The sequence below is a fragment of the Neovison vison genome, chromosome 7, assembly GCF_020171115.1.
Source record: "Neovison vison isolate M4711 chromosome 7, ASM_NN_V1, whole genome shotgun sequence".
Classification (NCBI taxonomy): Eukaryota; Metazoa; Chordata; class Mammalia; order Carnivora; family Mustelidae; genus Neogale; species Neogale vison.
The window spans coordinates 74,666,810-74,738,898 of NC_058097.1; positions in this window are offsets into that span (position 1 = coordinate 74,666,810).

A 72,089-nucleotide genomic window follows, 5' to 3' on the forward strand; every position below is an offset into this window, starting at 1 on the left:
GGGATGGGATGAGTCATTTCTGTGTTGTTACCTCAGGTGTCCCACCAAAATAGCGATTCCAGAGCAGAGCCCTGATGAGGTGCGAATGGACAACCGACCTCTGGTTAAAGATTCGGGCCTAGGGGGATATCAAGTCCAATATGCCGTCTCTTGGTCCAGCCCCTGAGAGGACTTACTTGAGGACAGCCTCATGCTGAGGGTCCCAATGCGTGTTTGTGCTCTCGTGGCATTAAAGCATGGGAGGGTCCTCATGAGCCATGCTGGATTCTCCTACACTGAATGGTGGACGACATGCCAACCTCAAGGTATTGCCATGGGGAAGGATGAGCTCTGTTTTCTGCATCACGTTCACCCCTGTTCCTTGATTGGAGTTAAGGTCTAGGTTCTGAAGCCTGAAGCCTAGGTTGGGATGAGGTGACGACCTTAGTCCTTGGCCGGGCCGATGTGCTTAGTGTGCGGTTATCTGTCTCTGTGTCAGTCGGGAGTGCCGGGTTCAGACTGTGTCAGAGAGGGCACTAGTGCACAACATAGGCTGTATAAATGGGGTACAGTCGAGTGGCGTGCAGGTTAATAATCATTTGGCTTTTCTGGGTAGCCCCATAGGGCAAAGTTTTTCTTCTGGAGGGCAGGCAGAGTGCTGCACTGTGGCTCTGGAATTCCCAAACTGGAGGGCTTGTGGGCCAGGGGTGTGAGGACGAAAGTCTGAGAAACGAGAGAGGCTTAGGTTTCGGGGTGAGGGCATGGCAGGCACACTCTGCAGAGCTGAATCGAGATCTGAGGATCAGACGTTTGCTCATGTTGAAGCTCCTGTCCATGATTTCACCTTCATAAAGGGGGTACATCACAAATCCATCGAGATTTTCCCACGTTGTTTGTTGTGAGAAGTTCCAAAATGCAAGGACTCATTCTGCAGGACCTTTGACACTTGTTGGATATTTCTAGGAGGTCCCATATGGAATGGTGGCAGAGCAGCATTCTTAGGATGGATGCCTGCGCAGCCCGCCTCACATTCCAATTGTCTCCTAGAGACAAAACAGGTTCGATCTGCTGGCTCTCAGGGAGCAACCACCGGAGCTGAGTTGAAATGAAATCTCCTGCGGGTGGGTCCTAATGTGGGTTTGTGTCCATGGAGACCTTGGAATGGGGCAGTGGCACTAGGCCCTCAAGTTTTCTCCTAACCCGAAATTTTGAGACAGCTCCAAAGAGCAAGTTTCCCATGTGGAGGCAAGATTTGTTCTAATTGGTGCCTCAGGAAACTCCCATATGTTGGTATTGGAAACCAAGCCTCTGAAGAGAGATACCTGGAAACCACAGCAATGGTCCGATTAAGGCCTAGAGGCCTGTCCGGTTCAATGTTCCTCTCTGGCGCCATCTGTCTATGATATGAGTGGAGGTAGTTGCTCAGCTGGTGTCAGACTGCCCCTGTTTCTTCCGACGTTTGTGAGGCTAAGGGACCACATGTCATATGTTGGTATTCCAGAACAGGCCCCCTGAGGATAGATGCCTGAAAACCTAATCTAGGGTTCCAATGAGGTTGTACGGGCATGTCAAGTTCAATCTTCTGATTCAGGACCTTTGACATGGCTGTCTGACTAGATGTAGGTGATCAGGGTGTTTTAGACTGCAAGTTTGCACCAGAGAGACTACCAATATAGGGGTGGGCTCAGGGGATTTGCAGGTTTCTCCTAATCTTGAAGGTTTGGTTAACTGTGACGGGCACAGTTTCCTTGGGGATGGCAGGAACAGTCCTGTGTTGTGGCTCCAAAGGCCCCATCCTTGGTGGCATGAGAGCCATGGTTTTGAGAGAGAATTCTAAAACTGAAATTCAGGTTAGAGTTAGTGGGGAGGCGAATAGTCCCAATGCATAGACCTAGAGGGCAGCACATCAGGAACGGTAAATAGGGTGAATAGAAGGCAGTAGCACAGGCTTTTCCCTCTGGATTGTGTGTCCAAGATGGCCTCGGAATGCAGGTGTGGTCTCATGGATCCATGGGAGTATTTTTCTCTCTAAGGATACTGGCGGCTCTCCATACTTTCGTGTCCTCTTCAGGGAAAGAAATAGTGCTGTATTCCATCTTAGAGGTGCCCTAATACAGGGATTCCAGAGATGGGCTCTGGGTCTGGGCGCCTAGAAAATCCCACCAAAGGTTAGGATTTGGGCCTAGGGGCATACCTGGACTGCATGCGGGATACTGGTGGTGCCACTGTGAAAGCTTGTTTGAAAGCATGCTCAGTGGGGAGGAGTCAAGATGGCGGAGAAGTAGCAGGCTGAGACTACCTCAGCTAGCAGGAGATCAGCTAGAGAGCTTATCTAAAGATTGCAAACACCTGCAAATCCATCGGCAGATCGAAGAGAAGAAGAACAGCAATTCTAGAAACAGAAAAACAACCACTTTCTGAAAGGTAGGACTGGCGGAGAAGTGAATCCAAAGCGACGGGAAGATAGACCCAGGGGGGAGGGGCCGGCTCCCGGCAAGCGGCGGAGCAACGGAGCACAAAATCAGGACTTTTAAAAGTCTGTTCCGCTGAGGGACATCGCTCTGGAGGCTAAACCGGGGCAAAGCCCACACGGGGTCGGCGTGACCTCAGGTCCCGCGGGGTCACAGAAGGATCGGGGGTGTCTGAGTGTCGCAGAGCTTGCGAATATTGGAAAGGGAAAGCCGGCTGCAGAGACAGAGCCGACAGTAAGCTCGCAGCTCGGAGTTGCCGTGAACCGGTCGCAAGCTCGGTGAGCTCGGAGCACGGCCAGAGGTTAGGCAGACGAGAGTTACTGGGAGCTGTATGCTGAGGGCGCACAGGGGAGCGGGGCCCTGGGCTCTCGGCTCCTCCGGGCCGGAGACCAGGAGGCCGCCATTTGTATTCCCGTCCTCCGGAACTCTACGGAAAGCGCTCAGGGAACAAAAGCTCCTGAAAGCATAGCCGAGCAGATCACTCAGCCCGGCCCCTGGTAAGGGCGGTGTAATTCCGCCTGGGGCAAAGACACTTGAGAATCACTACAACATGCCCTTCCCCCAGAAGATCAACAAGAAATCCAGGCAAGACCAAGTTCACCTACCAAGGAGTGCAGTTTCAATACCAAGGAGAGAGCAGCAGAATTCCAGAGGAGGAGAAAACAAACCACGGAACTAATGGCTTTCTGCCTGTGATTTTTTAGTCTTGCAGTTAATTTAATTTTTTTCTTTTTCATTTTTTTTCTCTTCTTCTGCTAAAATTTTTTATAACTTTTATCCTTTTCTTTTTTAACATTTTTTAACTAGATTATCTAATATATATATATATTTTCTTTTTTATACTTTTGTTTATTCATTTTCTTTTTGAACTTTTTATCCCCAAATCAGAAGAGATCCTAATCTCTTCATTTTTTTTTCTTAATTCTTTTTTAAATTCTTGATTGAACTTTTAATTCAATCTCTTTTTTTAAATTCTTTTTTCTTTTTTTTTTCTTTCTTTCTTTTTGAACCTCTTTTTATCCCCAAATCAGAAGAGATCCCAATCAGAAGAGATTGGGAGATCCCAATCAGAAGAGATTGGGAGATCCCAATCAAAGGAGATCCCAATCAGAGGAGATCCCTCACCCAATCGTGAGGGGGGAGAAATCCCCCCTCACAATTTGGGATCTCTTCTGATTTGGTTAAAGCATATTTTCCTGGGATTGTTGTCATCCTTTTAGTATTTTACTTGCTCCTTCATATACTCTTAGGTGGACAAAATGACAAGGCGGAAAAATTCACAACAAAAAAAAGAACAAGAGGCAGTACCGAAGGCTAGGGACCTAATCAATGCAGACATTGGTAATATGTCAGATCTAGAGTTCAAAATGACAATTCTCAAGGTTCTAGCCGGGCTTGAAAAAGGCATGGAAGATATTAGAGAAACCCTCTCCAGAGATATAAAAGCCCTTTCTGGAGAAATAAAAGAACTAAAATCTAACCAAGTTGAAATAAAAAATGCTATTAATGAAGTTCAATCAAAAATGGAGGCTCTCACTGCTAGGATAAATGAGGCAGAAGAAAGAATTAGCGATATAGAAGACCAAATGACAGAGAATAAAGAAGCTGAGCAAAAGAGGGACAAACAGCTACTGGACCATGAGGGGAGAATTCGAGAGATAAGTGACACCATAAGACGAAACAACATTAGAATAATTGGGATTCCAGAAGAAGAAGAAAGAGAGAGGGGAGCAGAAGGTATACTGGAGAGAATTATTGGGGAGAATTTCCCCAATATGGCAAAGGGAACAAGCATCAAAATTCAGGAGGTTCAGAGAACGCCCCTCAAAATCAATAAGAATAGGCCCACACCCCGTCACATAATAGTAAAATTTACAAGCCTTAGTGACAAAGAGAAAATCCTGAAAGCAGCCCGGGAAAAGAAGTCTGTAACATACAATGGTAAAAATATTCGATTGGCAGCTGACTTATCCACAGAGAGCTGGCAGGCCAGAAAGAGCTGGCATGATATTTTCAGAGCACTAAACGAGAAAAACATGTAGCCAAGAATACTATATCCAGCTAGGCTATCATTGAAAATAGAAGGAGAGATTAAAAGCTTCCAGGACAAACAAAAACTGAAAGAATTTGCAAACACCAAACCAGCTCTAAGGAAATACTGAAAGGGGTACTCTAAGCAAAGAGAGAGCCTACAAGTGGTAGATCAGAAAGGAACAGAGACAATATACAGTAACAGTTACCTTACAGGCAATACAATGGCACTAAAATCATATCTCTCAATAGTTACCCTGAATGTTAATGGGCTAAATGCCCCAATCAAAAGACACAGGGTATCAGAATGGATAAAAAAACAAAACCCATCTATATGTTGCCTCCAAGAAACTCATTTTAAACCGGAAGACACCTCCAGACTTAAAGTGAGGGGGTGGAAAAGAATTTACCATGCTAATGGACATCAGAAGAAAGCAGGAGTGGCAGTCCTTATATCAGATCAATTAGATTTTAAGCCAAAGACTATAATAAGAGATGAGGAAGGACACTATATCATACTCAAAGGGTCTGTCCAACAAGAAGATCTAAAATTTTAAATATCTATGCCCCCAACGTGGGCGCAGCTAACTATATAAACCAATTAATAACAAAATCAAAGAAACACATCAACAATAATACAATAATAGTAGGAGACTTTAACACTCCCCTCACTGAAATGGACAGATCATCCAAGCAAAAGATCAACAGGGAAATAAAGGCCTTAAATGATACACTGGGTGAGATGGACATCACAGATATATTCAGAACATTTCATCCCAAAGCAACAGAATACACATTCTTCTCTAGTGTACATGGAACATTCTCCAGAATAGATCACATCCTCGGTCCTAAATCAGGACTCAAACGGTATCAAAAGATTGGGATCATTCCCTGCATATTTTCAGACCACAATACTATGAAGCTAGAACTCAACCACAAGACGAAGTTTGGAAAGAACCCAAATACATGAAGACTAATCAGCATCCTTCTAAGGAATGAATGATCAACCGGGAAATTAAAGAAGAATTGAAAAAAATCATGGAAACAAATGATAATGAAAATACAACGGTTCAAAATCTGTGGGACACAACAAAGGCAGTCCTGAGGGGAAAATATATAGCGGTACAAGCTTTTCTCAAGAAACAAGAAAGGTCTCAGGTTCTCAACTTAACCCTACACCTAAAGGAGCTGGAGAAAGAACAAGAAAGAAACCCTAAGCCCAGCAGGAGAAGAGAAATCATAAAGATCAGAGCAGAAATCAATGAAATAGAAACCAAAAAAACAATAGAACAAATCAACCAAACTAGGAGCTGGTTCTTTGAAAGAATTAATAAAATTGATAAACCCTTGGCCAGACTTATCAAAAAGAAAAGAGAAAGGACCCAAATAAATAAAATCATGAATGAAAGAGGAGAGATCACAACTAACACCAAAGAAATAAAAACTATTATAAGAACATACTATGAGCAACTCTACGCCAACAAATTTGACAATCTGGAAGAAATGGATGCATTCCTAGAAACATATAAACTACCAAAATTGAACCAGGAAGAAATAGAAAGCCTGAACAGACCCATAACCAGTAAGGAGATTGAAACAGTCATTAAAATCTCCAAACAAACAAAAGCCCACGGCCAGATGGCTTCCCGGGGGTATTCTACCAAACATTTAAAGAAGAACTAATTCCTATTCCCCTGAAACTGTTCCAAAAAATGTAAATGGAAGGAAAACTCCCAAACTCATTTTATGAGGCCAGCATCACCTTGATCCCAAAACCAGACAAGGATCCCATCAAAAAAGAGAGCTATAGACCAATATCCTTGATGGACACAGATGCAAAAATTCTCACCAAAATACTAGCCAATAGGATTCAACAGTACATTAAAAGGATTATTCACCATGACCAAGTGGGATTTATCCCTGGGCTGCAAGGTTGGTTCAACATCCGCAAATCAGTCAATGTGATACAACACATCAATAAAAGAAAGAACAAGAACCATATGATACTCTCAATAGATGCTGAAAAAGCATTTGACAAAGTACAGCATCCCTTCCTGATCAAAACCCTTCAAAGTGTAGGGATAGAGGGCACATAACTCAATATCATCAAAGCCATCTATGAAAAACCCACCGCAAATATCATTCTCAATGGAGAAAAACTGAAAGCTTTTCCACTAAGGTCAGGAACACGGCAGGGATGTCCATTATCACCACTGCTATTCAACATAGTACTAGAAGTCCTAGCCTAAGCAATCAGACAACAAAAGGAAATTAAAGGCATCCAAATCGGCAAAGAAGAAGTCAAATTATCACTCTTCGCAGATGATATGATACTCTATGTGGAAAACCCAAAAGACTCCACTCCAAAACTGCTAGAACTTATACAGGAATTCAGTAAAGTGTCAGGATATAAGATCAATGCACAGAAATCAGTTGCATTTCTCTACACCAACAACAAGACAGAAGAAAGAGAAATTAAGGAGTCAATCCCATTTACAATTGCACCCCAAACCATAAGATACCTAGGAATAAACCTAACCAAAGAGGCTAAGAATCTATACTCAGAAAACTATAAAGTACTCATGAAAGAAATTGAGGAAGACACAAAGAAATGGAAAAATGTTCCATGCTCCTGGATTGGAAGAATAAATATTGTGAAAATGTCTATGCTACCTAAAGCAATCTACACATTTAATGCAATTCCTATCAAAGTACCATCCATCTTTTTCAAAGAAATGGAACAAATAATGTTAAAATTTATATGGAACCAGAAAAGACCTCGAATAGCCAAAGGGATATTGAAAAACAAAGCCAAAGTTGGTGGCATCACAATTCCGGACTTCAGGCTTTATTACAAAGCTGTCATCATCAAGACAGAATGGTACTGGCACAAAAACAGACACATAGACCAATGGAACAGAATAGAGAGCCCAGAAATAGACCCTCAACTCTATGGTCAACTAATCTTCGACAAAGCAGGAAAGAATGTCCAATGGAAAAAAGACAGCCTCTTCAATAAATGGCGTTGGGAAACTTGGACAGCCACGTGCAGAAAAATGAAATTGGACCATTTCCTTACACCACACACAAAAATAGATTCAAAATGGATTAAGGACCTCAATGTGAGAAAGGAATCCATCAAAATCCTTGAGGAGAACACAGGCAGCAACCTCTTCGACCTCAGCCGCAGCAACATCTTCCTAGGAACATCGCCAAAGGCAAGGGAACAAGGGCAAAAATGAACTTTTGGGATTTCATCAAAATCAAAAGCTTTTGCACAGCAAAGGAAACAGTTAACAAAACCAAAAGACAACTGACAGAATGGGAGAAGATATTTGCAAACGACATATCATATAAAGGACTAGTGTCCAAAATCTATAAAGAACTTAGAAAACTCCACACCCAAAGAACAAATAATCCAATCAAGAAATGGGCAGAGGACATGAACAGACGTTTCTGCAAAGAAGACATCCAGATGGCCAACAGACACATGAAAAAGTGCTCCATATCACTCGGCATCAGGGAAATACAAATCAAAACCACAATGAGATATCACCTCACACCAGTCAGAATGGCTAAAATCAACAAGTCAGGAAATGACAGATGCTGGCGAGGATGCGGAGAAAGGGGAACCCTCCTACACTGTTGGTGGGAATGCAACGTGGTGCAACCACTCTGGAAAACAGCATGGAGGTTCCTCAAAATGTTGAAAATAGAACTGCCCTATGACCCAGCAATTGCACTACTGGGAATTTACCCTAAAGATACAAACGTAGTGATCCAAAGGGGCACGTGCACCCGAATGTTTATAGCAGCAATGTCCACAATAGCCAAACTATGTAAAGAACCTAGATGTCCATCAACAGATGAATGGATCAAGAAGATGTGGTACAATGGAATACTATGCAGCCATCAAAAGAAACGAAATCTTGCCATTTGCGACAACATGGATGGAACTAGAGCGTATCATGCTTAGCGAAATAAGTCAAGCGGAGAAAGACAACTATCATATGATCTCCCTGATATGAGGGAGTGGTAATGCAACATGGGGGCTTAAGTGGGTAGGAGAAGAATCCATGAAACAAGATGGGATAGGGAGGGAGACAAACCATAAGTGACTCTTAATCTCACGAAACAAACTGTGGGTTGCTGGGGGGAGGGTGGTTGGGAGAAGGGGGGTAGGGTTATGGACATTGGGGAGGGTATGTGCTTTTGGGTAAATTGGAAGGGGAGATGAACCATGAGAGACTATGGACTCTGAAAAACAATCTGAGGGGTTTGAAGTGGCGGGGGGGTGGGAGGTTGGGGTACCAGGTGGTGGGTATTATAGAGGGCACAGCTTGCATGGAGCACTGGGTGTGGTGAAAAAATAATGAATACTGTTTTTCTGAAAATAAATAAATTGGAAAAATAAATAAATAAATAAATAAATAAGCATGCTCAGGCTGAGGGTCACAATGCCTGTTTGTGCCCAGGGCGGATCTCAGGAGTGGGTGTGGTTTCATTAGCCATACATCTGGCTCACTCTTTGAGAGGCCAGGTTTCCTGTCATGGGGAAGGAGGAGTTCTCTATTGTGTCTCAGGTTCCCCCATTGTCAGGGATTCCAGCAAATGTCTGGGGACAGGTGCCTGAATACCAAGGATCGGTAGAAATGACAGACTTGGGCCATGGCCAGTCTCACATGCAGGATATGGGGCCCACTTTCTGGGGGATTGAAACTAAGTCTGGTCTCAGGCTCTGTCAGACATAGCAATAGTGGCAGGGAAGCCTATACATCAGGGTTCCTTCGAGGGCCGAGCAGATTGATCCTCATGTGGGGTTGCTGGTAAGACTCACCAGGCACTTCTTCTTTCTATGGGGAAGGTGGAATGCTGTGATGTTGCTCCAGAATTCCCTAGAAAGAAGCCTTGGGAGCCAATTGTTGTGAGGATAGAATTGTTAACACAAGCTATGGTTCAATTCAGTGCCAAGGAAAAGGCAGTTCCAATGTGCAGTGTCAGATTCAAGATATGCAGCACCTGAGTAAGGGCAGATGTCAGATGTTTGCTCACACTGGAGTTTGTGTCTATAATGACCAACAAATGGAGTGGTTACGTCAAGAAACCTTGGACGATTTCCCATGCTGAGGCTTGTGAGAAGCTCCAAACAGCAAGGTTTCCTTCTACTGGACAGGGGGAGTCTGATTTGTTTGCTTCAGTGTCCCCCATGTGGAAAGTTTGGGTCGCAAAGCTCTCCCGCATGGGTGCCTGGAAAGCACACCTCTATTGACCATTGCAGCTGAGGAACCATGGCAGGTTTATTCTGGTGTTCCTGGGCGAAATACCAAGGTCTTAAGTTCACAGGGAATCTATTACAGATGGGACACAATGCTGGTTTATTACCACGGAGATCTTAGAATGTGCTGATGGCTATGGTGCCCTGTAGGGTTCTCCTATCCTGAGGGTTTGGCACAGGTCTAAGATCGCTGTATCCTTCTGGGGACAGGATTTGTTTTATTTTGTGCTTCAGGGACCACGTGTTGTATCCTAAGTTGGTATTCCAGAACAGGTCCCTGAGGACAGATACCTAAAAACCTAATGTTGCATTCCAGTGAGGTCCTAGGAGCATGCCAGGTTCAATCATCTGACTCACGACCATTGACTTGGCCTTTTGCCTGGATGTAGGTGATCAGGGTGTTTCAGACTGTGCATACCACCCATATTGGCGGCAATATTGGGGTGGGCTCAGGGGAATTAAGGTTTCTCATACTGTGGAAGGTTTGGAAAACTCTGACGGGCACAGTTGCCTTGAGGATGGCAGCCACAGCCCAGTGGTGTGGCTGCAGAGACCCCATGTTGGAGGGCATGTAAGCCATGGTTTTCAGAGGGGAGCTGCTAATTCAAATACGGGTGTGGGTTAGTGACGATGTGATCGCAGGCCCAGTGCATAGACCAAGAGGGCAGTATGTCAAGAAATGTGATATTCATGAATAGAAGGCGGTAGCACAGGCTTTTCTATTTGGATTGTGTGTCCAGGATGGACTCCAAATGCAGGTATGGTCTCATGGGTCCATGCAGACTTTTCCTCTCTAAGGATCCTGGTGGTTTCCTATAGTTTGTTGGCTTTTTCAGGGAAGGGAAGAATGCTGTTTTACAACTTAGTCTTGCCCCAAAACAGGGATTCCAGAGACGGACTCTGAGTTTGGGTGCCTAAAAAATCCCACGTAGGGTTAGGATTCGGGCCTAGGGGCATCCCAGGCCTGCAATGCGGGAAACTGGTGGTACAACTGAGAGGGCTTGTTTGAAAGCATACTCTGACTGAGGGTAACAATGCCTGTTTGTTCCCAGAGCAGCCCTTAGGAAAGGGCGTGGTCTCATTGGCAATGTAGCTGACTCTCAATTTGAGGGTTGGTCAACCATCCCAACAGCCAGGTTTCCTGCAGTTGGGAAGGAGGAGTTCTCTTTTGTGCTTCAGGTTCCCCATTTGCAGCGATTCCAGCAAAGGCCTGGGGACAGGTGCCTGAATACCAAGGAAGGGTAGAGTTGATGGACTTGGGCCATGGCTGGTCACACATGCTGGATATGGGGCCCTCTCTCCGGGTGGCTGACATGAGTTCAGGGCTCAGGCTCTTTCAGACACACCACTAGTGGCCAGGGTAACCTGTAAATCAAGGCAGCCTATAAATCCTTCAATGGCCAAGCAGATTGATCCACATTTGGCTTTTCTGGGCAGACTCACCAGGCACTTCTTCTTTCTATGGGGAAGGCAGAATGCTGAAATGTGGCTTGAGAATTCCCTACCAAGAGGGATTTGGGTCCATGTGGGTGTTTATGGAATTGTAAACCCAAGCTACAATTCAATTCAGTGCCACGCAGAAGGCAGCTTATTCGAAATATTCATCATCTGTCAGAGTTTTGCTCACACTCGAGATTGTGTCTATGATGACCATCAAATGGAGTGGTGGTTTCAAGAGGCCATGGAGGATTTCATTCAATGGGGCTTAGGAGATGCTCCAAACAGTAAGGTTTCATTCTACTGGACAGGTGGAGTCTGGTTTGTTTGCTCCAGTGTCCTCCATGTGGAAAGTTTTGGTAGCAGAGCACTTCCGCATGGATGTGTGGAATGCACACCTCCAATGACCATTGCAGCTGAGGAACATGGCCGGTTCGTTCTGGTGGCTATGGCGCGAAGTATCAAGGTATTGAGTTGACATGGAATCTCTTGCAGATGGTCACAATGCTGTATTGTTACCAGGGAGATCTTTGAATGTGCTGGTGGCTAAGGTGCCTGGCAGGATACTCCTAACTTGAGGGTTTGCCACAGGTTGAAGAGCACAGTTTCCTTCTTGGGACAAGAGGTGTTCTGTTGTGTCACTCAGAACTGTTGGATGATTTCCGGAGGTCCCATACGGAATGACTCCAGAGCAGGATTCTATGGATGGATGCGTGGTATGCCAGCCTCACATTCCAATTATTTCCTAGCGACAAGGCAGGTTCGATCTGCTGACTCTGGGGGAGCAACCAAGGAGGGTGAGTTGAAATGGACACTCCTGAGGATGGGTAATATTGTGCGTTTTTGTCCATGGAGACCTTGAAATGGGGCGGTGGATTTGGGGCCCTGAAGGATTTTCCCAACCAGAGGTTTTGACAGAGCTCCAAAGATTACGTTTCTGATGTGGAGACGAGATTTGTTCTGATGGGTGCCTCTGGAAACCCCCATATTCTGGTATTGGAAACCAGGCCTCTGAGAAGAGATGCCTGGAGACCAACACAATGGATCTTATTAGGGCCTATGTGCCAGTCCGGTTCAATTTTCTTCTCTGTGGACATCTGTCTTCAGGTCTGTGTGGAGCTAGCATCTCAGCTGGTGTCAGATCCCCCCTGTTTTTCCCGGGCAGTCTACACTTGGGATGGCCCTGGGGACTTTGGAGGTTTCTCCTAATTTGTTACGGTTGTGGCCAATGCAATGGGCAGAATTCCCTTGGAGAGGGCAGGCACAGTCCTGAGGTGTGGCTCGAGGGGCCCCAGCCAGCAGGGTGAGTAGGCCAGGGCTGTGGGGACAGAAGTCTGAAAACAGCAACTCGGCTTAGGATTGGGGACATAGGTATGGCAGGACTGATCTACAGAACTTGAGAACTCTTTGGGATATGAACAAAGTGCGAGTGTAAGGCACTTGCTCAAGTTTTTTTTTTTTTTTCTGATTTTGTGTCAACGATGGCTATGGAATGTCGGGGTGGCACCAATCAGAACAAATTAGGAGAAACCTCCAACGTCCCCAAGGCTATCCTAAGCGTTTAGGCCGCCCGGGACAAACAGAGGCTATCTGCCACCAGCTGAGCAACTTCCTCCACTCAGACATGGAGACAGATATCCCCAGAGAGAAGAATGAACCGGACAGGCCCCTAAGACCTCATCAGACCCATTGCTTTGGTTTCCAGCCATCTCTCCTTAGAGGCATGGTTTCCAATAGCAGCATACGGGGCTTTACTCAGGCACCCATCAGAACAAATCTAGTCTCCATATGGGAAACTTGCACGTGTGAGCTGTGTCAAAAACTCTGGTTAGTAGAAAACTTCAGGACCCTGGTGCCACCACCACATTCCAAGGTCCCCAAGGGTACAAACCCACATTATGACCAATGCGAAGGAGAGTCCATTTCAGCTCAGCACCATTGGTTGCTCCCCCAGAGCCAGCAGATCGAACCTGTATTATCGCAAGGAGACAATTGGAATGCTAGGCGGGCAGCCCAGGCATCCATCCTTAGAACCCTACTCTGGAGTCATCCCTCTCGGATGTTCTGGCGCCATTCAACAGGTCTCAATGGTCCCCCAGTAGGAATCCTTGCTGTTCGGAGAATCTCACAACTCCCATAGTGGGAAAACATCCATGGCCTCGTGACACCCACCCCCTTCATGAAGGGGCCATCAGGGACAGAAACTCCAACCTGACCGATCGTCTGATGCTCACCCTAACTTCACATGCACGAAATCTCAGTTCAGCTCTTCAGAGTGTGCCTGCGGTGCCCTCGCCCTGAAACCTATGCCTACCTTGTGTTCTCACACTTCCGTCCTCACACTCTTGGCCCACAAGCCCTCAGGATGGCAATTCCAGAGCCACAATGCAGCATTCTGCCTGCACTCCAGAAGATAAACGTTGCCCTATAAAGCTAACCAGAAACACCAAATGAGGATCAACCTGCACGCAGCTTTACTGTACCCCAATTATACAGTCTACCCTGAGCACTGATGACCTGTCTGACAGAGCCTGAGCCAGGACCTCCTGACCGACACCCATACAGCTGGCTGCACACTGAGCTCATCGGACCCACCATAGCCTTAGTTCATCATCTCTTCCCAATCTTGTTTTTCAGGCTTCAGAACCTAGACCTTAACTCCAGTTAAGGCCCAGGGATGAACGTGATGCAGAAATCAGAACTCCTCCTTCCCTGTGGCAAGAATCCTAGTGATTGGCATGTTTTCCAACGTTCAGTGTAGGAGAAACCAGCATGGCCCATGAGGCCCCACCCATGCGTGAGAGCTGCATTGGGCACAAACACGCATTGTGACCCTCAGCGTGAGTCCTGTCCTCAAGTAAGGCCTGTCAGAGGCTGGACCAAGAGCCTGCATATGGGGCTTGCCATGCCCCTAGGCCCCCATTCTTAATCAGAGGACAGTTTGTCCATTCGCCCCTCCCCAGGGCTAATCCCTCTTTTGGTGGGACACCTGAGGTAACAAAACTGAAAGGACTCCTCCCATAACACTGATTGACCCAAAACAATTTGGATCGGGCCAAATCCACAGAGAAGGAGACTCATCCATATCCCATGAGGTCACCCAGACATTCCACGGCCATCGGTGACACAATATCCAGAGACAAAAGCATGAGCAAGTGCCTCACACTCGCCATTTGTTCATTTCCCGAAGAGTGCTCCTCACAGTCTGTAGATCAGTCCTTCCATACCTGCGACCTGAAACCTGCCAAGTTTGTGTTTTCAGAAAACTGTTCCTACAGCCCTGACCCACACACCCTACAGGCTCAGGCCCCTGGAGCAAAATCTGAGGACTGTACCTGCCCTCTCCATGGGAATTCTGCCCATTACATTGGTCACAACCCTACTAATGGGATAAACCTCCAAAGTCTCCGATGCCATCCCAATAGTGGTGGCTTCCCAGGACAAACAGGGGCAATCTGAGCCCATATGAGCACCTACCTGCACTCAGACCCATAGACAGATGTCCCCATAGGTAAATAGGTACGGACAGGCCCCTAGGCCCTAATCGGATCCATTGTTTTCGTTTCCAGGCATCTCTCCTCAGAAGGCTGTATTCCAATACCAAAATATGACTGTTTCTAGAGGCACCCATCAGAAAAAATCTCGTCTCCACATGGGAAACTTGTGCATTGGAGCTGTATCAAAGACTCTGTTTAGGAGTTCCCTTTAGGGCCTCGGTGTCACCGCCTCATTCCAAGGTCTCCATGGACACAAACCCACATTAGAACCCATGCACAGGAAAGTACATTTCAACTCAGCCCCCTCAGTTGCTCCCCCAGATACAGCAGGTCTAACCTGTCTTGTAGCTAGGAGACAATTAGAATGAGAGGTGGTTGCCCATCCATCCATCCATCCATCCTTAACACACTGCTTGGAATCGTTCTGTAATGGGAAGTCCTGGAGCCGACCAACAGGTCTCAATGGTCACACAGAAGAATCTTTGTGGTTTGGAGCATCTCACAACTCCCATTGTGGGAAAACCTCCATGACCTCAATCCCACCCCCTTGAAGGGTCCATCAGGGAAATAAAATCTAACATGAGCGATGGTCCGATCCTCGCCCTGACTTCAGATGCACAAGATCTCAATTCAGCTCTGCAGAGTGCGCATGCCGTGCCCTCGCGCAGAAAACTAAGCCTAGGTTGTGTTCTCAGACTTCCGTCCTCATTGTCCTGGCCCATAAGCCCTCCATTTTGGCAATTCCAGTACTACAATGGAACACTCTGACTGCCCTCCAGAAGAAAAACATTGCCCTCTGGGGCTACCCAGAAACCCCAAATGAGGGTCAACCTGCACGCCACTTGACTGTACCCCAATTATACAGGCAGCCCTGCGCACTAATGCCCTTTCTGACACAGCCCTGACCCCACCCAGCAAGCTAGCCACACACTGAGCACATCAGACCCGCCATGGCCTTAGTTCATCATCTCTTCCCAAACTCTGTTTTCAGGCTTCAGAACCTAGACCTTATTCCAATCACTGCCCAGGGTTGAACATGAGGCAGAAATCAGAACTCATTACCCATGGCAAGAAAACTTGTTGTTGGCATGTTGTCCAACGTCCAGTGTAGTTTAAACCAGTGTGGCCCATGAGGCCCCGTGCATGCTTGAGGGCCGCGTTGGTCACAAACACGCATTGTGACCCTCAGCATGAGCCCAGTCCTCAAGTAAGGCCTCTCAGTGGCTAGACCAAGAGATGGCATATTGGGTATGCCATGCCCCTAGCCCCCAATTTTTAACCATAGTTTGGGTTGTCCATTCGGCCCTCCCCAGGGCTATGCTTTGGAATCCCTCTTTTGGAGGGACACCTGAGGAAAAAAACTGAAAGGATTTTTCCCATCCCACAGATTGATCCAAAACAATTGAGATCGGGCAAATTCCACAGAGAGGAAGACTCGTCCATGGCCCATGAGGACTCCCCGACATTCCATGGCCATTGTTGACACAAAATCCAGAAACAAAAGTCTGAGCAAGCGCCTCACACTCGCTCTTTCTTCATATTCTCAAGTGTTCTCCTCACGGTCTGTAGATCGGGCCTGCCATACCTACATCCCCAAACCTAAGCCGAGTTTGTGTTTTCAGACTTCTGTACCCACAGTCCTGGCCCACACACCCTCCAGGTTGGGACCCCTGGAGCCACACATCAGGTCTTTGCCTGCCCACTCCACGGGAATTCTGCCCATTCCATTGTCCACAATCGTACAAATTCGGAGAAATCTCCAAGGTCCCCAAGGCCATCCCAGTAGTGTAGGCCGCCTGGGACAAACAATGGTGGTCTGACACCAGCTGAGCATCTACCTCCACTCCTACCATAGATGGATGTCCCCAAGGAAGAAGATTGAACTGGACAGACCCCTATGGCCGAATCAGATCCATTGCTGTGGTTTCCAGGGATCTCTCCTCAGAGGCCTGGTTTCAAATAGCAGCATATAGGGTTTTACTGAGGCACCAATCAGAACAAATATCACTCCACATGGGATACTTGTCCTTTGGAGATGTCTCAAAACCTCCAGTTAGGAGAATCCTTCAGGGCCCGTGTGCCACCACCCCATTCCAAGGTCTCCATGGACACAAACCCACATTAGGACCCATCCACAGGAGAGTCCATTTCAACTCAGCCCCCTTGGTTGCTCCCCCAGAGCCAGCATATAGAACCTGTCTATTTGTTAAGAGACAATTCGAATGTGAGGCGTGCTGCCCAGGCATCCATCCTTAGATTCCTGCTCTGGAGTCGTTCCGTATGTGACGTCCTGAAGCAATCCAACAGGTCTCAATTGTCGATCAGAAGGAATCCTTGCGGTTTGTAGCATCTCACAACTCCCATTGTGGGTAAACCTCCATAGCCTCGAGATGGTGTCCCCTTCATGAAGGGGCCATAATAGACAGAAACTCCAACCTGAGCCTAGGTCTGAACGTCCCCCTGACTTCAGATGTACGAAATCCTGATTCTGATCTGCAGAGGGTGCCTGCCGTGTCCTTGCCCCGAAACTTATGCCTGACATGTGTTCTCAGACTTCTGTCTCACACTCATTGCCCACAGCGCATCCAGTTTGGGAATTCCGGGAACACAATGCAGCACTCTGCCTGCCCTCCAGAAGAAAAACTTTGCCCTTGGGGCTACCCAGAAACACCAAATGAGGATCAACCTGCACGGCACTCGACTGTACCCCAATTATACAATCTTCCCTGGGCACTAATGCCCTGACTGACACAGCCTGAGCCTGAACCTCCCGACCAACAACTGGACAGCTGGCTGCACACTGAGCACATGGACCCGACATGGCCTTATATTGTCATCTCTTCCCAACTTCGGTTTTCAGACTTCACAACCTAGACCTTATCTCCAATCACTGCCCAAGGGTGAATGAGATGCAGAAATCAGAACTACTACTTCCCCATGGCAAAAAATACATGTGGTTGGCATGTTGTTCAACGTTCAGTGTAGGAGAAACCAGCGAGCACCATGAGTCCCCGCCCATGCATGAGCGCCATGAGAGCATAAACAGGCTTTGTGACCCTCAGTGTGAGTTCTGTCCTCAAGAAAGGCCTCTCAGTGGCTGGACCATTAGAAGGCATCTTGGGCTTGCCATGCCCATAACTCCCAATTTTTAACCAGATTTCTGGTTGTCCAGTCGCCCTTCCCCAGGGCTCTGCTTCGGAATCCCTCTTTTCGTGGGACACCTGAGGTAACAAAACAAAAAGTACTCCTCCCATCCCACAGATTGATACAAAACAATTGGGATCGGGGCAAATCCACAGATAGGGAGACTCGTCCATGGCCCATGAGGACTCCCCAACATTTCACTGCCATCATTGACACAAAATCCAGAGACAAAAGCCTGAGCAAGCCCCTAAAACTCGCCCTTTCTTCATATCCCAAAGAGTTATCCTCATGGTCTATAGATCGGGCCTGCCATACATACTGTTAGGGTCCGTGATCAAAGGAACGAGACTGATACAAAGCGAAGGTCAAGCAAAACTTTATTTCGCGCCAAGCATCAGGAATCAAACAACCGGTCAGAGCTACCTCTTAAGAAAAGGCAGTGACGATGAACCCAACAAGGTCTCTTCCAAGAAGGCCACTCTGGACGAGGCCGCTCTAGATGACGCTGCTGCTCCGCAGATGAGGCCGCTCCATGATTGGAGCCGTTCCCAAGAAGAGGCCACTCCCAAGACAAGGCCACTGCTCAATGAAGTTGCTCCCCGGACAAGGCTACTCCCAAGAAGAGGCTGTTCTGGACAAGACCATTTCCTGGATGAGGCCACTCCCAATGACGAAGAAGCAACAATGACAAGGAGGACAACCCAGATGACACAGACTCTGCTCCCCACGATGCTACTCTGACCAGGCTTCCACCCGGAGGAAGCCACCACTGCGGACAAGGCCACTTGTGGTTCGGGGTGGCGAGGCATTTTGCAGCGAGGCTGCTGGTGTCTAGGGGCCGTTGGCATCTCAGGACTGCTTATGCCTCCAGACCGCTGGCATCTAGGGGCTGCAGGTGTCAGGACCGACTGCTGGCATCTAGGGTCTGTAGGCATCAGGACCGCAGGCGTCGAGGGACCGCTGACAACTGGACCACAGATGTCTCAGGACCGCAGGCGTCGAGGGACCGCTGACAACTGGACCGCAGATGTCTCAGGACCGCAGGCGTCGAGGGACCGCTGACAACTGGACCGCAGATGTCTCAGGACCGCAGGCGTCGAGGGACCGCTGACAACTGGACTGCTGGGCCGCCGCCGGAGGCTGCAGGCTGCAGGCGGCAGGCGGCAGGCGGCAGGCGGCGGCGCTCGGGGCCGCCGCCGGAGGGTGCAGGCGGCGGCGCTCGGGGCCGCAGCCGGAGGCTGGAGGCTGCAGGCGGCGGCGCTCGGGGCCGCAGCCGGAGGCTGCAGGCTGCAGGCGGCGGCGCTCGGGGCCGCCGCCGGAGGCTAGACGGCCGGAAGCTGGAAGCTGCAGGCGGCTCGAGGCTGCAGGCGGCGGCTTGGGGCCCGCGGGAGGCTGGAGACTGCAAATGCCGTTGTAGCTCTTACAAGAGCTGTTACAGCTCTTCTATTCACCGTTGACTCCCCTGCTCTCCACCGACTTCCACCGCTCTCCGCACCGCTTCACCGCTCTCTGCCGACTTCACCGCTCTCCGCGGACTTCACCGCTCTCCGCAGACTCCATCCCTCCTGCAGCAGCCGCTGCTCTCCTGCAGCAGCCCCCCTTTGACAGCCTGGCAGAGTAACCTTTATGGGGGTGGTTAAGCCCCGCCCCTACACAGGTGGCCAATTGAATTCCAATTTTCCCAGTGGATATACTTACGGCTTACTGATTGGATGTCTCCACTCAGTCTGCCCCACCCTTACATTCAGGGTCCACAAGCAAGTTCCTCTGGGAGGGGCAGACCCTTACACATACGTCCCGAAACCTAAGCTGAGTTTGTGTTTTCAGACTTCTGTCCTCACAATCCTGGCCCACACACCCTCCAGGCTGGGGCCCCTGGAGCCACACATCAGGTCTGTGCCTGCCCACTCCATGGGAATTCTGCCCTTTCCTTTGTCCATAATTGTACAAATTAGGAGAAACCTCCAAAGTCCCCAAGGCAATCCCAATAGTGTAGCCCGCCCGGACAAACAGGGGCCATCTGACAACTGAACAGTACTGGTAGCTGAACAACTACCTCCACTTATACTGCCTGAGAAGGAGATTGAACCGGACAGGCCCCTAAGCCCTTATTGTATCTATTGCTCTGGTTTCCAGGTATCTCTCCTCAGAGGCCTGGCTTCCAATACCAGCATATGGGGGTTTTCTGAGGCACCAATCAGAACAAATCTCGTCTCCACATGGGAAACTTGTCCTTTGGAGATGTCTCAAAATCTCCGGTTAGGAGAATACTTCAGGGCCCCGCTTCCACCGCCCCAATCCAAGTTCTCTATGGACACAAACCTACATTAGGACCCATCCGCAAGAAATTCCATTTTAAATCAGCCCCCTTGGTTGCTCCACCAGAGCCAGCAGATTGAATCTGCCTAGTGGCTAGGAGACAATTGAATGCGAGGCAGGCTGCCAAGCCATCCATCTTTAGAACCATGCTCGGAATAATTCTGTATGGGAAGTCCATGAGCCAACCAACAGGTCTCAATTGTCCCGCAGAAGAATATTTGTGATTTGGAGCATCTCACAACTCCTATCATGCGAAAAACTCAATGGCCTCATGATCCACCCCCCATTCATGAAGGGGCCATCAGGGCCAGAAACTCCAACCTGAGTGATCGTCTGTCCTCACCCTGACTTCAGATGCACGAGATCTCAATTCAGCTCTGCAAAGTGTGCCAGCCGTGCCCTCGCCCAGAAACCTAAGCCTAGATTGGGTTCTCAGACTTCCATCCTCACACTCCTGCCCCACAAGCCCTTCAGTTTGGCAATTCCATAACTACAATGCAGCACTCTGCCTGCCCTCCAGAAGAAAAATATTTCCCTCTGGGGCTACCCAGAAACCTCACATGAGGGCCAACCTGCACGCCACTTGACTGTACCCCAATTCTACAGGCTGCCCTGGGCACTAATGCCCTTTCTGACACAGCCTGAGACTGGACTTCCCGACCCACACCCAGCCAGCTAGCCGCACACTGAGCACATCGAACCCACCATGGCCTTAGGTCGTCATCTCTTCCCAACCTCTGTTTTCAGGTTTCAGAACCTAGACATTATCTCCAATTACTGGCCAGGGTTGTTCATGAGGCAGTGTAAGGGTGGGGCAGACTGAGTGGAGTCATCCAATCAGTAAGCCGTATGTATATCCACTGGGAAAATTGGAATTCAATTGGCCACCTGTGTAGGGGCGGGGCTTAACCACCCCCATAAATGTTACTCTGCCAGGCTGTCAAAGGGGGGCTGCTGCAGGAGAGCAGCGGCTGCTGCAGGAGGGATGGAGTCTGCGGAGAGCGGTGAAGTCCCCGGAGAGCGGTGAAGTCTGCGGAGAGCGGTGAAGCGGTGCAGAGAGGGGTGGAAGTGGGCGGAGAGCAGGGGAGTCAATGGTGAATAGAAGAGCTGTAACAGCTCTTGTAAGAGCTACAACCGTGTTTGCAGTCTCCAGCCTCCCGCGGGCCCCAAGCCGCCGCCTGCAGCCTCGAGCCGCCTGCAGCTTCCAGCTTCCGGCGGTCTAGCCTCCGGCGGCGGCCCAGCAGTCCAATTGTCAGCGGTCCCTCGATGCCTGCGGTCCTGAGACATCTGCGGTCCAGTTGTCAGCGGTCCCTCGACGCCTGCGGTCCTGAGACATCTGCGGTCCAGTTGTCAGTGGTCCCTCGACGCCTGCGGTCCTGATGCCTACAGACCCTAGATGCCAGCAGTCGGTCCTGACACCTGCAGCCCCTAGATGCCAGCGGTCTGGAGGCGTAAGCAGCCCTGAGATGCCAACGGCCCCTAGACACCAGCAGCCTCGCTGCAAAATGCCTCGCCACCCCGAACCACAAGTGGCCTTGTCTGCAGTGGTGGCTTCCTCCGGGTGGAAGCCTGGTCAGAGTAGCATCGTGGGGAGCAGAGTCTGTGTCATCTGGGTTGTCCTCCTTGTCATTGTTGCTTCTTCGTCATTGGGAGTGGCCTCATCCAGGAAATGGTCTTGTCCAGAACAGCCTCTTCTTGGGAGCAGCCTTGTCCGGGGAGCAACTTCATTGAGCAGTGGCCTTGTCTTGGGAGTGGCCTCTTCTTGGGAACGGCTCCAATCATGGAGCGGCCTCATCTGCGGAGCAGCAGCGTCATCTAGAGCGGCCTCGTCCAGAGTGGCCTTCTTGGAAGTGACCTTGTTGGGTTCATTGTCACCGCCTTTTCGTAAGAGGTAGCTCTGACTGGTTGTTTGATTCCTGATGCTTGGCGCGAAATAAAGTTTTGCTTGACCTTCGCTTTGTATCAGTCTCGTTCCTTTGATCACGGACCCTAACAGCAGAAATCAGAAATCCTTCCCCCTGGCAAGAAATCTTGTTGTTGGCATGTTGTCCAACGTCCAGTGTAGTTGAAACCAGTATGGCCTTTGAGGCCCCGCCCATGCTTGAGGGCCGCATTGGTCACAAACACGCATTGTGACCCTCAGCATGAGCCCAGTCCTCAAGTAAGGCCTCTCAGTGGCTAGACCATGAGATGGCATATTGGGCCATGCCCAGGCCCCAATTTTTAACCATAGTTTGGGTTGTCCATGCGACCCTCCCAAGGGCTATGCTTTGGAATCTCTCTTTTGGTGGGATACCTGAGGTAACAAAAGTGAAAGGATTCCTCCCATTCCACAGATTGGCCCAAAACAATTGAGATCGGGCCAATTCCACAGAGAGGAAGACTTGTCCATGTCCCATGAGGCCTCCCCGACATTCCACAGCCATCATTGACACAAAATCTAGAGACAAAAGCCTGAGCAAGCACTTTACACTTGCTCTTTCCTCATATCCCAAAGTTTTCTCCTCACGGTCTGTAGATTGGGCCTGCCATACCTACGTCCCCAAACCTAAGCTGAGTTTGTGTTTTCAGACTTCTGTCCCCACAGTCCAGGTGCACACACCATCCAGGTTGGGGCCCCTGGAGCCACACATCAGGACTGTGCCTGACCACTGCACAGGAATTCTGCCCATTCCATTTTCCACAATAGTACAAATTAGGAGAAACCTCCAAAGCACCTGAGGCCATCCCAATAGTGTAGGCCTCCCTGGACAAACAAGGACGGTCTGACACCAGCTGAGCATCTACCTCCACTCATAGCATAGATGGATATCCCCAGAGAAGAAGATTGAACCGGACAGAGCCCTAGGCCCTAATCTGATCCATTGCTTTGGTTTCCAGGATATCTTTTCATAGGCCTGGTTTCCAATATCTGCATATCGTGTTTTCTTGAGGCTTGGTTGCTTGAGTGTTGCGAGGGAACAAACACACAATGAAAATCTCAGCGTGAGGCCTATCCTCAAGTAAGACCTTTCAGAGGCTGGACCAAGAGTTGGCATATTGGACTTGCCATCCCTGTAGACCCCAATATTTAACCAGTGGTCAGGTTTTCCAGTCGCCCCTCACCAGGGCTCTGCTCTCTAATCCCTCCTTTGGTGGAACACCTGAGGTAACAAAACAGAAATGACTCATCCCGTCTCACATATTGAACCAAAACTCTTTGGAATGGGCCAAAAACACAGAGAGGGACTCGCCCATGGACCAAGAGACCTCCCCGACATTCCACAGCCATCGTTGACACAAAATCCAGAGACAAAATCCTGAGCAAGCACCTCACACTCACCTTTTGTTTATATCCCGAAGAGTTCTCTTCACGGTCTGTAAATCAGGCCTGACATACCTACGTCCCCAAACCTATGCCGAGTTTGTGTTTTCAGACTTTTCTCCCCACAGCCCTGACCCACACACCTTCCACGCTTGGGCCCTTGGAACCACACCTCAAAACTGTGCCTTCCCTTTCGAAAGGAATTCTGCCCATTTGATTGGCCACAACCTTGCAAATTAAGAGAAACCTCCAAAGTCACTAAGGTGATCCCAATAGTGTAGACCGCCCAGGACAAATAGGGGCGATCTGACAACAGCTGAGCAACTACCTCCACTCAGACGCATAGACAGATGTCCACATAGAAAAAGATTGAACCGTATAGACCCCTAGGGATATCCCACTACCGTAAGCTGCCCTGGACAAACAGGGACATTCTGTCACAAGGGGAGCAACTACATCCATGCAGACACACAGACTGATGTCTGCAGAGACAGAAGATTGAACCAGACTGGCCCATAGGCTTAATCTGAACTCTTGCTTTGGTTTCCCGGTGTCACAACTCAAAAGCCTGTGTTCAAAGAACAGCATATGGGGCTTTCCTGAGGCACCAAACAGAACTTCTCTCATCTCCACATGGGGAGGTTTCTTAATGGAGCTCTATAAAACCCTTCAGGTAGGTGAATACTCTAGGGCCCCGAAACACCAGCACATTCCAAGGTCGCCATGGACACAAACCCTCATTACGACCCATCCTCAGGAGTCCATTTCAACTCAGCACCCTGGGTAGCTTGCCCCAGATCCAGCAGATCAAACATGTCTTGTCGCAAATAGCCAATGGGAATGCGAGATATGCTGTACAGGCATCCATCCTTCGAACCCTGCTCTCCAGCCCTTCCATATGGGACGTGCTTTTAGCCATCCAAAAGGACTTGGCTGTCCTGCAGAAGGAAACCTTGTGGTTTGGAGCAACTCACAAACTCAGTGTGGGAAAACCACCTTGGCCTCATGAAGCCCCCGCTTCATGAAGGGGCCATCACGAACACAAACTCCAGCCTCAGCCAAACGTCTGATCATCACCCTTAATCCAGATGCAGGAAATCCTTATTCAGCTTCTGCGAGTGGGCCTGCCGTGCCCTTGGCCCCAAACCTCACCCTAGCTTGTGTTTTCAGACTTCCATCCTCACACTCCTGGCCCACAAGCCCTCCCTATTGGGAATTCTGGGGCCACAGCGAAGCACTCTGCCTGCCCCCCAGAACAAAAATATTGTCTATACCGTTTGCTAGAAACCCCGAATGAGGATCAAATTGCTTGGCCCTCGGCAACACCCCAATTGCATAGGCTACACTAAGCACTAATGCTCTGTCTTACATAGTCTGAGCCCAGACTTTCCAACTGACACTGAGATGGCTGGATGCACACCCAGCACATTGGTCCCACCATGACCTTAGGCCATCATCCCTTCCCAACTTCGTTTTTCTGGCATCGGAACGTAGACCTCATCTCCCATCCCTGCACAGGGGGGAACCTGATGCACAACTCGTAACTCCTCCTTCCCCATGGCAAGAAATCTTACTGTTGGCAGTGAGTCAAACCTTCAGTGTAGGAGAAACCTGCATGGCCCATGAGGCCACGCCCATGCTTGAGGGCCGCCTTGGGCACAAACACACATTGTGACCCTCAGCGGGAGTCCCTTATTCAAGTAACGCCTCTCTGTGGCTAGACCAAGAGCCCGTATATGGGGCTTGCCATGCCCATAGGCACCCAGGCCTAACCAGATAGTGGGTATTCCAGTTGTCAGTACCCACTGCTCTGCTCTAGAATCCCTCTACTGGGGGGACACCAGTGGCATAAAACAGTACTCTTCCCTTCCCACAGAATGACCCCAAACACTTGGGAGCTTTGCCAATCCCCAGAGAGGGAGACTCTTCCACGGCCCATGAGGCAACCCCTACATTAAACGGCCATTGTGGACACAACACCAAGAGAAACACCAGCACATTCCAAGGTCTCCATGGACACAAACCATCATTATGACCCATCATCAGGAGAGTCCATTTCAACTCAGCCCTTAGGGTAGCTCGCCCAAGAGCCCGCGGAATGAGCCTGCCTTGTCCGACCAAACAGTGAGAATGTGAAGTGGCATTTCCTGGCATCCATGCTTAGATCTCTGCTCTTGAGTCTCTCCGTATGGGGCATCCTGGAACCATCCAAAAGGACTCGACTGTCCTGCAGAAGGAAACCTTGAAGTTTGGAGTAGTTCACAATAGTGAAACCTCCCTGGCCTCATGAAGCCCCTACCCCCTTCAGGAAGGGGCCATCATGGACACAAACTCTAGCCTGAGGCAAAGTCTCATACTCTCCTTGACTTCAGATGCAGGAGATCTCGATTCAGCCTCTGCAGAGTGGGCCTGTCGTGCTCTTGGCCCCAAATCTAACGCTAGCTTGTGTTTCCAGACTTCCTTCCTCATACTCCTGGCAAACAAGCCCTCAAGACTGGGAATTCTGGAACCCCAACACAGCCCTCTTCCTGCCCACCAGAAAAAAAAACGTTGTCCTATGGGGCTCTCCAGAAACCCCAAATGAGGATCAACCTGCTCGGGCCTCGACCATACCCCAATTGGATAGACTGCCCTGGGCACTAATGCTGTGTCTGATACAGCCTTAGACCAGACGTCCCAACAGACAAGGAGACAGCTGGCCGCACACCCAGCACATCAGACACGCCATGGCCTTATGCCGTCATCTCTTCCCAACTTGGGTTTTCAGACATCAACCTAGACATTATATTAAATTCCAATACAGTTGGTTACCTGAAGCACAAATCAGAAATCCTCCTTCCCCATGGCTGGAAATCTTGCTGTTGGCATGGAGTCACACCTTCAGGGTAGGAGAAACCTTCATGGCCCCTGAGGCCAAGCCCAAACTTGAGTGCCACCTTGGGCACAAACTCGCATTGCGACCCTCAGTGTGAGCCCCATGTTGAAGTAAGGCCTCTCAGGTCCTGGACAAAGAGCCCACATATGGGGTTTGCCAAGCCCCTATGCTCCCACCCTCACCAGAGTTCGAGTTTTCCAGTTACCTGTACCTGGGGTTCTGCTCTGGAATCCCTATCTTGGAGAGACACCTGAGCCAGACAACAGGACTCCACCCTTCCCACAAAATGTCCCAAAACTCTTGGGAGCTGGGCCAAATACCCAGAGAGGGAGACTCGTCCATAGACCCTGAAGCCACCCCTAAAATCCACGGCTATCCTGGATACAACATCCAGAGACAAAAGCCTGAGGGAACGCCTTCTACTCGCCATTCTTTCATAAACTGAGGAGCTCCCCTCTCGGTCTGTAGATCCGGCCTGCCATACCCTCAACGCCACACCTAAGCTGAGTTTGTGTTTTCAGACTTCTGTGCCCACAGCCTGGACCCACACAACCTCCAGGCTAGGGCTTCTGTAGCCGCACAGAAAGACTGTGCCCGTCCTTTCTAAGGAAACTGTGCCTAATCCATTTACCACACCCTACAGGTTAGGAAAAACCTCCAAGGCCCCTGAGGCCATCACGATAGTGTAGGCTGCCCTAGACTACGAGGAGCACACTGACATCAGCTGAGCAACTATCTCCACGAAGACACTCAGCCAGTGTCCCCAGAGACAGAAGATTGAAATGGACAGGCCCCTAGGCCCTAATCTGAACCCAAGCGTTGGTTTCCAGGTGTCTCTCCTCAGGGGACTGGTTTTGAAGATCAGCATTTGGGGATATTCTGAGGCACCAAACCGAACCTCTCTCGTCTTCACATGTGGAGCTTTCTTATTGGAGCTGTATCAAACCCTCCAGTTAGGCGAATTCTGCAGGGCCCCTGAACCACCAGCACATTCCAAGGTCTCCATGGGTACAAACCCACATTATGACGCATCCTCAGGAGAGTCCATTTCAACTCAGACCCCTGGGTAGCTTGCCCCAGAGCCAGGAGATCAAACATGTCTTGTTGCTAATGGTCAATGGGAATGCTAGGCATGCTGTACAGTGATCCATCCTTCAAACCCTGCTCTCCAGTCCTTCTGTATGGGACGTCCTGGAGCCATCAACAGGACTCTACTGTCCCACAGAAGGAAACCTTGTAGTTTGGAGCAACCTCCAAACTGAACATGGGAAAACTCCCTTGGCCTCATGAGGCCCCCACTTCATGAAGGGGCCATGATGGACACAAAATCCAGCCTCAGCCAACGTCTGATCCTCACCCTGACTTCAGATGCAGGAGATTTCGATTCAGCCTCTGCAGAGTGAGCCTGCCATGCCCTTGGCTCCAAACCTCACCCTAGCTTGTGTTTTCAGACTTCCGCCCTCACCCTCCTGGCCCACAAGCTCTTCCTATTGGGAATTCTGGGGCCACAACGAAGCACTCTGCCTTACCCCCAGAAGAAAAACATTGTCTATGGCATTGCCCAGAAACCCCAAATGAAAATCAACCTGCTAGGCCCTCAGCAACACCCCAATTGCCATAGTCTACCCTAAGCAATAATGCTCTGTCTTACATAGCCTGAGCCCAGACCTTCCGACAGACACGGAGACAGCTGGCCGCACATCCAGCACATTGGACCCGCCATGGTCTTAGGCTATTTATCCCTTCCCATAGACCTGGGTGTCTTCCTGGAGGTATGTTCTGAGGCTATGTCAGACTGTGCATTTTTTTCAGAGCGGCCTATGAAATTGGGGTGGGCTTAGGGGCCTTGCAGGTTTCTCCTAATGTGGTAGGTTTGGGAAACTGAGACGGGCTGAGATTCCTAGGGAGAGCAGGCCCAGTGATGTGATGTGGTCCTGGAGGCACGGTCCTGGAGGGCATATGGGTCAGGAATTTGGGTCCAAAGTCTTCAGACACAAACTTGGGTAAGAGTTAGAAGTGAGGTGATGGCAGATCTGATCTGCAGACCCTGAGGGCAGCTCCTCGGGATTTGAGATTCAGATGGCTGGGAGGCAAGAGCATAGGCTTTTCTGTCTGATTTGTTTGTCTAAGATGGCCACGAAATAAAGGGGTGTCATCATGGGTCCATGTGAGATTCTACCTCTCTGGGATTTCTGCCCAGCACCCAAGAGTTTGGTGTCTTTCTGGGGGGTGGGGGAGCGTGGTTTACCGTGTCATGGGTCCCATCCAAACAGGCATTCCAAAGATGCGTTCTGGGCCCAGGAGCCTGGATCACACCAACAAGGCTTAGGATTTGGTCCTAGCGGTATGACAGGCCCGTTCTATGTTCTCCTGGTACAGCTCCTGAGGGGGCGTGTTGGAAAGGGGTCTCAGGCTGAGGGTCAAAATGCCTGTTTGTGCCCAGATGCCCATGCTGAGTGGGCATGGTGTCACGGGCCATGCACTTGGCTCCCACTCTGAAGGTTGGACAGCCATCTTAACATTCAGTTTTCCTGCCATGGGGAAGGAGGTGTACTTTTTTGTGCTTCACTGTCCCCCACGGGCAGGAATTTGAGCTATGTTCTGGAACAGGTACCGGAATACCCAGGTTACTTCGAGATGAGGTCCTTGGGCCAAGGCAGGACTCACCTGCAGGAAATGGGGCCCGCTTTCTGGGTGGCATACAGGAGGTCAGGCTCAAGCTGTGTCAGACTGAGAATTTGTGCAGAGGGCCGCCTATGATATTGGGGTGCTGTTGAGAGCTGTGCAACTGGATCCTTATGTGGGGTTTCTGTGCAGACCCTTAAGGCACTTCTTCTTTCTGGTGAGCAGGCAGATGGCTGCATTATGGCTCCAGAATACCCAAGATGGAGGGCTTGCAGGTGAGGAGTGTGAGCATGTAAGTCTGAAAACACTAGCTACAGTTAAGCTCAGTGCCGAGCACATGTCCATTCCAATGTACAGCAGTTGTTTAGAGATCTCCAGCACCTGGGCGAGGGTCAGATGTCTGCTCACGCTGGAGTTTGTATCCATGATAGCCAACGAATGGTGGGGTGGCCTCAAAAATTCTTGGAGGTTTTTCCAAGCTGGAGCTTGTGAGCTGCTCCAAACATCAAGGTGTCCTACTGTGGGACAGGAGAAGTCCGCTTACAGGGCTCCAGGGTCCCCCATATGGAAGATTTTATAGCAGAGCTCTCTGAATGGAAGACTGGGAAGCCCATCTCGTGTTACCATTGCAGCTGAGGAACAGGGCAGGCTTGATCCAAAGACCCTGATTCCAAGTTCCAAGTGATCTGGCTTGACGGAAGTTCTCAGTCTAAGAGGTCCCAATGCTGCTTGTAGTGGCGGCTCTCAGGCCTTGCAGGATTCTCTATCCTGAGGATTAGACCCAGTACCTAGGAGCCAGGTTTCCTTCTCGGGATAGGAGGTGTTCTCTTGTATGACTCACGGATCACAGGTTGGGCCATATGTTGAATTTTCAGAACAGTCCCCTGGGGAGAGAGGCCTCAAAACATTCGCTAGGATTCTGATGAGGTTGTAGGGGCATGGCAGGTTCAATATTCGGACTCAGTGCCACTGACCTGTGTGTCATCCGGGAGGTAGGTGCTGAGACTGTGTCAGGCTGTGCATTTTTTTCCCAAGCGACCTATGAAATTGGGGTAGACTCAGGGCCTTACAGTTTTCTCCTATTCTGGACATTTTGGGAAACTGAGACAGGCAGAATTTCCTTGGGAGCACAGGCCCAGTGATGTCGTGTGGTGCTCGAGGCCCCATCCTGGAAGGCATGAATGTCAGGACTTTGTCAAAAGACCTCACACACAAACTCGGGTAAGAGTTAACAGTGAGGTGATGGCAGTCCTGATCTGCAGACCCTGAGGGAAGCTCCTCGGGATTTGAAATTCAGGTGGTTTGGAGGGAGGAGCACAGGCTTCTCTGTCTGGATTGTGTGTCTAGGATGGCCACAAAATGGAGGGGTGACCTCATGGGTCCATGGGATATTCTTCCACTCTGGGATTGTGATTGGCACCCGAGAGTTTGATGTCTTTCTGGGGAAGAGGAAAACGCTGTTTTCCATCTCAGGAGTCCTGTCCAAACAGGGATTCCAGAGATCGGCTCTGGGTCCAGAAACCTGGAAAACCCAACCAAGGCTTCGGTTTTGGGCCTAGGGGCATGACAAGCCCTCTCTGTGGGATCCTGGTCCAGGTCCCAAGGGGGCTCTTTGGAAAGGGGTCTCATTCTGAGGGAAACAATGCCTGTTTGTGCCTAGATGCCCATTCTGTGTGGGCATGGTCTCATGGACCATGCACTTGGCTCCACTCTGAGGGTTGGACAGCCATCTCAACATTCAATTTTCTGGCCATAGGGGAGAAGGATTACTCTTTTTTGCTTCAGGGTCCCCTATGGGCAGGAATTTGAGCTAAGTCTGGGACAGGTACCTGAATACCCAGGTTTGTTCGATATGATGGCCTCAGGCCAAGGCTGGACTCACCTCCAGGTTATGGCGCCCACTATCTGGGTGGCTTACAGGAGGTCGGGGACCGGGCTGTGTCAGACAGAGCATTTGTGCATAGGTCGGCCTATTATATTGGGGTGCCTTTGAGGGCCGTTCAGGAGGATTCTCATGTGGGTTTCTGCAAAGACCCATAGGGCACTTCTTCTTTGTGGTGGGCAGGCAGGAGGCTGCATTGTGGCTCCAGAATTCCCAATATGGAGGGCTTGAAGGCGAGGAGTGTGAGGACAGAAGTCTGAAAACACAAGCCACGGATAAGCTCAGTGCTGAGCACATGGCCATTCCAATGAGCAGTGGTTGTTTCGAGATCCCTAGCACCTGAGTATGGGCGACGTTCAGATGTCTGCTCACTCTAGAGTTTGTATCCATGATGGTCAACAAATTGTGGGGTGGCCTCAAGAATTTTTGGAGGCTTTCCCAAGCAGGACCTTGTGAGCTGCTCCAAACAGCAAGGTGTCCTACTGCGGGACATGGGAAATCCGCTTAGAGGGCTCCAGGATTCCCCATATGGAAAGATTCAATAACAGAGCTCTCTGAATGGAGGCCTGGGAAGCCTTCCTTGCATTACCATTGCAGCCGAGGAACACGGCAGGCTTGATCCGCTGGTTCTGGTTCCAATTTCCAAGTGATCTAAGTTGATGGGTGTTCTCAGTCTAACGAGTCACAGTGCTTCTTGGTGTCCAGGGAGAATTTAGAATGTGGTGGTGGGTCTGCGGCCATGCAGGATTCTCCTACCTGAGGTTTAGACCCAGTTCCCAGGAGCCAGGTTTCCTTCTCGGGACAGGAGGGGTTCTCTTGTATGGCTCAGAGACCACATGGCAGATCATATGTTGGATTTCAAGAACAAGACTCTGGCACAGAGGCCTGAATACCTAGGCTAGGGTTCTGATGAGGTTGTAGGAGCATGTCATGTTCAACCTTTGGACTCAGGGCCTTTGACCTGCATGTCTTCCTGGAGATAGGTGCTGAGGCTGTCTCAGACCGTCCATTGTTTCCAGAGCGGCCTAAGAATTTGAGGTGGGTTCAGAGGCCTTTCATGATTCTCTGGAGTGTTTGGGCAACTGAGGCGGCAAAGTTTCCTCTGGAGAGCAGTCCCAGTGATGTAGTGTAGTTCTGGTGGCCCCATCCTGGTAGGCATATAGTTAAAGGCTCTGGGAACAAAGTCTTCAGACACAAAATAGGATAAGTGTTAGAGGTGAGGTGATGGCAGGCCTGATCTGCAGACCCTGAGGGCAACTCTTTGGGGTTTGAAATTCGTGTGGCTGGGAGGCAGGAGCAAAGGCTTTTCTATCTGTATTTTGTTTAGGATGGCCTCCGAATTGCGGGGTGTCCTCATGTGTCCATGGGATATTCTACCTCTCTTGGGATTTTGTCTGGCACCCAAGAGTTTGGTGTCTTACTGTGGGAAGGAGAGATCACGGTTTACAGTGTCAGGGTTCCTGTCAAAACAGGGATTCCAGAGATGGGCTCTGGGTCCTTGAGCCTGGATAAACCCACAAAGCCTTAGGATTTGGGACTAGGGGCATGACAGGCCTGCTCTGTGGGGCCCTGGTCCAGCTCCCTCAGGGACTTGTTGGAAATGGATCCCAGGGTGACGGTCACAGTGCCTGTGCCCAGCTTCCCATCCTGAGTGGACATTGTCTCTTTTTCCATACACCTGGATCCCAATCTGACGGTTGGACCACCATCTCAACATTTAGTTTTCCTGCCATGGGGAAGGAGGAGTACTCTTTTGTGCTTCAGGCTCCCCCATGCACAGGAATTTGAGCTATGTTCTGGGACAGGTACGTGAATACCCAGGTTGGTTTGAGATGAAGGACTCAGGTCAAGGCAGGTCACACCTGCCGCATCTGGGGCCTGCTATCTGGGTGGCTGCCAGGAGGTCAGGGCTCGGGCTGTGTCAGACAGAGCATTAGTGCACAGGGTGGCCTATGATATTGGGGTGCCATAGAGGGCCGTGCAGGTGGATCCTCATGTAGGGTTTCACGCAGACCCATAGGGCACTTCTTCTTTCTGGTGGGAAGGCAGAAGGCTGCATTGTGTCTCCCAAATTCCCAATATGGAGGGCTTGAAGGCGAGAAGTGTGAGAACAGAAGGCAGAAAACACAAGCTACGGTTAAGCTCAGTGCCAAACACATGGCAGTTCCAATGTGTGGTGGTTGTTTTGAGATCTCCAGTACCTAAGTACTGGCGAGGGTCAGATGTCTACTCACGGTGGAGTTTGTATCTATGATGGCCAACGAATGAAATATCCAGCACCTGAGTAAAGATGGATGTCAGATATTTGCTCACACTGGAGTTTGTGTCTATGATGACCGAGAAATGGAGGAGTGACATCAAGAGACCATGGAGAATTCCCCATGCTGATGCATGTGAAATGCTCCAAACAGCAAGGTTGCTTTTTTTACTGGACAGGTGGAGTCTGGTTTGCTTGCTCCAGGGTGCCCCCTGTGAAAAGTATGGGTAGCAGAGCTCTTCCGCTTGGATTCCTGGAAAGCACACCTCCATTGACCAATGCAGCTGAGCACATGGCAGGTTCTTTAGGTTGGCTCTGGGGCGAAGTACCAAGGCCTTGAGTTGACATGGAATCTCTTGCAGATGGGTCACATTGCTGGTTTGTTACCAGGTAGATCTTAGAATGTGTTGGTGGCTAAGGTGCCATGCAGGATTCTCCTACCCTGAGGGTTTAAAATAGGTCAAAGAGCACGGTTTCCTTCTGGGGACAGGAGATGTATTGTTGTGTGGCTCAGGGACCACATGTTGTATCATAAGTTCATATTCAAGAACAGGCCTCTGAAGATAGATGCCTGACAACCTAATCTAGGGTTCCAATGAGGTCCCAGGGGCATGAGAGTTTCAATCTTCAGACTCAAGACAGTTGACTTGGGTGTCTGCCTGGATGTAGGTGATCAGGATGTTTAAGGCTGCACACTTGTGTTCAGAGTAACCTCCAATATTGGGGTGGCCTCTGGGGCCTTGCATGTTTCAACCTACTCTGGAATGTTTGGGTAACTGTGACAGGCACAATTTCCATGGGGATGGCAGACACAGTCCTGTGGTGTGGCTCCAGAGACCCCATCCTGGAGGGCATGTGAGCCATGGTTTTGAGAGAGAAGTCTGTAAATACAAACTCAGGTTAGGGTTAGTGGCGAGGTTACTGCAGGTCAATGCATAGACCTGGAGGGCTACTAGTCAGGAACAGTAATTCGAGTGACTCGAAGGCGGAAGCACAGGCTTTTATATGTGGATTGTGTGTCCAGGATGGCCTCGGAATGCAGCTGTGTTCTCATGGGTCCATGGCAGATTTTCCTCTCTAAGGATACTGGTGACTCCCAATAGTTTGATGCCTTTTAGGGAAGGGAAGTGTGCTATTTTTTATCTTAGGGGTGCCCCAAAACAGGGATTACAGAGATGGGCTCCGGGTCTGGACGCCTGGAAAATCCCACCATGGGATAGGATTTGGGCCTATGGGCATACCAGGCCTGCAATGCGGGATCCTGGTGGTGCAACTGAGAGGGCTTGTTTGAAAGCATACTCAGGCTGAGGGTCACAATGTCTGTTTGTACCCAGGGTGGCCCTCAGGAGTGGGCGTGGTCCCATTGCCTTTGTGCTGACTCCCACCCTGTGGGATGGACACCCATTTCAATGGCCAGGTTTCCAGCCATTGGGAAGAAGGAATTCTCTATTGTGCTTCAGGTTCACCCATTGCCAGAGATTCCAGCAAAGGTCTGGGGACAAATGCCTGAATACCAAGGATGGGTAGAGATGATAGATTTGGGCCATGGCCGTTGTCACATGCTGGATACGGCTCCCGCTCTCTGGGGTCCTGACACGAGGTCTGAGCTCAGACTCTGTCAGCCACAGCACCGAGCAGATTTTAGTATATGTGCTGCCGAAGCGAGCACAGCACCGAGCAGATTGATCCTCAGGTGGGGTTACTGCGAGGACTCATGAAGCACTTCTTTCTATGAGGCAGGCAGAATGCTGTGTTGTGGCTTCAGTGTTCCCTATAAAGGGCGCTTGAGGACAAGCAGGGTGATAATGCAATTGTAAACACCAGCTATGCTTAAATTGAGTGCCAAGAAGAAGTCAGTTCCAATATGCAGCAGCTTATGCGAGATATCCAGCACCTGAGTAAGGGCAGATGTCAGATGTTTGCTCACACTGGAGTTTGTGTCTATGATGACCGACAAATGGAGGGGTGGCTTAAAGAGGCCATGGAGGATTACGCACGCTTAGGATTGTGAGATGCTTCAAACAACAAGTTTCCTTCTAGTGGATAGGAGGAGTCTGCTTTGTTTCCTCCAGAGTACCCCACGTGGAACGTTTGGGTAGCAGAGCCTTCCCGCATGGATGACTGGAAAGCACACGTCCAGTGACCATTGCATCTGAGGAACATGACAGGTTTTTTGGGTGGTTCTGGAGCCAAGTACCAAGGCCCTGAGTTGACTTGGAATCTCTTGCAGAGTTGTCCCTATACTGGTTTGTTACAAGGGAGGTCTTAAAATGTGCTGGTGGCTAAGGGGCCATGAAGGATTCTCCTACCCTATGGGTTTGGCACAGGTCGATGTGCACAGTTTCCTTCTTGGGAGAGGAGATGTTCTGTTTTGTGGCTCAGGGTCCATATGTTGTATCCTAAATTGGTATTCAAGAACAGACCCACTGAGGACAGATGCTTGAAACCTAATCTAGGGTTCCAATGATTTCCTGCGTGCACGTCAGTTTAAATTTTCTGACTAAGGACCATTGTCTGGATGTAGGTGATCAGGATGTTTCATATTGTGCATTTGAATCCAGAGCCACTTCCAATATTGCAGTGGGCTCAGGGGGTTTCAGGATTCTCTTAATTTGGAGGCCTTGGGCAACTGTGATGGTCACAGTTTCCTTGGGAACGGCAGGCCAAGTCCTGTGGTAAGGCTCCAGAGACCCTATCCTGGAGGGCATGAGGGCCATGGTTTTGGGAGGGAAGTCTGCAAACACAAATATGGGTTAGGGATAGTGGCGAGGTGATTGCAGGTCCAATGCATAGACCAAGAGGGCAGCATGTCAGGAACTGTAATTAGGGTGACTGGAAGCTGGTAGCACAGGCTTTTCTATCTGGATTGTGTGTTCAGGATGGGCTCGGAATGTAGGTGTGGTCTCATGGCTCAATGGGAGATTTTTCCTCTCTAAGGATCCTGGTGGCTTTCCATAGTTCGGTGCCTTTTTTGGAGAAGAAAAGAGTGCTCTTTTCCATCTTCCCAAAACAGGGAAGAGTGTTGTTTTCCAATTTAGGGGTACCCGAAAACAAGGATTCCAGAGACGGGCTCTGGGTCTGGGCGCCTGGAAAATCCCACCAAGTGTAAGGATTTGGGCCTAGTGGCGTTCCAGGCCTGCAGTGCAGGATCCTAGTGGTGTAACTGAGAGGGCTTGTTTGAATGCATGCTCTGGCTGAGGGTCACCATGCCTGTTTGTGCCCATGGGGGGCCCTCAGGAGAGGGTGTGGTCTCATTGGCCATACAGCTGGCTCCCACATTAAGGGTTGGACACCCATCACAACAGCCAGGCTTCCTGCCATGGAAAGAGGAGTTCTCTATTGTGCTTCAGGTACATCCATTGGCAGGGTTTCCAGCAAAGGTCTGGGGAAAGGTGCCTGAATACCAAGGATGTGTAGAGATGATGGACTTGGGTGGTCTCACATGCTGGTAATGTGGCCCACTCTTTTGGTGGCTGACACTATATCGGGGCTCATGCTCTGTCAGACACAGCACTAGTGGCCAGGGAAGTCTATAAATTGGGGTTCCCTTGAGGGCCGAGCATATTTGTCCTCATGTGGGGTTTCTGGGCAGACTAACCAGCCAATTCTTCTTTCTATGGGTAAGTCAGAATGCTGCGTTGTGGTGCACGAATTCCCTATCATGAGGGCTTGGGGACTAGTAGGTTGATGATGGTTTGTAAACACAAGCTATGGTTCAATTCAGTCTCAAGTAGAAAGCAGTTCCAATGTGCAGCGGCTTATTCGAGATATCCAGCAGCCGAGTAAGGGCAGATGTCAGATCTTTGCTCACACTGAATTTGTGTCTATGATGACCGACAAATGGAGAGTGGCACCAAGAGGCCATGGAGGATTTCCCATGCCAAACTTGTGAGATTCTCTGAACAGCAAGGATTCTTTCTACAGGACAGTTGTAGTCTGTTTTTTTTTTTTTTTTCCTCCTCGGTCTCCCATGTGGAAAGTATGGGTAGCAGAACCCTCCCACTTGGATGCATGGAAAGAACAACTCCATTGACATTTGCAGCTTGGGAACTTGACAGGTTCGTTCTGGTGGCTCTGGGACGAAGTACCCAGGAAATGAGTTGAAAAGAATCTCTTGCAGTTTGGTCACAATGTTGGTTTGTTAGGAGGGAGATCTTAGAATGTGCTGGTGGCTAGTGTGCTATGCAGGATTCTCGTACATGGAAGGTTTGGCACAGGTCAAAGAGCACAATTTCCTTCCTTGCACAGGAGATGTTCTGTTGTGAGGCCCAGGGACAATGTGATGTATCCTAAATTGGTATTCCAGAACAGGCCCCTGAGCACAGATGCCTAAATTCCTAATCTAGAATTCCAATACAGTCCTAGGGACATGTCAGGTTCAATATTCTGACTCAGTACCATTGACTTGGCTGTCTGCCTGGATGTAGGTGATCAGGTTGTTTCAGACTGTGCATTTGCGTCTGGAGTGGGCACCGATATTGGGGTTGGCTCAGGAGACTTGCAGGTTTCTCCTAATCTGGAAGGTTTGGGCAACTGTGACGGGCACAGTTTCCTTGGTGATAGCAGCACAGTCCTGTAGTGTGGCTCCAGAGACCCAATCCTGTTAGGCATGTGATCCATGATTATTGGAGAGAAATCTGCAAACACAAATTCAGGTTAGGGTTACTGGCGTATTGGCTGCAGGCCTAATGTATAGACCTGGAGGGCAGCTCGTCAGGAACAGTAATTGAGGTGACGGGAAGGCGGTAGCACAGACTTTTCTATCAGGATTGTGTGTCCAGGATGGCCTCGGAATGCAGGTGTGTCCTCATGGGTCCATGGGACACTTTCCTCTCTCAGGATCCTGGCGGCTCCCCATAGTTTGATGGCATTTTTGGGGAAGGAAATAATGTACTTTTCCATTTTAGGGGTGCCCCAAAACAGGGATTTCAGAGATGGGCTCTGGGTCTGGGCGCCTGCAAAAGCCCAACAAATGTGAGGATTTGGGTCTAGGGGCATAACAGAACTGCAATGCAGGATCCTGGTGGTCTAACTGAGAGGGCTTGTTTGAAAGCATGAAGAAGGGCCTGGTGAGTCTGCCCAGAAACTCCCCATGAAGGTCAATATACTCGACCTTCAAGGGAGCACGGATTTATAATCTACCCTGGCTACCAGTGCTGTGTCTGACAGTGCCTGAGCCCTGAATTCGCATCAGCGCCCCAGAGTACAGGGTCTATATTCAGCATTTGAGACCAACCATTGACCAGGGCCGTCATATCTACCCATCCTTCGTATTCATGCAACTTCCCCAGACCTTTGCTGAAATCCCTACCAATGGAGGAACCTGAAGCACAATAGAGAACTCCTCGTTCCATATGGCAGGAGTCCTGACTGTTAGGATAGGTGTCAAACCATCAGAATGGGAACCAGCTGCATGGCCAAGGAAACCACACCCACTCCTGAGGGCCACCCTTAACACAAGCAGGCATTGTGACCCTCAGTCTGAGCAGCTTTCAAAGAAATGCTCTCAGTTGCAACTCCAGGATCCGGCATTGCATGACTGGTAAGTACCTAGGCCCAATCCTAAATCTTGGTGGGTTTTTCCATGCGCCCATTCCCAGAGTCCGTCATAGATATCCCTGTTTTGGAGCACCCCTAAGGTGGAAAACAGCACTCACTGCTTCCCTCAGAAAGAAACTAAACTATTGGGAGCATGCCGGGATCCTTCAGAGAAAAAAATCTCCCATGTACCTATGAGACAACACCTGCATTCCAAGGCCATCGTGGATACAAAATTCAGATACCATAGCCTGTGCTACTGCCTTCGAGTCACCTGATTTACAGTTCCTGATATGCTGCCCTCCAAGTCTATGCATTGGGCTTCGATCACCTCACCACTAACCCTAACCCGAGTTTTTGTTTGAAGACTTCTCTCCCAAAACCATGGCTCACATGCCCTTCAGAGTGGGGTCTCTGGAGTCACACCACAGGACTGTGCCTGCCATTCCCAAGAAAACTATGCCCGTCACAGTTGCCCAATCTCTCCAGATTCCCCTGAGCCCACCCCAATACTGGAGGCCGCACAGGAAGCAAATGCACAGTCTGGAACATCCTGATCACCTCCATCCAGGCAGACACCCAAGTCAATGGTCCTGAGTCATATGATTGTACCTGACATGCACCTAGGACCTCATTGGAAGCCTAGATAAGCTTTTCAGGCATCTGTCCACAGAGTCCTCTTCTGGAATACCAACTTATGATACAACATATGGTCCCTGAGCCCCACAATAGAACATGTCCTGACCCCCGACGGAATACGTGCTCTTGGACCTGTGTCAAACCCTCAAGGTAGATGAATCCTGCATGGCCCCTTAGCCACCGGCATTTCTAAGATCTCCCTGTTAAAAAAACCATTGTTTGTTACCATGTTCAAACCATTCTTTCTTACCATTGTTACCCATGTTCATGAGATTTTATGTCAAAATAAGTCCTTGGTACTTCACCCCAGATACACCAGAATGAACCTGCCATGTTCCTAAGCTTCAATGGTCATTGGAGGTGTGCTTTCCAGGCATCCATACGGGAGTGCTCTGCTATACAAACTTTCCACATAGGGGACACTGGAGACAACAAACCAAAATGCCCCTGTCTGGTAGAAAGAAATGTTCTGTTTGGAGCATCTCACAAGCCCCAGCGTTGGAAATCCTCCATGGCCTCTTGATGCCACCCCTCCATTTATCGGCCATTAGACACAAACTCCAGCATGAGCAAACATCTGACATCCGCCCTTCCTCAGGTGCTGGATTTGCAATTCAATCGCTGCACACTGGAACTGCCTTTTGCTTGTCTGAATTTAACCATAGCTTGGGATTGCAATTTCATCCTCAACCTCCTGGTCAGTAAGCCCTCTTGAGAGGGAATTCTGGAGCCAAAACGCAACATTCTGCCTTCTCCATAGAAAGAAGAAGGGCCTAGTGAGTCTGCCCAGAAACTCCACATGAGGATCAATCTGCTCGGTGCTCGGGGGAACCCTGATTTATAGACTCCCCTGGGCATTAGTGCTGTGTCTGACAGAGCCTGAGCCAAGACTTAGTATCAGCCACCCAGAGACCGGGGCCCATATCCAGCATGTGAGACCGGCTATGGCCCAAGTCCGTCATCCCTTGCTATTCTTGGTATTCAGGAATCTGTCCCCAGACCTTTGCTGGAATCCCTGTCAATGGGGGAACCTGAAGCACAATAGAGAACTCCTCCTTCCCAATGGCAGGAATCCTGGATGTTGGGATGGATGTTCAATCCTCAGTGTGGGAGCAAGCTGTATGGCCAAGGAGACCACGCCCACTCATGAGGGCTGTCCTGGGCACAAGCAGGCTCAGCATTTCAGCCTGAGCATGCTTTCAAACAAACTCTCTCAGTTGCACCACTAGGATCACGCATTGCAGGCCTGGTACACAGTCAGGCCCATATCCTTACACTTGGTGGGATTTCCCAGAAACCCAGACACAGAGCCCGTTTCTGGAATTCCTATTTTGGGGCACCCTTAAGATGGAAAACAGCACTCTTCCCTTCCCTGAGATAGCCACCAAACTATTGGTAGCCACCAGTATCCTTGAGAGGAAAAATCTGCCATGGACCCATGAGACCACACCTGCATTCCAAGGCCATCCTGGACATAAAATCCAGATACAAATCGTGTGCTACCACCTTCGGGTCATCCGATTTACAGTTCCTGACGAGCTGCCTTCCAGGTCTATGCATTGGGCCTGCAATCACTTTGCCATTAACCCTAACCCGAATTTGTGTTTGCAGACTTCCCTCCTAAAACCATGGCTCACATGACCTCCAGGTTCTGGTATCTGAAGTCACACCACAGGACTGTGCCTGCGATCCTCAAGTAAACTGTGCCCATCTCTTTGGCCCAATACCTCTAGATTAGGAGAAACCTGCAAGGCCCCTGAGCCCAGCCCAATAATGGAGGCCACTCTGGATGCAAATGCACAGTCTGAAACACCCTGATCACCTCCATCCAGCCAGAAACCCAAGTCAATTGTCCTGAGTCAGATGATTGAACCTGACATGCCCCAAGGACTTCATTGGCACACTAGATTAGGTTTTCAGGTATCTGTCCTCAGAGGCCTCTTCTGGAATACCAACTTATGATACAACATATGGTCCCTGAGCCACAGAACAGAACATCTCCTCCCCGAGACGGAATTTGTGCTCCTGGACCTGTGTCAAGCCCTCAAGGTAGTTGAATCCTGCATGGCCACTTAGCAACAGCACATTCTATGATCTCCCTGGTAACAAACCAGCATTGTGACCCATCTTCATGAGAATCCATGTCAACTCAAGGCCTCGATACATCACCGCAGAGCCACCAGAGCAAACCTGCTATGTTCCTCAGCTGTAATGGTCAATGGAGGTGTGCTTTCCAGGCATCCATGTGGGGTGCTCTGCTACACAAACTTTCAACATGGTGAAACCGGAGAAAACCAAACAGACTGCCCCTGTCTGGTAGAAAGAAACGTTGATGTTTGGAGCATCTCACAAGCCCCAGCATGGGAAATCCTCCATGGTCTCTTGATGGAACCCCTACATTTGTAGGAGATCATAGACAAAAACTCCAGTGTGAGCAAACATCTGACATCTGCCCTTACTCAGGTGCTGGATATTCGAAACAGCAGCTGCACTGGAACTGCATTTTGCTTCGCAATGAATTTAACCATAGCTTTGTATTACTATTCCATCCTCACCCTACTGGTCTGCAATGTATCTTGATAGGGAATTCTGGAGCCACAACGCAGTATTCTGCCTTCACATAGAAAGAAGAAGGACCTGTTGAGTCTGCCCAGAAACTGCACATGAGGATCAATCTACTCAGCCCACGAGGCAACCTCGATTAATAGTATTCCCTGGCCACTAGTGATGAGTCTGACAGAGCCTGAGCCCCAACCTCCTGTCAGCCACCTAGAGGTCTGGGCCCATATACAGCTTGAGAGATTGGCCATGGCCCTGGGCCGTCATCTCTACCCATCCTTGGTATCCAGTCATCTATTCCCCGACGTTTCCTGGAATCACTACCAATGGGGGAAACTGAAGCACAATAGAGAACTCCTCTTCCCCATGATTGGAATCCTGGCTGTTGGTATGGTTGTCCCACTCTCAGCGTGGGAGCCAGCTGCAAGGCCAATGAGAATACGCCCACTCCTGCGGGCCGACCTGGGCACAAGCAGGCATGGTGATCTTCAGTCTGAGCATGCTTTCAAACAAACACTCTCATTTGCTTCTCCAATACCTGTATTGCAGGCCTGGAATGCCCAAATCATAACCCTTGGTGGGATTTTCCAGGTGCCCAGATCCAGAGCCCCTCTTGGAATCCCTGTTTGGGGCACCCGTATGATGGAAAACAGCACTCTTCCCTTCCCTGAGAAAGGCACCAAACTATTGGGAGCCTCCAGGTTCCTTAGAGAGGAAAAACCTCCCATGGATCCATGAGAACAAACCTGCATCCTGAGGCCATTCTGGACACACAATCCAGAGAGAAAAGCCTGTGCTACCGCCTTCGAGTCACCCTATTTACAGTTCCTGACGAGCTGCCCTCCATGTCTATGCATTGGGCCTGCGATCATCTTCCCATTAACCCTAACTCCAGTTTGTGTTTGCAGTCTTCTCTCCCAAAACCATGGCTCACATGCCCAACAGGATGTGGTCTCTGGAGCCACACCACAGGAAAGTGCCTGCCATCCCCAAGAAAACTATTCCTGTCACAGTTGCCCTAAACCTCCAAATTAGGAAAACCTGCCAGGTTCCTGAGCCCACCCAAATATTGCAGGACACTCTGGACACAAACGTCAGCCTGAAACACCCTGAGCATCTCCATCCCGGCAGACAGCCAAGTCAATGGTTCTGAGTCAGATGATTGAACCTGAAATGCCCCTAGGACTTCATGGGAACCCTAGATTGGGTCTTCAGACATCTGTTCTCAGAGTTCTGTTCTGGAATGCCAAGTTATGATACAACATGTGGTCCCTGATCCCCACAAGAGAACATCTTCTGTTCCCAGAAGGAAACAGTGCTATTGGACCTGTGTCCAACTTTCAGGGTAGATGAATCCTGCATTGCCCATTAGCCCCAGCACATTCTATGATCTCCCTGGTAACAAACCAGCATTTTGACCCATCTTCATGAGACTCCATATCAACTCAAGGTGTTGGTGCTTTGCCCAAGAGCCATGAAACGAACCTGCCATGTTCTTCAGCTACAATGGACAATGGATATGTGCTTTCCAGGCATCCATGAGGTAGTTCTCTGTGACCCAAAAATTCCACATGGGTCACCCTAGAGCAAACAAACCGGACTGCACCTGTCAGGTAGAAGGAAACCTTGCTGTTTGGGGCATCTCACAAGCTACCCCTCCATTTGTAGGTCATCATAGACACAAATTCCAGCATGAGCAAATATCTGACGTCTGCCCTTACTCATGTGCTGGATACTCGAATCAGTTGCTGCACACTGGAAATGCCTTTAGCTTGACACTGTATTCATGCGTAGTTTGGGTTTACAATTCCATCCTCACCCTACTGGACCACAAGCCCTCATGATAGGAAATTCTGGAGAGAAAACGCAGCATTATGCCTTCCCCATAGAATCAAGAAGGGCCTGGTGAGTCTGTCCAGAAAGCCTACATGAGGATCAGTCTGCTCGGCTCTTGAAAGAACCTCGATTTATAGGCTGCCCTGGGCACTAGTGCTGTGTCTGACAGATCCTGAGCCAAGACCTAGTGTCAACCACCAAGAGATCAAGGCCCATATCCATGATTTGAGACTGACCATGGCCCATGTCCGTCATTTCTACCCATCCTTGGTTTTCAGGAATCTGTCCTCAGGCTTTGCTGGAATCCCTGCCAATGTAGGAGCCTGAAGCACAGTAGAGAACGCCTCTTTCCCCATGGCAGGAATTCTGGCTGTTGGCATGGGTGTCCAACCCTCAAAGTGGGAGCCAACTGCATGGCCAAGGAGACCACGCCCACTCATGTGGGCCACCCTGGGCATAAGCAGGCATTGTGACCCTCAGCCTGAGCATGATTTCAAATAAGCCCTCTCAGTTGCACCTCCAGCATCCCACATGCAGGCCTGGTTAGCCACTAGGCCCAAATCCTAACACTCAGTGGGATTTTCCAGGGGATCAGACCCAGAGCCTGTCTCTGGAATCCCTATTTTGGGGCACCCCTCTCATGGAAAACAGCACTCTTCCCTTCCCCGAGAACGCCACCAACTAATGGGAGCCACCAGGATCTTTATAGAGGAAAAATCTCTCATTGACCCATGAGGCCACACCTGCATTCCGAGGCCATCCTGGACACACAATCCAGAGAGAAAAGCCTTTGCTACCGCCTTTGAGACACCTGATTAACAGTTCCTGACAAGCTGCCCTCCCTGACAAGCGGCCCTCCATGTCTATGCATTGGACCTGCAATCACCTTGCCACTAACCCTAACCCAAGTTTGTGTTTGCACACTTCCCTTCCAAAACCATGGCTCACATGCCCTCCAGATTGTGGTATCTAGAGCCACACCACGGGAGTGTATCTGTTTTTCCCAAGGAAACTGTGCCTGTCACTATTGCACAAACCCTCTAGATTAGGAGAAACCTGCGAGGAACCTGAGCCCACCCCAGTATTGGAGGCCACTCTGGATGCAAATGTGCAGTCTGACACACCTTATCACCTATATCCAGCCAAGTCAATGATCCTGAGACAGAGGATTGAACCTGACACACACCTAGGATTCATTGGAACCCTAGATTATGTTTTCAGGTATCTGTACACAGAGGGGTGTTCTGAATAACAACTTATGATACAACATGGTCCCTGAGCCACACAACAGAACATCTCCTGTCCCCAGAAAGAAGCCGTGCTCTTGGACCTGTGTCAAACAATCTGGGTAGATGAATCCTGCGAGGAACCCTGGCAACCAGCACATGCTATGATCTCCTGGTCAACAAACCAGCATTATGACCCATCTTCATGAGACTCCATGACAACTCAAGGCCTTGGTAATTCGCCTCAGAACCACCAGAATGAAACTGCCATGTTCCTCAGCTGCCATGGTCAATGTTGTACTTTCCAAACATCCAGCGGGAGTGCTCTGATACCAACTTTCCACGTGGGGAACCCTGGAGAAAACAAACCAGACTCCCCTGTACAGTAAAAGGAAACCTTGCTGTATGGAGTATCTCACAAGCCCGAGCGTGGGTTATCCTCCATGGCCTCTTGAGGCCACCCGTCATTTTCTTGGTCATTATAGACACAAACTCCAGCCTGAGCAATCAACTGACATCCACACTTACTCAAGTGCTGGATATTTGAATCAGCTGCTACACATTGGAATTGCCTTTTGCTTGGAACAGAATTTAAAAGTAGCTTGGGTATACAATTCCATCCTCACCCTAGTGTTCAGTAAGCCCTCTTGATAGGGAATTCTGGAGCCACAACGTAGAATTCTGCCTTCCCCATAGTAAGAAAAAGGGCCTGGTGAGAATACCCAGAAACCGTACATGAGGATAAATCTACTCGACCCTCAAGGGAACCCCAATTTATAGGTGACCCTGGCCACTATTGCTGTGTCTGACAGAACCTCATCTCCGACCTTGTGTCAGGACCCAGAGGGTGGATCCCATCTCCAGATTGTGAGACCGGCCATGGCCCAGGGCTGTCATCTCTACCCATTCTTTGTTCAGGCATCTGTCCCCAGACCTTTGCTTGAATCCCTGCCAATGGGGGAACCTGAAACACAATAGAGAAATCCTCCTTCCCCATGGCAGGAATCCTGGCTGTTGGGATGAATGTCCAAACCTCAGAGTAGTAGCCAGCTGAATGGCCAAGGAGACCCTGCCCACTCATGAGGGCCACCCTGGACACAAGCAGGCATTGTGACCCCCAACCTAAGCATGCTTTCAAACAAACGCTCTCAGTTGCATCTCCAGGATCCCGCATTGCAGGCCTGGTATGCCCCTAAGCCCAAATCCTAATCCCTGGTGGAATTTTCAGGCGCCCAGAACCACAGCCCGTCTCTGGAATCCCTGTTTTGGGGCACCCCTAAGATGGAAAATAGCACTCATCTCTTCACCAAGAGAGCCACCATAGTATAGGGAGCCGCCAGGATCCTTGAAAAGAAAAATCTCCCGTAGACCCATGAGACCACACCTGCATTTTGAGGCTATCCTGGACACACAAGCCAGATACAAAAGCCTGTGATATCTCCTCAATGCACCTGATTTACAGTTCCTGACAAGCTGCCCTCCAGGTCTATGCATTGGGCCTGCAATCAACTCGCCACTAACCTTAACCCAAGTTTGTGTTTGTAGACTTCTCCCCCAAAACCATGGCTCATATGTCCTCCAGGATGGGGTCTCTAGAGCCACACCACAGGACTGTGCCTGCCACCCCCAAGGAAACTGTGCCCATCTCAGTTGCCCAAACCTTCTAGATTAGGAGAAACCTGCAAGGCCCTGAGCCTACCCCAATATTGGTGGCTGCTCTGGACACAAATGCACAGTCTGAAACACCCTGATCACCTGAATCCACGCAAACAAGTCAATGGTCCTGAGTCAGAAGATTGAACCTGACATGCCCCTATCACCTCTTTGTAAACCCAGATTAGGTTTTCAGTCACCTCTCCTCAGAGACTTGTTCTGGAGTATCAATTTATGATAAAACATGGTCCCTGAGCCCCACAACAGAACATCTCCTTTCCCCAGAAGGAAGCCGTGCTCTTGGACCTGTGTCAAACCCTCAGGGTAGATGAATGCTACTCAGCCCGTAGCCACCAGCAGATTATAAGATCTCACTGGTAATAATCAAGCATTGTGACCCATCTTCATGAGATTCCATGTCAACTCAATGCCTCAGTACTTCGCCCCAGAGCCTCCAGAACAAACCTGCCATGTTTCTCAGCTTCAATGTTCAATGGAGGTGTGCTTTCCAGGCATCCATGTAGGAGTGTTCGGCTACCCAAACTTTCCACATGGGGGAATCTCGAGCAAACAAACCAGACTGCCCCTGTCCGGTAGAAAGAAACCTTGCTGTTTGGAGCATCTCACAAGCACAAGTGTGGGAAATCCTCCATGGCCTCTTGTCACCTCCCCTCCATTTGTTGGTCATCATAGACACAAACTCCAGCATGAGCAAACATCTGACGTCTGCCCTTACTCCAGTGCTGGAAATTTGAATCAGCTGCTGCACACTGGAAATGCCATTCGCTTGTCACTGAATTTATCCGTAGCTTGGGTTTACAATTCCATCCTAACCCTACTGGTCCGCAAGCACTCATGATAGGGAATTCTGGAGCCACAAAACAGCATTCTGCCTTCCTTATAGAAAGAAGAAGGGCCTAGTGAGTCTTCCAGAACTCCACATGAGGATCAATCTACTTGGCCCTCGAGGGAACCCAGAATTATAGAGAGCCCTGGCCCCTAGTGCTGTGTCTGACAGAGCCTGAGCCCCGACCTCATGTCAGCCACCCAGAGGGCGGGGCCCATATCCAGTATGTGAGACAGGCCAAGGACCAGGGCCGTCATCTCTACCCATCCTTGGTATTCAGGCATCTGTCCCCAGAACTTTCCTTGAATCCCTACCAATGGGGGAACCTGAATCACAATAGAGAAATCCTCCTTCCCCATGGCAGGATTCCTGGAATTTGCGAAGGGTGTCCAACACTCAGAGTGGTAGCCTACTGCATGGCCATTGAGACCACGCCCACTCCTGAGGGCCACCCTGGGCAAAAGCTGGCATAGTGAACCTCAGACTGAACATGCTTCAAACAAACGCTCTCAGTTGTACCTACAGGACTTGCATTGGAGGCCTGGTAAGCCCCGAGGCCCAAATCATAACACTTGGTGGGTATTTCTAGGCACCCAGAGCCAGAGCACGTCTCTGCAATCCCTGTTATGGGACACCCTTAATATGGACAACAGAACTCTTCCCTCTCTGAGAAAGCTACCAAACTATAGGGAGTCGCCAGGATACTTGAGAGGAAAAATCACTCATGGACCCCTGAGACCACACCTGCATTCCTAGTCCATCATGGATACACAATCCAGATATAAAAGCATGTGCTACCACCATCGAGGCATGCGATTTACAGTACCCGACGAGCTGCCCTCCAGTCTATGCATTGGGCCTATGATCACCTCGCCACTAAACCTAACCCGTGTATCTGTTTCCAGACTTCCCTCCCAAAACCATGGCTCACATGCCTTCCAGGATGGGGTCTCTGGAGCCACACCACAGGACTGTGCCCACCATTGCCAAGGAAAATATGCCCGTCAAAGTTGCCCAATCCTTCCAGATTAGGAGAAACCTGCAAGGCCCCTGAGCCCACCCCAGTACTGGTTGCCCCTCTGTACACAAATGCACAGTCTGGAACACCCTGATCGCCTACATCTAGGCAGACATCAAAGTCAATAGTCCTGAGTCAGAAGATTGAACCTGACATTTTCGTAGGATTTCCTTGGAACCCTAGATTAAATTTTCAGGCATCTGTCCTCAGAGGCCTGTTCTGGAATACCAAATTATGATACAAAATGTGGTCCGTGAGCCCCACAACAGAAAATCTCGGGTCCCAGAAGGAAACTGTTCTCTTCAACTGGTGTCAAACCCTCAGGGTAGATGAATCCTACATGGTCCCTTAGCCACCAGCACATTGTAAGATCCCTGGTTACAAACCTGCATTGTGACCCATCTTCATGAGACTCCATGTCAACTCCAGGCCTTGGTACTTCGCCCCAGAGCCACCAGAATGAACCTGCCATGTTCCTAAGCTGCAATGGTCAATGGAGGTGTGCTTTCTAGGTATCCATGTGGGAGTGCTCTGCTACACAAACTTTCCACATGGAGAAACCTGAGCAAACAAACCAGACTCCTCCTGTCCACTAGAAAAATCTTTGATGTTTGGAGTATATCACAAGCCCCAGGGTGGGAAATCCACCATGGCCTCTTCATGCCACCCCTCCATTTGTCGGTCATCATAGACACAAACTCCAGCCTGAGCAAACATCTGACATCCAACCATACTCAGGTGCTGATATTGGAATCAGATGCTGCACACTGGAACTGCATTTCGATTGGCACTGAATTTAACCATAACTTCGGATTACAGATCCATCCTCACCTTACTGGTCTGCAAGCCCTCTTGATAGTGAATTCTGGAGCCACAACACAGCATTCTGCCTTCTCCATAGATAGAAGAAGGACCTGGTGAGTCTGCCTAGAAACTGCCCATGAGGATCAATCCACTCGCCCCACGAGGGAACCCTGATTTATAGTTTTCCCTGGCCACTGGTTCTGTGGCTGACAGAGCCTGAGCCCCGACATCGTGTCAGCCACCCAGAGGGTGGAGCCCATATCCAGCATGTGAGACCGGTGATGACCAATGTCCATCATCTCTACCCATCCATGGTATTCAGGCATCTGTCCCCTAGACCTTTGCTGGAATCCCTACAACTGGGGGAACCTGAAGCACAATAGAGAACTCCTCCTTCCCCATGACAGGAATCCTGGCTTTGGAATGGGTGTCCAACCCTCAGAATGGGACCCAGCTGCATGACAATCAGACCACACCCACTCCAGACAGCTGCCTAGGAACAAGCAGTCATTGGACCCTCAATTTGAGCATGCTTTCAAACAAATGCTCTCAGTTGCACCTCCAGGACCTGCATTGAAGGTCTTGTATGCTCCTAGGCCCAAATCCTAACCCTTGGTGGGATTTTCCATGTGCCCGGACCCAAATCCTGTCTCTGGAATCCCTGTCCTGGGGCACACCTAAGATGGAAAACAACTCTCTTCCTTTCCCTGAGGAAGCCACCAACTATTGGGACCTGCCAGGATCCTTGAGAGGAAAAATCTACCATGGACCCATGAGACCACACCTGCATTCAAAGGCCATCCTGGAAATTCAATCCAGATACAATAGCCTGTGCTACCACCTTTGAGTCACCTGATTTACGGTAACTGACTTGGTGCCCTCCAGGTCTATGCATTGGGCCTGCAATCACCACGCCGCTAACCCTAGCCTGAGTTCGTGTTTGCAGACTTATCTCCCAAAACCATGGCACATATGCCCTCCAGGATGGGGACCCCAGAGCCACACCGCAGGACTGTGCCTTCCATCCCCAAGGAAACTGTGCCCATCACAGTTGCCAAAACCCTCCAGATAAGGTGAAAGCTGCAAGGACCATGAGCCCACCACAATATCTGATGCCTCTCTGGATGCAAATGAGCAGTCTGAAATACCTTGATCACCTCCATCAAGGCAGACACCAGAGTCAATGGTCCTGAGTCAGAAGATTGAACCTGACATGCCCCTTGGACTTCATTGAAACCCTAGATTAGGTTTTCAGTCATCTGTCATCAGAGGCCTGTTCTGGAATACCAAATTATGATACAACATATGGTCCCTGAGCCACACAACAGAACGCCTCCTGTCCCCAGACAGAATCAGGGCTTGTGGACCTGTGTCAGATCCTCAGGGTAGATGATTCTGCATGGCCCCTCAGTCACCAGCACATTCTTAGATCTCCCTGGTAACAAACCAGCATTGTGACCTATCTTCATGAAATTCCATGTCCAATGCTGTCCTTGGTACTTCGCCTCAAAACCACCAGAATGAACCTGACATGTTCCTCAACAGCAATGGTCAATGGAGGTGTGCATTCCAGGCATCCATGCGGGAGAGCTATGCTACCCATTCTTTCCACATGGGGAAACCTGGAGAAAACAAACCAGACTGCCCCTGTCTGGTAGAAGGAAACCTTGCTGTTTGGAGCATCTCATAAGCCCCAGCCTGGGAAATCCTCCATGGCCTCTTGAGGCCGCCCCTCCATTTGTGGGCCATCATAGACACAAACTCAAGCATGAGTAAATATCTGACATTCACCCTTACTCAGGTGCTGAATATTCGATTCAACCGCTGCACACTGGAAATGCCTTTCACTTGATACAGAATGTAACCATAGCTTGGGTTTACAATTCCATCTTCAGCGTCCTGGCCCACAAGCCCTCTTGATAGAGAAATCTGGACCCCCAACACAGCATTCTGCCTTCCCCATAGAAACAAGAAGGGCCTGGTGAGTCTGCCCAGAAACACTACATGAGGAACAATCTTCTTGGCACTCGAGGGAACCCCGATTTATAGGCTGCTCTGGGCACTAGTTTTGTGTCTGACAGATCCTGAGCCAGGACCTAGTGTCAGCCACCCAGAGATCAGGGCCCATATCCACGATTTGAGGCTCACTATGGCCCATATCCGTCATCTCTACCCATACTTGGTACCCATCCTGTACAGTAAAAGGAAACCTTGCTGTATGGAGTATCTCACAAGCCCAAGCGTGGGTAATCCTCCATGGCCTCTTGAGGCCACCCATTCATTTGTTGGTCATCATAGACACAAACTCCAGCATGAGCAATCAACTGACATCCGTGCTAACTCAAGTGCTGGATATTTGAATCAGCTGCTTAACACTGGAATTGCCTTTTTCTTGGCACTGAATTTAAAAGTAGCTTGGGTTTACAATTCCATCCTCACCCTAGTGTTCAGTAAGCCCTCTTGATAGGGAATTCTGGAACCACAAGGCAGCATTCTGCCTTCCCCATAGTAAGAAAAGGGGCCCGGTGAGACTGCCCAGAACCCTACATGAAGATAAATCTACTCGACCCTCGAGGGAACCCCGATTTATAGGTTCTCATGGCCACTATTGCTGTTTCTGACAGAACCTCTTCTCCGACCTCGTGTCTGGACCCAGAAGGTGGATCCAATCTCCAGAATGTGAGACCGGCCATGGCCCCGGGCTTTCATCTCTACCCATTCTTGGCTCAGGCGTCTTTCCCCAGACCTTTGCTGGAATCCCTGCCAATGGCGGAACCTGAAGCACAATAGAGAACTCCTCCTTTCCCATGGCAGGAATCCTGGCTGTTGGGATGGGTGTCCAAACCTCAGAATGGTAGCCAGCTGAATGGTCAAGGAGACCCTGCCCACTCATGAGGGCCACCCTGGACATAAGCAGGCATTGTGACCCCCAACCAGAGCATCCTGTCAAACAAATGCCCTCAGTTGCATCTCCAGGATCCCTCATTGCAGGCCTGGTATGCTCCTAAGCCCAAATCCTAACACCTGGTGGGATTTTTCAGGCGCCCAGAACCACAGCCCATCTCTGGAATCCCTGTTTTGGGGCACCCCTAAGATGGAAAATAGCATTCTTCCCTTTGCCAAGAAAGCCACAGTAGTATAGGGAGCAGCCAGGATCCTTGAGAGGAAAAATCTCCCATGGACCCATGAGACCATACCTGCATTCCAAGGCCATCTTGGACACACAAGCCAGATACAAAAGCCTGTACTACCGCCTTCAAGGCACCTGATTTGCAGTTCCTGACGAGCTGCCCTTCAGGTCTATGCATTGGGCCTGCGATCACCTCGCCACTAACCTTAACCCAAGTTTGTGTTTTCAGACTTCTCTCCCAAAACCATGGCTCATATGTCCTCCAGGATGGGGTCTCTGGAGCCGCACCACAGGACTCTGCCTGCCATCCCCAAGGAAAATGTGTCCGTCATATTTGCTTAAAACCTCGAGATAAGGGACGCCTGGGTGGCTCAGTGGGTTAAGCCACTGCCTTCGGCTCGGGTCGTGATCTCAGGGTCCTGGGATCGAGTCCCGCATCGGGCTCTCTGCTCGGCAGGGAGCCTGCTTCCCTCTCTCTCTCTCTCTCTGCCTGCCTCTCTGTCTCTCTGTCTACTTGTGATCTCTGTCTGTCAAATAAACAAATAAAATCTTAAAAAAAAAAAACTCGAGATAAGGAGAAACCTGCAAGGCCCCTAATCTAGGGGGCCGCTCTGGACACAAATGCGCAGTCTGAAACATGCTGATCACCTGAATCCAGGCAGACACCAGAGTCAATGGTCCTGAGTCAGAAGAAAGAACCTGACATGCCCCTGTTATGTCATTGTAACCCTAGATTAGGTTTTCAGGCATCTGTCCTCAGAGATCTGTTCTGGAGTACCAACTTATGATGCAACATATGGTCCCTGAGCCCCACAACAGAACATCTCCTTTCCCCAGATGGAAGCCATGCCCTTGGAACTGTGTCAAAACCTCAGAATAGATGAATCCTATTCGTCCTGTAGCCACCAGCAGATTCTAAGATCTCAGTGGTAACAAGCCAGCATTGGGACCCATCTTCTTGTGATTCCATGTCAACTCAAGGCCTTGGTACTTCGCCCCAGAACCTCCAGAACAAACCTGCCATGTTCCTCAGCTGCAATGTTCAATGGAGGTGTGTTCTCCAGGCATCCATGTGGGAGTGCTCTGCTACCCAAACTTTCCACATGGGGGACTCTCGAGCAAACAGACTGCCCCTGTACTGTAGAAGGAAACCTTCCTGTTTGGAGCCTCTCACAAGCCCAAGTGTGGGAAATCCTCATGGCCTCTTGTTACCTCACCTCCATTTGTCGGTCATCATAGATACAAACTCCAGCATGAGCAAACATCTGACGTCTGCCTTTACTCCAGTGCTGGATATTCGAATCAGCTGCTGCATACTGAAAATGCCATTCGTTTGTCACTGAATTTATCCGTAGCTTGGGTTTACAATTCCATTCTCACCCTACTAGTCCACAAGCCCTCATGATAGGGAATTCTGGAGCCACAGCGCAGCATTCTGCCTTCCCCATAGAAAGAAGAAGGGCATGGTAAGTCTGCCCAGAAACTCCACATGAGGATCAATTTACTTGGCCCTCAAGGGAACCCCGAATTATAGACAGCCCTGACCCCTAGTGCTGTATCTGACAGAGCTTGAGCCCCGAACTCGTGTCAGCCAACCAGAGTGTGGGGCCCATATCCAGCATGTGAGACAGGCCAAGGACCAGGGTCATCATCTTTACCCATCCTTGGTATTCAGGCATCTGTCCCCAGACCTTTCCTGGAATCCCTACCAGTGGGGGAACCATAATCACAATAGATAAATCCTCATTACCCATGGCAGGATTCTTGGAAGTTGAGATGGGTTTCCAACAATCAGTGTGGGACTCTACTTCATGGTCATTGAGACCACTCCCACTCCTGAGGGCCGCCCTGGGAAAAAAGCTGGCATAGTGACCCTCAGCCTGAGCATGCTTTCAAACAAACCCTCTCAGTTGTACCTCCAGGACTTGCATTGGCGGCCTGGTATACCCCTGGGCGCAAATCAAAACCCTTGGTGTGTATTTCCAGGTGCCCAGAGCCAGAGCACATCTCTGCATTCCCTGTTATGGGACACCCTTAATATGGGAAACAGAACTCTTCCCTCTCTGAGAAAGCCACCAAACTATAGGGGCCCGCCAGGATACTTGAGAGGAAAATTACCCATGGACCCCTGAGACCACAACTGCATTCCTAGTCCATAGTGAATACACAATCCAGATACTAAAGCCAGTGCTACCACCTTCAAGGCACTGATTTACAGTTCCCAACGATCTACCCTCCAGGTCTATGCATTAGGCCTGTGATCACCTTGCCACTAAACCTAACCGATGTTTGTGTTTGCAGACTTTCCTCCCAAAACCAAGGCTCACATGACTTCCAGGATGGGGTCTCTGGAGCCACACCACAGGAATGTGCCCACCATTGCCAAGGAAACTGTGCCCGTCAAAGTTGCCCAATCATTCTAGATTAGGAGAAACCTGCAAGGCCACTGAGCCCACCCCAATACTGGTTGCCACACTGTACACAAATGCACAGTCTGGAACACTCTGATCGTCTACATCTAGGTCAATATTGAAGTCAATGGTACTGATCAGAGGATGACCTGACATTCCCCAAGGACTTCATTGGAAGCGTAGATTAAACTTTAAGGAATCTGTCCTCAGAGGCTTGTTCTGGAATACCAACTTATGATACAACATATGGTCCATGAGCCCCACAATAGAACATCTCTGGTCCCTGAAGGAAACTGTGTTCTTCGACTGGTGTCAAACCCTCAGGGTAGATGAATCCTACATGGTCCCTTAGCCACCAGCACATGGTAAGATCTCCCTGGTAACAAACCTGCATTGTGACCCATCTTCATGAGATTCCATGTCAACTCCAGGGGCCTTGGTTCTTTGCCCCAGAGCCACCAAAACGAACCGGCCATGCTCCTCAGCAGAAATTGTCAATGAAGGTGTGCTTTTCAGGCATCCATGCGGGAGTGCTCTGCTACCCAAACTTTCCACATAGGGGACCCTGGAGCAAATAAACCATATTCTCCCTGTCCGGTAGTAGGAAACCTTGCTGTTTGAAACATCTCACACGCCCCAGCGTGTGAAATCCTCCATGGCCTCTTGACGCCACCCCTCCATTTGTCACTCATCATAGACAAAAAAACCAGCATGAGCAAATATCTGACATCCACCTTTACTCCGGTGCTGGATATCTGGAATCAGACACTGCACACTGGAACTGCCTTTTGCTTGGCTCTGAATTGAACCGTAGCTTGTGTTTACAATTACATCCTCATCCTACTGGTCCCCAAGCCCTCTTGGTAGGTTTCTGGAGCCACAACGCAGCTTTCTGCCTTCCCCTTAGAAAGAAGAAGGCCCTGGTGATTCTGCCCAGAAAATCTACATGAGGATCAATCTGATCGGCCCTCTAGGGATCCCCGATTTATAGTCAGCCCTGACCACTAGTTCTGTGTCTGACAGAGCCTGAGCCCTCAACTCATGTCAGCCACTCAGAGTCAGGCCCCTGTCCAGCATGAGAGATCGGCCATGTCTCAGGTCCCTCATATCTACGCATCCTTTGTATTCAGGCATCTGTCCCCAGGCATTTGCTGGAGTCCCTAACAATGGGGGAACCTGAAGCACAATAGAGAACTCCTCCTTCTCCATGGCAGGAATCCTGGTATTTGGGTTGGTTGTCCTACCTTAAAGTGGGAGTCAGCTGCATGGCCAGAAATCAATGCCCACTCATGAGGGCCAACCTAGGCACATCAGGCATTGTGACACTCAGACTAGCATGCTTTCAAACAAACACTCTCAGTTGCACCTCCAGGTCGTGCATTTCAGGCCTGGTACCCCCTAGGCCCAAATCCTAACCCTGGTGGGATTTTCCAGGAACCCATCCCCATACCCTGTCTCTGGAATTCCTGTTTAGGGAACCTCTAAGATGGAAAACAGCACTCTTCCCTTCAACTAGAAAGCCACCATACTATTGGGAGCTGCCAGGATCCTTAGAGAGGAAAAGTCTACAATGGACCCATTAGACCATACCTGCATTCTGAGGCCATCCTGGACACACAATCCAGATACAAAAGCCAGTAATACCGCCTTCGAGGCACGCGATTTACAGTTCCTGACAATATGCCCTCAAGGTCTATGTATTGAGCCTACGATCACCTCGCCACTAACCCTAAGCCGAGTTTGTGTTTGCAGACTTCCCTCCCAAAACCATGGCTCACATGCCCTCCAGGATGGGGTCTCTGGAGCCACACCACAGGACTGTGCCCGCCATCCCAAGAAAATTTTGCCCATCACAGTTGCCCAATCATTCCAGATTAGGAGAAACCTGCAAGGCCCCTGAGCCCACCTCAATATTGCAGGTCGCTCTGTACACAAATGCACAGTCGGAAACACCCTGATCACCTACATCTAGGCAGGCACCGAAGTCAATGGTCCTGAGTCAAAAGATTGAACCTGGCATTCTGCTAGGACTTCATTGGAAAACTAGATTAAGTTTTTAGGCATCTGTACTCAGAGTCCTGTTCTGGAATACCAACTTATGATACAACATGTGGTCCGTGAGCCCCACGAAGGAACATCACCGATCCCCAGAAGGAAACCGTGTTCTTCGAATGGTGTGAAACCCTCAGGGTAGGAGAATCCTACATGCCCCCTTAGCCACCAGCACATGGTAAGATCTTCCTGGTAACAAACCTGCATTGTGACCCATCTTCATGAAATTCCATGTAAACTCCAAGCCTTGGTACTTCACTCTAGAGCAACCAGAATGAACCTGCCATGCTCCTCAGCTGCAATGGTAAATGGAGGTGTGCTTTCCAGACATCCACGTGGGAGGGCTATGCTACCCAAACTTTTCACATCGGGAAACCTGGCATAAACAAACCAGACTCCCCCTCTCCGGTAGAAGGAAACCTTGTTGTTTGGAGCATCTCACAAGCCCCAGAGTGTGAAATCCGCCATGACCTCTTGAATCCACTCTTCCATTTGTCGGTCATCATAGACAAAAACTCTAGTGTGAGCAAACATCTGACATCCACCCTTATTCTGGTGCTGGATGTCTCGAATAAACCACTGCACATTGGAACTGCCATCCTCTTGGCACTAAATTGAACCATTGCTTGTGTTTACAACCCAATCCTCACATGACTGGTCCACAAGCCTTCTTTTTTTTTCCTTTTTTTTTAAGATTTATTTATTTATTTATTTGACAGAGAGAAATCACAAGTAGGCAGAGAAGCAGGCAGAGAGAGAGGAGGAAGCAGGCTCCCCGCTGAGCAGAGATCCCGATGTGGGGCTCGATCCCATGACCCCGAGATCATGTCCCAAGCCGAAGCAGCGGCTCAACACACTGAGCCACCCAGGCTCCTCCACAAGCCTTCTTGATAGGGAAATCTGGAGCCACAATGCAGCATTCTGCCTTCCCCATAGAATGAAGAAGTGCCTGGTGAGTCTGCCCAGAAACCCCACATGAGGATCTATCTTCTCGGCCCTTGAGTCAACCCCAATTTATAGGCTGCCATGGCCAGTAGTGCTGTGTCTGACAGAGCCTAAGCCCCAACCCAGTTTCAACCACCAAAGAGAGGGCCCCATATCCAGCATATGAGATTGTCATGGCCCACGTAGGTCATCTCTACCAATCCTTGATATTCAGGCCCCTGTCCCCAGACATTTGCTGGAATCCCTGCCAATGGGGGAACCTGAAGCACAATAGAGAACTCCTCCTTCCCCATGGCAATAAACCTGGCTGTTGGGATGGGTGTCCAACCCTCAAATGGGAGCCAGATACAAGACCAATGAGACCACGCTTACTTCTCTGGGCCGCCCTGGTCGCAAACAGGCATTGTGACTCAGCCTGAGCCTGCTTTCAAATAATCCATCTCAGTTGCACCACCATGATCCCGCATTGCAGACCTTGTACGCTTCTAGGCATACATAATAAAGCTTGGTGGGATTTTCCAGGTTCCCAGACCCAGAGCGTGTCTCTGGAATCCCTGTTTTGGGGCACCCCTAAGTTAGAAAACAGCACTCTTCCCTTCCCCAAAAAAGCCACCAAACTCTGGGGAGCTACCAGTATCCATAGAGAGGAAAAGTCCTCCATGGACCCATGAGAACACACGTGCATTCCGAGGCCATCCTGGACACACAATCCAGAGATAAAAGCCTGTGCTACCTCCTACCAGTCACCATAATTACATTTCCAGACAAGTTGTCCTCCAGGTCTATGCTATGGGCCTGTGATCACCTCACCACTCTCCCTAATCTGAATTTCTGTTTGTAGACTTCTCTACAAAACCATGGCACACATGCTCTCCAGGACAGGGTGTCTGGATCCACACCACAGGACTGTCCCTGCCATCGCCAAGGAAACTGTTCCCATCAGAGTGGCCCAAACCTTCTAGATTAGGAGAAACCGGCAAGACCCCTGAGCCTAAACTAATATTGGCGGCCGATCTGAATGCAAATGCGCAGTCTGAAACACCCTGATTACCTACATCAAGGCAGACAGCCAAATCAATGGACCTGAGTCAGATTGGTGAATCTAACATACACTAAGGATGTCATTGGAATCCTCGGTTCCGTTTTCAGACAACTGTCCTCATAGGCCTGTTTTGGAATGTAATCTTATGATACAAAATGTGGTCCATGGGCCACACAACAGAACATCTCCAGTCCCCTGAAAAAAAACGTTCCTTTCCTTCTGTTCCAAATCCCAAGGTAGTAGAATCCTGCACAGCATCTTAACCACCAGCACATTCTAAGATCTCCCTTGTAACAAACCAGCAATGTGACCCATCTGCAAGATATTCCATGTCAACTCAAGGACTTAGTACTTCGCTCCAGAGACAACAGAACAAACCTGCCATGTTCCTCAGCTGCAATGGTCAATGGAGTTGAGCTTTCCAGGCATCCATGCGGTAGAGCTCTGCTACCCAAACTTTCCACAAGGGGAACCCGGGAGCAAATAAACCAGACTCAACCTGTGCAGTAGAAGGAAACCTTGCTGTTTGGAGCAGCTCATAAGCCTCAACATGAAAAACCCTCCATGGCCTCTTGAAGCCACCCCTCCATTTGTCAGTCATCATAGAAACAAACTCCAGTATAAGCAAATATCTGACATCTGCCCTTACTCAGGTGCTGGATATCTCAAATAAGTCGCTGCACATAGGAACTGCCTTCTGCTTGGCACTGAATTGAACCATAGCTTGTGTTTACAATTCCATCCTCACCTGACTGATCCACAAGCCCTCTTGATAGGGATTTCTGGAGACACAACACAGCATTCTGCCTTCCCTATAGAAAGAAGTGCCTGGTGAGTCTGGCCAGAAACACCACATGAGGATCAATCTGCTTGGCCCTTGAGGGAGCCCCGATTTACAGGTTGCACTGGCCACTAGTGCTGTGTCTGACAGAACCTGAACCCCGACCTAGTGTCAGTCAGCAGAGAGTGGGTCCCACATCTAGCTTTTGGGATTGCCATGGCCAAAGTGTGTCATCTCTACCTATCCTTGGTTGTCAGGCACCTGTCCCCAGACCTTTGCTGGAATCCCTGCCAAAGGTGGAACCTGAAACACAATAGAGAACTCCTCCTTCCTCATGGCAGGAAACTTGGCTTCTGGGATGGGTGCCCAACCCTCAAAGGCAGAACCAGTTACAAGACCAATGAGACCACGCCCACTCCTGAGGGCCTCCCTGGCCCCAAACAAGCATTGTGACCCTCAGCCTGATCATGCTTTCAAAGAATCCCTCTCAGTTGTACCACCATGACCCCACATTGCAGGCCTTGTTCGCCCCTAGGCCCAAATCCTAACCCTTGGTGGGATGTCCCAGATGCCCAGAACCAGAGCCCGTCTCTGCAATTTATGTTTCAGGGCAGCCCTAAGATGGAAAACAACACTCTTCCCTTCCCCGAAAAAGCCGCCAAACTATGGAGAGCTGCCAGGATCCATAGAGAGGAAAAGTCTCCCATGGACCCATGAGACCACACCTGTATTCCTAGGCCATCCTGGACACACAATCCAGAGAGAAACACCTGTGATACTGCCTTCAAGTCACCCTAATTAAAGTTCCTGATGAGCTGCCCTCCAGGTCTATGCATTGAGCCTGCAATCACATCGCCAGAAATTCGCTAACCTGAATTTGTTTTTCCAGACTTCTCTCCCAAAACCATGGCTCACATGCCCACCAGAATGGGATCTCTGGAGCCACACCACAGAAATCGGGCTGCCATCCCCTAGGACACTGAGCATATCAGATTTGCCCAAACCTTCCAGATTAGGAGAAACCTGCGAGGCCCCTGAGCCCACCCCAATATTGATGGCCACTCTGGATGCAAATGGACAGTCTGAAACACCCTGATCACCTACATCCAGGTAGACAGCCAAGTCAATGATCGTGAGTTAGAAGGTCAAACATGAAATGCCCCGAGGCCTTCAATGGTACCCCATTAGGTTTTCAGGCATCCATCCTCAGGGGCCTGTTCTGGAATACCAGTTTATGACACATCATGTGGTCCTTGAGCCACACGACACAACATGCCCTGTGCCCAGAATGATACCGTGCTCTTTGACCTATGCCAAAGCCACGGGGTAGGAGAATCCTGCCTGGCACCTTAGCAATCAGCACATTCTAAAATCTCCTTGGTAACACACCAGCATTGTTGCCCATCTGCAGGAGATTCCATGTCAACTCAAGGCCTTGGTACTACGCCACAGAGCCACCAGAATGAGCCTGCCATGTTCCTCCCTTGCAATGGTCAATGGTGGTGTGCTTTCAAGGCTTCCATGCTGGAGAGCTCTGCTTCACAAACTTTCCTAGAGCAAACAAACCAGACTTCACCTGCCCAATAGAAGGAAACCTTACTGTTGAGAGTAGCTCACAGGCCTCGGCGTGTGAACTCCTCCATGGCCTCTTGATGCCACCCCTCCATTGGTCGGTCATCATAGACACAAACTTTAGTGTAAGCAAACATCTGACATCCACACTTATTCCGATGCTGGATGTCTCGAATAAACCTCTACACATTGCAACTGCCTTCCACTTGGCATTGAATTTAACCGTAGCTTGTGTTTACAATTCGATCCTCACCTGACTCGTCCCCAAGCCCTTTTGATAGGGAAATCTGGAGCCACAACGCAGCATTCTGCCTTCCCCATCGAATGAAGAAGTGCTTGGTGAGTCTGCTCAGAAACCCCACATAAGGATCAATCTTCTCGTCCCTGGAGTCAACACAGATTTATAGGCTGCCATGGCTACTAGTGCTGTGTCTGAAAGAGCCTGAGCCCCGACCAAATTTCAGCCACCAGAGAGCGGGTCCCATATCTAGCATTCGGGATGGTTATGGCCGAAGTACTTCATCTCTCCCCCTCCTTGGTATTCAGGCACCTGTCCTCAGACCTTGGCAGAAATCCCAGCCAATGGGGGAACCTGAAGCACAATAGAGAACTTCTCCTTCCTCATGGCAGGAAACTGGGCTCTTGGAACGGATGCCCAACCCTCAATTGTGGAGCCAGTTACAAAACCAATGAGACCACGCCCACTCCTGAGGGCCACCCTGGGCACAAATAGGCATTGTGACCCTCAGCCTGAGCATGCTTTCATACAATTCCTCTCAGTTGCACCACCATGATTCCGCATTGCAGGCCTCGTACTCTTTAGGCCCAAATCCTAACCCTTCGAGTGATGTCCCAGACGCCCAGAATCAGAGCCCATCTCTGGAATCCCTGTTTTGTGTCACCCTTAAGAAGGAAAATTGCACTCTTCTATTCCCCGGAAAAGCCTCCAAACTATGGATAGCCACCCGGATCCATAGAGAGGAAAAGTCTCCCGTGGACCCATGAGACCACACCTGCATTTCAAGGCCATCCTGGACACATATTCAAGAGAGAAAAGTCTGTGCTACTGCCTTCCACACACCCTAATTACAGTTCCAGACGAGCTGCCCTCCATGTCTATGCATTGGACTTGTGATCACCTTGCCACTCACCCTAATACAAATTTTTGTTTGCAGACTTCACTACCTAAACTATGGCACACATGTCTTCCAGGATGGGGTCTCTGGATCCACATGAAAAGACGGTCCCTGTCATACCCAAGGAAACTGAGCCCGTCACAGTTGCCCATACCATCTAGATTAGGAGAAACCTGCAAGGCCCCTGAACGTACCCCAATATTGGCAGCCGCTCTGAATGCAATTGCACAGTCTGAAACACCCTGATCATCTACATCCAGGCACACAGCCAAATCAATGGTCCTGAGTCAGAATAGTGAACCTAACATGCCCCTAGGATGCATTAGAACCCTAGATTTGGTTTTAAGACATCTGTCCTCAGAGGCCTGTTCTGAAATGCAAACTTATGATACATGTGGTCCCTGGGCCACACCACAGAACATCTCCTGTCCCCAGAAGGAAACCGTGCCTTATTATCTGTGCCAAAGCCCAGGGTAGTAGAATCCTGCAGAGCACCTTGGGCACCAGCATATTCTAAGATCTCCCTGGTAACAGAGCAGCATATTGGCCCATCTGTAAGAGATTACATGTCAACTCAAAGACTTGGTACTTCGTTCCAGAGACAGCAGAACGAACGTGCCCTGTTCCTTAGCTGCAATGGTCAATGGAGTTGAGCTTTCCAGGCATCCATGCGGTAGAGCTCTGCTACCCAACCTTTCCACATGGGGGACCTTGTAGCAAATAAACCAGACTCCACCTGTCCAGTAGAACGAAACCTTGTTGTTTAGAGCAGCTCATAAGCCTCAACGTGAAAACCCTCCATGGCCTCTTGACGCCACCTCTCCATTGTTCGGTCATCATAGACAAACATGGGAAACATCTCCCATGGACCCATGAGACCACACCTACATTCCGAGGCCATCCTGGACACACAATCCAGAGAGAATAGCCTGTGATACCACCTTACTGTCACCCTAATTACAGTTCCTGACATTCTGCCCTCCAGGTCTATGCATTGGTCTACAATCACCTTGCCACCCACCCTAATCTGAATTTTCATTTGCAGACTTCTCTCACAAAACCATGGCTCGCATGCTCACCAGAATGGGATCTCTGGAGCCACACCACAGAAGTCTGCCTGTCATCCCCAAAGAAACTGTGCATATCAGATTTCCCAAACCTTCCTGATTAGGGGAAACCTGTAAGGCCCCTGAGCCCACCCCAATATTCCTGGCTGTTGGGGTGGGTATCCAACTCTCAAAGGTGGAGCCAGTTACAAGAACAATGAGAGCACGCCCATTCCAGAGGGCCGCCCTGGGCGCAAACAGGCATTTTGACCCTAAGCCTGAGCATGCTTTCAAAGAATCCCTCTCAGTTGCACTACCATGATCCCGCATTGCAGGCCTCGTACGCCCCTATGCCCAAATCCTAACCCTTGGTGGGATGTCCCAGAGGCCGAGAACCAGAGCCCATATCTGGAATCCCGCTTTTGGGGCAACCCTATGATGTAAAACAGCACTCTTCCTTTCCCCAAAAAGCCACCAAACTATGGAAAGCCACCAGGATCCATAGAGAGGAAATTCTCCCATGGACCCATGAGAACACACCTTCATTCCGAGGCCGTCCTGGAAACACAATCCAGAGAGAAAGGCCTGTGCTACTGCCTTACAGTCAACCTAATTAAAGTTCCTGATGAGATGCCCTCCAGGTCTACACATTGGGCCTGCGATCACATGGCCAGAAAGTCGCTAACACTTATTTGTGTTTCCAGACTTCTCTCCAAAAACCATGGCTCACATGCCCACCAGAATGGGATCTCTGGAGTCACACCACACATCTCTGGCTGCCATCCCCAAGGACACTGTGCATATCAGAGTTGCCCAAACCTTCCAGTTTAGGAGAAACCTGTAAGGCCCATGAGCCCAACCCAATATTGTTGGCCACTCTGGACACAAATGCACAGTCTGAAACATCCTGATCACCTACAACCAGGGAGACAGCCAAGTCAATAATTGTGAGTTAGAAGGTTGAAACTGAAATGCCCTGAGGCCCTAAATGGTACCCCATTAGGTTTTCAATCATCTGTCCTCAGGGGCCTGTTCTGGAATACCAATTTATGACACATCATGTGGTCCCTAAGCCCCACAACAGAACATCTCTTGTCCCCAGAAGGATACCATGCTCCTCGACCTGTGCGAAACCCTCAGGGTGGGAGAATCCTGCATGGCACGTTAGTAACCAGCACATTCTAAGGTCTCCTTGGTAATAAACCAGCTTTGTGGCCCATCTGCCAGAAGTCCCTGTTAACTTAAGGTCTTGTTACTTGGCCCCAGAGCCACCAGAACGAAACTGCCATTTTCCTCAGCTGCAATGGTCAACAGAGTATGCTTTCTAGGCATCCATTCTGGAGAGCTCTGCTTCACTAACTTTCCACATGGGGGAACCTAGAGCAAACAAACCAGACATCACGAGCCAAGTAGAAGGAAACCTTACTGTTTGGAGCAGCTCAACAGGCCTCAGCATATGAACTCCTCCAAAGCCTCTTGATGCCACCCTTCCATTGGTTGTTCATCATAGACACAAACACTAGTGTGAGCAAATATCGGACATCCTCCCTTATTCTGGTGCTGGATGTCTCAAATAAACCGCTGCACATTGGAACTGCCTTCCACTTGGCACTGAATTGAACCATAGCTTGTGTCTACAATTCTATCCTCACCCGACTGGTCCCCTCTTGATAGGAGATTCTGGAGTCACAACGCAAAATTCTGCCTTCACCTATAGAGAGAAGTGCCTGATCAGTCTGGTCAGAAACAACACATGAGGATCAATCTGCTTGGCCCTCGATGGAACCCCAATTTATAGTTTGCCCTAGCCACTAGTGCTGTGTCTGAGAGAGCCTGATCCCGTCCTAGTGTCAGTCACCCGTGAGCATGCCCCAAATCTAGCATTTGGGATTGCCATGACCCAAGTACATCATCTCTATTTATCCGTTTTATTCAGACACCTGTCTCCAGACCTTTGTTGGAATCCCTGCCTATGGCGGAACCTGAAACAAAATAGAGAACTCCTCCTTCCCCATGACAGAAGACCTGGTTGTTGGGATGGGCGTCCAACCCCTAAAGTGGGAGCCAGCTACATGGCCAATGAGATCACGGCCACTCCTGAGGGTTGCATTGCACAAAAAGGCATTGTGACCCTCAGCCTGACCATGCTTTCAAACAAGCCCTCTCAGTTGCACCAACATGATTCCACACTGCAGGCCTGGTATGCTCTTAAGCCCTAATTCTAAACCTTTGTGGGATTTTCCAAGGACCCAGATCCAGATCTCATCTCAGGAATCCCTGTTTTGGGCCACCCCTAAGATGGAAAACAGCACTCTTCCCTTCCCCAAAAAAGCCACCAAACTATGTAGAGCCTCCAGGATCCAAAGTGAGGTACCGTCTCCCATGGACAAAAGAGATCACACCTGCATTCAGAGTCCATTTTGGACACACAATCCAGATAGAAAAGCCTGTGTTATCGCCTTCCAGTCACCCTAATTACAGTTCCTGACGAGTTGCACTCCAGGTCTATGCATTGGGCCTGAGTTCATGCTTTCCACTAACCGTAAGCATTTGTGTTTGAAGATTTCTCTCCCAAAATCATGGCTCATATGCCCTCTAGGATAGGGTCTCTGGATCCACACCACAGGACTGTGCCTGCCAACCCCAAGGAAACTGTGCCTGTCAAAGCTGCCCAAACCTGCCAGATTAGGAGAAACATGCAAGGCCCTGAGCCTACACCAATATTGTAGGCAGCGCTGGAATCAAATATCAGTATGAAACACCCTGATCACGTACATCCAAGCAGACAGCCAAGTCAATGTTTCTGGGTCAGAAGATTGAACCTGGCATGCCCCTAGGATCTCATTGGAACTTTAGATTAGGTTTTCAGGCATCTGTCTTCAGGGTCCTGTTCTGGAATACCAACTTAGGATACAACATGTGGTCCCTGAGCCACACAACAGAACATCTCCTGTCCCCAGAAGGAAATCGTGCCCTTCGACCTGTGCCAAACCCTCAGGGTTGGAGAATCCTGCACAGCACCTTAGACACCAGCACATACGCTAGTTTTTGTATTGCTCCAGACCACAAGGATTACATCTGCAGGACAGCAGGGTCCTGTTGAATGGCTCCAGGACATCCCATATGGAAGAACTGAAGTGCGGGGTTCGCAGGATGGATGCCTGTACAGTATACATCACATTCCCATTGACTATTTGCAACAAGACATGTTAGATCTGCTGGCTCTGGGGTTTCTTTCTGCGGGGACAGTCAAGTCCTGTTGGATGGCTCCAGGACGTCCCATTCAGAAGGACTGGAGAGCAGGGTTTGAAGGATGGATGCATGTACATCATACCTTGCATTCCCATTGGCTCTTTGCGACAAAACATGTTAGAGCTTCTGGCTCTGGGGCAAGCTACCCAGGGGGCTGAGTTGAAATGGACTCTCCTGAGAATGGGTCATAATTTGGGTTTGTGTCTGTGGAGACCTTGGAATGTGCTGGTGGCTCAGGGGCCTTGCAGAATTCGCCTAACTGAAGGGTTGAATCGGATCCAATAAAAAACTCCCCATATGGAGAGGAAAGAGGTTCTGTTTGGTGCTTCAGAAAAGCCCCAGATTTTGGTCTTCAAACTATTTCCAGGAGAGACAACTGGAAACCAAAACTTGGGTTCACATTAGGGCCTAGGTGCCTGTCCGTTTCAATCTTCTGTCTCTGGGGACACTGTCTGAGTGTCTAAGAGGAGATAGTTGCTCAGCTGGTGTCAGAGTGCCCTTCTTAGTACAAGGCAGCCTACACTATTGACATGGCCTGGGAGGCATTGGAGGTTTCTCCTAAGCTGTAGGGTTGTGGCCAATGGATTAAGCACAGTTTTCTTGTAGAGGACAGGCACAGTCCTTCGGTTTGTCTCCATTGGCCCTAGCCTGAAGGGTGTGTGGGTTTGGGCTGTGGGCACAGAAGTCTGAAAACAGAAACTCGGGTTAGGTGTGGCACCGCGGGTATGGCAGGCCAGATCCACAGACCAAGAGGGGAGCTCCTCAGCTTATGAAATAAAGGCGAATTGGAGGCAGTCACGCAAGCTTTTGTCTCTGGATGTTGTGTCCACCATAGCCATGGAATGTAGGGGTGGCCTTAGGGGCTATGGAAGAGTCTCCTTCTTTGAGGAGTTGGGCCAGCTCCAAAGATTTTGGGGTCATTTTGTGGGAAGGGTGGAATCCTGTGGTCTAGCTCAGGTGTTTCTCCAGGAGAGGGACTCCAGATCACAGCCCTGGGTATGAGCGACTGGAAAACTCTAACTCTGGTGAGCTTTGGGAGCATAGGAGCTTGGCAAACCCAATATCCAGGCCCTGAGAGGCCTTACTTTGGCATGGGGCTCACGCTGACGGTCACAATGCGAGTTTGTGCCCAAGTCGGCACTCAAATTTGTGCTTGGCCTCAGAGGCCATGAAGGTTTCTCCTACCCTGAAGGTGAGATTCCATGCCAACAGCAAGCTTTACAGCCATGCGTATGAAGAGTTCTGATTTGTGCTTCAGGTACCCACCTGTGCGGGGATTTGATATAATTTCTAGGTTCAGATGTCTGAAAACCCAGGTTGGGAAGAGATGACGGCCTAAGGCCATGGCGTTTCCGATGTACTGGGTGTGCAGCCAGCTGTCTCCTTGTCTGCCGGGATGTCTGGCCTCAGACTGTGTAAGACAGAGCATTAGTCCCCAGGGAAGACTATCCAACTGGGGTGCGGGTGAGACCCAAACAGGTTGATACTCATTTGGGGTTTCTGGAGAGCCCCATAGGGCAACGTTTTTCTTCTTGTGGGCTGGCAGAGGACTGTGTTGTGGTTTCGGAATTCCCAGTCTGTAGGGATTATTTGCCAGGAGTGTGAGGAAGGAAGTCTGAAAACACAAGCTAGCATTAGGTTTGGGGCCGAGGGCACAGCATGCCCACTCTGTAGGGGCTGAATCGAGATCTCCTGAATCTGAGGTCAGGGCGAGTATCAGACGTTGCCTCAGGCTGGAGTTTGTGTCCATGATGGCCCCTTACTGAAGGGGGTGGTGGCGTCATGAGCCAGGGAGGTTTCCCTATGATGGGAGTTGTGAGCTGTTCCAAACCTCAACGTTTCCTTCTGCAGGACAGTCGAGTCCTATTGGATGGTTCCAGGACGCCCCATACAGAAAGACTCGAGAGCAGATGTCTAAGCATGGATGCCTGGAAATGCCACCTCACATTCCCACTGGCTGCTCAGGGCAAGGCAGGCTCAATCTGCGAGCTCTTGGGCGAGATACCCAGAGAACTGAGTTGAAATGGACTGACCTGAGGATGAGTCATAATGTGGGTTGGTGGCCATGGAGACCTTGGAATGGGGTGGTGGCTCAGGGTCTCTGCAGGATTCTCCAACCTGAAGGGTTTGACACAATTCCAAGAAGGAAGCTTCCCATGTGGAGGCGAGAGGTGTTATGGTTGGTGCCTCAAGAAAGCCCCATATGCTGGTCTTCGAACCCAGGCCTCTGAGGAGTGACACCTGGAAACCAAAGCAAGAGTTGAGATTAGGGCCTAGGGGCCTGTCCAGTTCAATCTTGGGACTCTGCAGACATCTGTCTGAGTATCTGTGTGGAGTTAGTTGCTCATCTTTTGTAAGGATGCCCCTGTTGGTCCAGGGTGACTTACAGTAGTGGGATGTCTTGGGAGCCTTAAGGTTTCTCTTATTCTGTGGGGTTGTGAGCAATGTAATGGTCACAGTCTTCTAGGAGTGAGTAGGACAGTCCTGTGGTGTGTCTCCAGAGGCCCCAGCCTGGAGGCTGTGTGTGCCATGGCTGTGGGGACAGATGTCCAAAAACACAAACTCGATTGAGCTCTGGGGCCAAGGTTATGACAGGAGTGATCTACAGTCCGTGAGGGGAGCTCTTCGCGATTAGAAAGGAGGGCGAATGAGAGGCAGTTGTTCAGGTTTATGTCTCTGGATGTTGTATTCACGATGGTCGATTAATGTAGAGGTGGCCTCATGGGCCCTGGAACGGTCTCCCTCTCTGGTAATTTGCCCAGCTCGCAAGAGATTGGGGTCATTCTGTGGGAAGGGAGGAGTCCTGTTTTTGCCTCATGTGTCCCCCCAGTAGAGGGATTCTATAGCAGAACACTAGGTACAGACAACTGGAATACCCGCCCTCTGGTTATGTCTGGAGGCCTATGGACATGGCAATCCCCATATACGGGTTCTTGGTCCAGCCACTGAGAGGCGTTACTTGAATAGTGGACTCAAGCTGAGGGTCACAATGCGTGTTTGTGCCCAAGGCGGCACTCAATCATAAGCGGGGCTTCATTGAGCATGCAGGTTTCTCCTACACTGAACCTTGGACATACCAACCTCAAGGTTTCTTGCAATGGGGAAGGAGGAGTTCTGATTTTTGCATCACGTTCAACCCTGGGCAGTGACTGGAGATAATGTCTAGGTTCTGAAGCCTGAAAACCGAGGTTGGGAAGAGATGATGACCTAGGGCCATGGCGTTTCCGATGTGTTCAGTTTTGGGCCAGCTTTCTAGGTGTTGTTCAGGAGGTCTGCACTCAGGCTGTGGCAGACAGGGCATTAGTGCACAGATAGGCTGTATAATTGGGGTACAGTCAAGTGGCGTGCAGAAGATAATCATTTGGGGTTTCTCAGTAGCCCCATAGGGCAAATTTTTTCTTCTGGAGGGCAGGAAGAGTGCTGCATTCTGGCGTTTGGGCCATGAGTGAGAGTACGTAAGTCTGAGAACACAAGCTTGGCTTTCTTTTTGGGACAAGGGCACGGCAGGCACACTCTGCAGAGCTGAATCGAGATCTCGTGCATCTGAAGTGAGGGTGAGGTTCAGACGTTGGCTCAGGTTGAAGTTTCTGTCCATGATGGCCCCATCATGAAGGGGGGGTCATCAAGAGGCCATGGGGGTTTTCTCATGATGGGAGTAGTGAGATGCTCCAAACCACAAGGATTTTCTGTGGGTCAATTGAAACCTATTGGATGGCTCTAGGACATCCCATATGGAATGACTCCAGAGTAGGGTTCTAAGGATGGATGCCTGGGCAACCCACCTCACATTCCAATTGTCTCCTAGTGACAGGAAACGTTTGATTTGCTAGATCTGGCATAGCAACCGATGGGGCTGAGTTGAAGTGGATTCTCCTGAGGATGGGTCCTAATGTGGGTTTGTGTCCATGGAGATCTTGGAATGGGGCGTTGGCACCGGGGCCCTGAAGGATTCTCCTAACCAGAGGTTTTGACACAGCTCCAATGAGCTAGTTTCCCATGGGGAGACAAAATTTGTTCTCATTGGTGTTTCAGTAACCCCCCATATGCTGGCATTAGAAACCAGAACTCTGAGGAGAGATGCCTGAAAACCGAAGCAATGAATATGACTAGGGCCTAGGGTCCTGTCCTGTTTAATCTTCTTCTCTCGGGTCATCTGTCTATGGGTCTGAGTGGTGGTAGTTCCTCGGCTGGTGTCAGATCACCCCTGTTTGTCCCAGGCAGTATACACTATTGGGATGGCCTCTGTGACTTTGGAGTTTTCTCCTAATTTGCAAGTTTGTGGCCAATGAAATGGGCAGAATTCCTTTTGGGAGGGAAGGCACAGTCCTGAGGTGTGGATCCAGGGGCCCAAGCGTGGAGGGTGTGTTGGTCATAGCTGTGGGGACAGAAGTCTGAAAACAGAAAGTTGGCTTAGTTTTGGGGACATAAGTATGGGAGGCCCGATCTACAGATCTTGAGGAGAACTCTTCAGGATATTAACAAAAGGTGAGTGTGAGGCTCTTGGTCAGGCTTTTGTCTCTGGATTTTGTGTCACCGATGGCCATGGAATATCAGTGTAGCCCATGGGCCATGGACGAGTCTCCCTCTCTGGGGATTTGGCCAGATCCGAAGATTTTGGGGTCATTCTGTGGGATGGGAGGAGTCCTTTCTGATTTTTTCCTCAGGTGTGCAACTAAAAGAGGGATTCCAGAGAGAGCCCTGCGGAGGGGCGAATGGAGAACCTGAACTCTGGTTAAGATTGGGGGCCTAGGGGCATGGCAAGCCCATATGCAGGACCTTGGTCCAGCCACAGAGAGGTCTTACTTGAATACAGGGCTCACACTGAGGGTCACAATGCATGTGTTTGCCCAACACAGCCTTCCAGCATGGGCAGGGACTCATGGGCTTTGCTGGTTTCTAATACACTAAACTTTGGACAACATGCCAACCACAAGGTTTCTTGCCATGGGGAAGGAGGAATTTTGATTTCTGCATTACATTCACCCCTGGGCAGTGATTGGAGCTAAGGTCTAAGTTCTGAATCCTGAAAACCGAGTTTGGGAAGAGATGGTGACCTAAGGCCATGGCGGGTCCCATGTGCTCAGTGTGTGGTCAGCTGTCTGGGTGTTGGTAAGGAGGTCCGGGCTCAGGCTGTGTCAGACAGTGCATTAGTGCCCAGGTTAGACTATATAATTTGGGTACAGTTGAGTGTTGTGTAGGTTTATCCTCATTTAAGGTGTCTGGGAAGCTCATTAGGGCTACATTTTTCTTCTGGAGGGCAGGGAAAGAGCTGCATTGTGGCTCCGGAATTGCCAGACTTGAGGGCTTCGGGGCCAGGAGTGTGAGGACAGAAGTCTGAGAACACAAGCTAGACTTATGTTTCAGGGCGAGGGCACAGCAGGCACCCTATGCAGACCTGAATTGAGATCTCGTGCATCTGAAGTCAGGACGAGGGTCAGACGTTGGCTCAGGTTGGAGTTTCTGTCCATGATGACCCCTTCATGAAGGGGGCTGAATCTCTAGGCCA